Genomic DNA, 72089 nt, shown 5'->3' with positions numbered 1-72089 from the left:
TGGTATTTTCTCAATTCCCTAAGGATATGACGTCAAAACCCAGCCAAAATTGGCAGATTTAATGTTCATAACATAAGGAAACGTCCCTCCAAAAATCAGCCCAATCCGAGCCCTAAAAGTGCCCGAATCGGCCTAGGCCCAAAAACCCTGTTTTTGGCCTTTTTGTACTATCTTTGCCTAATTCCTTTTTAGGCCTATGAGATATGTTTATGGGACACTCCCATGATTATATCTCACTCCCACTAGTCATATCCTAGATCAATTTGTCACTCTTATGTGTAACCCGTTGTAGGATCCGATCGAAGTTAGCCGCAAATTACTTCGTAATTCGACGATCGTAGTTGGTCTCTAGCTACAACTCTACGATCCCTAAATCAATCGGACTTGATGATCTTCCACATCAATTGTCCTATCCGACAAATTGTTCGCATTGTCACCTTGGTCGAAGGTCATCTCCTTCAACTCCTTCAACCATTCCTTCTAACTGAGGCAATATATCCTTCACTTTTGTCATCTTAAAACTACGTAAAAGAATTGCAAAGTCTTAAAACTCGTTATCATTTTGGAAAAATTCAGTTTTCCCACATTAATCAATATAACACGTCCCTGATTGATAACGTGATTCCAAGATCCCATTTCTTCGGAGTTAAGCGGACTATGTCCCTGCCCTTAACCTCGTCGTCCTAGGTGAGTGAACCCCTCACTGATCATACTCTTATAATTCTTGGTTGATGGATTGCATTAATGAATGCCTGATCCATCATTTTGCCTCGAGTATCCAAAACTCTATTGTTGATCTCGTCGAGTAAAACCATTTAGACGAGTAGACCTCTGCCATAGGTCTACGCGCATTGTCCCGAGATAAAAGATGACACCCTGCTTTGGCAGAACCTACCGTTCCATGATCGAGGGCTCAACGGGTGTCTTAGTCTGGGTAGGCATTTGACACAAAATTACTTATAGGGACTTTTACGTTTTGTCTAATATACGTTATAGTGAACTATTTAGCCTAACTAACCATCCATGATAGAAAACGTCAATAAATAAGTAAATACGCGCGAGAAATAAATCAAACACATATAGATCCTAGTATGGCCCATAGTCCAAAATAACTAATCTTCTTAGTATTCTTCTTGTTTTTGCCTTAGTTCGTCTGGATCACCATTTTGAACCTCCATTGAGTTCTCCCACTCGAATCAGGATCCCATTCTTGAGCTTCTCCAATGGAATCATAGACCCTATACTCTAATTACAAGACTCGATCGATTCGCAAATCGTATAAACCTTATAATTAAAATTATTAAATCTTGCAACGATCCGTTCTTACAACAAAAACGAAAGAAAATAACTTTCTACGGCCATTCTAGTTTCCGCATTCACATCATACGCATTCATATAATATACAAGGCTATCAATTATACATACATGTTTATCCGGGAGATACTTTTGTCGACATCTATATACGGACCTTAAGTATACATTCGAAGAATTTGACCAATGGTGCGTTTCGGTTTTGTCTTTAGTGATTTCCAAAATCAATTTTAAGAAAAACTGTACTTGGGCCTTGAGATGGCCCGGGTGAATTTCGGAAAAACTCGGTTTTACTTTTAATGATTTCCAAAATAAATTTTAATAAAAAAAACTGTTCTTGGGCCTTCGGGTGGCCCGGAACAATTTCGGTAAAATTTGGGTGAAATCGGGAGAAAAATCGGACTTTCGACGAAAAACTCCCTCGGGTCAAGACCCGAAAATTCTCGGTTTATGGCCCACGACCTAGCTTGGAATGGCCCGGGACAAACCTCGGTCAAGGCCCAAGACCCTAGAGGTCAAAGCCCATGAGGTGTTTCGGTCAAAGGCCCAAGAGGTGTCTCGGCATGGCCCAAGCACAGTTCGGCCCTAGGCCAACAGCTTTGGCCGTGCTAGACACGTTATGCCAGATGCGTCTCAGCCCTAGGCTAGGACGTGCCCTGATAGGGCACATACGCGTCTGCCCTAGGGCACGTCCTAGGCCCTCTCGGCCTTGAAGACCGAGAGGCCTAGGAACCCTCCAGACGCGTATGGTTCCTGTGTCATGTCCCTTTTTGTCAAGCCTTGTTGGTATTGCCAAGGGACATCTCTTTTACTTTTATGCATTGTAATAAGTGTAGCATATGCCTTGCGCTAGTCCGGCATATGTCTTGAGCGTGCATAGTACAGTGACTTGTATATAGGTAGCTTCCCTTGGCACGGGGACGTAGACGTCTTTATTTCCAACAAAGGAGTATGCTTGGTTGAAAGCATTGATGTTTCCTTGTGAGAAAAGGTGAAACATATATTTTGCACTATGTAGGGGAGTGGATGGTAAACTATGAGTGGAAGACCCCTACCTTCCAAATAGTAGGCAACCGAAGAGCCATAAGCTTCCCTAGCCTTTAGGAAGCTTCTTTAATCATATGTTTGTCTTTCATTGTAAGCTCTCATTATCCATCAATATAATCTTGTTGCCTTCTTTTGTAGCTATCGTTGGTTGTTTGGAATATTACTTTGTTGGCTAACTTGTACCGAGAGCGCGCAGAAGTGCCGCACGACGCCTATCGAGATAAAAAGGCCGTGACAATTGGTATGAGACCATAGGATGGCAGCCCCAAGAACTACGAAAGAACGGTTGGAAGCTTTAGAGGAACGGGTCGCGCGCTTGGAAGAAGTGATCGTAGGCGTCCCGTTGCTCGTGGAGAGGCTAGACGGATTGGAAGGTCGCCACAATGGTGTGGACATGATGGTGGAAGCTATGGGAGAATCCTTGAAGGATTTACAAGTGCAAATTAGCGACCTTCGAGAAGAGAAAGGTAGCATAATCGACGAGTTGCGAGCACAGGTAAATGTGTTGATGAGGATTGTAGGTACCCAAGACCGAGCTGGAGCAGTAGGGGCGCATCCTCCTCGAGTGCGAGTACCCGATCCAAGATCCTATGGAGGATCCAGAGATGGCAAGGAGTTGAAGAACTTCTTGTTTGACATGGAGCAATACTTCCGTGTCGTGCGACCCGAAGATGAAGACACCGAAGTCTCGATGGCCACGATGTACTTGACGGGGGATGCTAAACTATGGTGGCCCACACGGTACGAAGAGATACAAGCCGGACGTGCCGTCATAGACTCTAGGGAGGATTTGAAAAGAGAGCTCAAGGTTCAATTCCTTCTAGAGAATGTGGAGTAAATGGCAAGAAATAAGCTACGGAAACTCCATCACACAGGTACCCTTCGGGAATATGTGAAGGAGTTCTCAGCGCTCATGCTCGATATAAAAGATATGTCAGAGAAGGATAAGCTCTTCTGTTTTCTTGAAGGCCTAAAGCCATGGGCTCAAACAGAGCTCCAGAGGCAGAGGGTGCAAGACTTGGCCACAGCGCAGGCCGCCGCTGAGAGACTCACAGATTTCGCAACGAATGACCAAGAGAAATAAAGCCTACGATCACTGGAGGAAAGTCCAATCCAGGAAGGGGAAAAGGCCATGGTGGTGATCGAAAACCTTATCCCAACCGGGATGGCACAGGGTCGAAGACGGACGCTACATCAGGAGCTAAAGCAGCTTTGAAGTGCTTCCTTTGTAGCGACCCCCATAGCATACGTGATTGTCCATCCCGAGCCGCACTCAATGCATTGAAGGTGTCTTTTGGCGGCAAAGAGGACAAGGAGAGTATGCATGATCCACAAGAAGATGTGAATAGTGACGATGATGATTCAAAGATGGGTGCGCTCCAGGTACTCAATGCTCTTGCGGGCCAACCAAGTGACAAACCAAAGGCCTCAAGGGTGCTGATGTACGTTGAATGTAATCAATGGAAAGAATACCAAGGTGATCGATGGTAGACACGGGAGCTAGCAACAACTTTGTAGATGTCGAAGAGGCAAAGCGATTGGGTCTAAAGCTCCATAAGGATCCAAGCCGCATGAAGGTCGTTAATTCGGCGCAAAAACCAGTGAACGGGGTAGCTCAACATGTGCCCCTCGAGATTGGCAAGTGGTCTGGTAAGACTAACTTTACTTGTCTACCTTTGGATGATTTTCAGGTCATCATTGGACTAGACTTCATGATGGAGCACAAGATGGTGCCGATGCCGAACTTAGGGAGCATATGTTTCCTTGGAGAAAAGTCGTGCATGGTGCCAGTAGTTGCCGAGAAGAGTCGAGGCGACAAGATGATTTCCGCGATGCAACTAGAGAAGGGGCTAAAGAAGGGAGAGTTGACATACTTGGCAGCCTTGAAGATGGAGACTATAGGAGTGGACGCAGAACCTGTACCTGCCAAGATCCAGACCATCCTGAAGGAGTTCAGGGATGTTATGCCAGCAAAGGTTCTAAAGTCTCTACCCCCACGACGTGCTGTTGATCATCAGATAGAGATTGTTCCAGGAGCTAAGCCACCTGCAAAAGCTCCCTACAGGATGGCTCTATCCGAGTTGGCCGAATTGAGAAAGTAACTCGATGAGCTATTGGAGGCGGGATTCATCCATCCTTCCAAAGCTCCTTATGGTGCTCCAGTGTTGTTCCAGAAGAAGCACGATGGTAGCTTGCGGGTGTGTGTGGATTTTTGGGCTTTGAACAAGGTGACTGTGAAGAACAAATACCCGATTCCACTTATAGCGGACGTGTTTGACCAGCTCGGTTAGGCAAAGTACTTTTCGAAGTTAGACTTGCGCTCTGGGTATTATCAAGTCTGCGTTGCAGAAGGTGACGAGCCGAAGACCACGTGCGTGACGCGGTATGGGGCGTTCGAGTACTTGGTGATGCCTTTTGGCTTAACTAACGCAACTGCCACATTTTGTACGTTGATGAATCAGATCTTCCATGAGTTTCTCGAAAAGTTCGTAGTGGTGTACCTTGATAATATTGTTGTGTATAGCCACAGTTTGGAAGATCATGCAAAGCACTTGAGAGAAGTGTTTAGGGTCCTGAATGAGAACCAGCTATATGTGAAAGAGGAGAAGTGCTCGTTTGCACAAAAAAACATTGGTTTTCTGGGCCACATTATTGGTGATGGGCATATCCGGATGGAGATGAAGAAGGTGAAAGCCATCCAAGAGTGGAAGGTGTCAACTTTAGTGTCGGAGCTCAGATCGTTTCTCGGACTTGCGAATTACTATCGCAAGTTCATCAGGAGATACTCAGCCAGAGCGACAACTTTGACAGATTTGCTGAAGAAGGATAGGCCCTGGGTTTGGTCGAAGGAATGTCAAGAAGCATACGAGGACATGAAGCAGCAGGCTGCCAACGATCCCGTATTGGCATTGCCCGACATTTCCAAGCCTTTTGAAGTTCATACCGATGCATCTGATTTTGCACTTGGTGGGGTACTAGTGCAAGATGGTCACCCAATTGCATACGAGAGCCGCAAGCTTTCTGAAACGGAGCAGCGTTATATAGCTCAAGAAAAAGAGTTATTAGCTATTGTTCATTGCTTAAGGGTCTGGAGGCATTATTTGTTGGGGTCGAAGTTTCTGGTGAAGACCGACAATGTTGCTGCCTCACACTTCATGACTCAGAAAAAGCTCACTTCCAAGCAGGCTCGTTGGCAGGAGTCATTGGTCGAGTTTGATTTTGATATGGAGTACCAACCAGGAAGGATGAACAATGTTGCTGATGCACTAAGCAGGAAGGCGGAGTTGGCCGCCTTGGTTACTACGGGATAGAGGAGCAGGTCCCACTTGAAGACCACCATCATCGACAAGATTCGTGAGCGGCTGCAGAGTGATAAAGAAGCCAAGATCTTGGTCGATATGGTGAAGGAAGGGTGTTCCACAAGGTTCAGAATCAAAGATGATTTGTTCCACAAGGTTCAGAATCAAAGATGATTTGTCATCAATCGTGATATGTTTCTTATGAGGTGTAGTGCACACATTCTAAATCTTGTTGTACATGATGGTTTGAAGGTTATGAGTCCTTTATTGGAAAGAATTTGTGCTAGTGTCACTTTCATCAAAGCTTCACAAAGTCGAAAACAAAAGTTTGATAGTGCATTGATTCACACAAGGTTGGCTGGTAAGGGAGTGTCAAGTGATTTCCTAACTAGATGGAACTTGACTTTTCTGAAGCTTGAGATTGCCCTAGAAGGACGCTTAACATTTGTACGTGTGCAAGAATTAGCTCCTGAATACACATGTTTGCCTACACCACTAGGATGGGAGCAAGGGAAGGTGATATGTGAATGTTTGAGAATTTTTAATGATATTACACTTTTGTTTTCAGGGGTTAAGTATCTTACTGTTAACTTGTATTTCGAGGGTATTTTAGAAGTGAATATGAGCATCATGGATTGGTTAAACAGTGCTCATGACTTTGTTTGTCATATGGCCAGCAAGATGAAAGAAAAGCTTGTTATTGGAACACATGTAGCTTGATGATGAGTATTGGGACTATTATTGATCCTCGATGTAAATTTAGATTTGTGGAGTTTGTGTTCAGTGCGTGATGTGACACGAAAATGTCACATTTGGAGAGCCTAACTTAGACTAATTAGTCAGTTTCGAGTGTTATCAATAATATTTTATGTGTTTTTCTTGTTAGGTATCATTTTTGGAGTTAAACATGTAATTTGGAATAAAGAGAGTGAATTATCACTATCATTTCATGTGCTGAAAACGAGAGAAAAAGATTTTAAGCAAATCAAATGACAAGTGGAGTCAATGACGAGTCCGACGGTAAAAACGGAAGTTGAATCGGAGTTCGGACAGAGAAATTATGGAAGATGCAAGCCAAAGTCACCTCTTGAAATTAGATTTGTAGAAACCAAGTATGAAGGCACCTTTTGATTTCTAAATCAAAACCAAGTTCAAGCCCAAAGCCCACAAAAGAAAAGAAGAAGAACAAGACAAGGAAAAGTCTTGGAGGCACCCTCTTTATGCTTCAAAGTCAAGTTTGAGTCAAAGTCAAGATTGACTCTAGGGTTTTAGTATTTTAGGCTACTATTCATCATCTTCTTCATTCAACAACCAAGAGGAGAGAGAAAAGAAGAGGCTAGGGTTTTTGGGTGTTCTTGAGCTCTAAGCTTCTAGGGTTTGAGTGGAAGAGAGGAAAAGAGAGAAGAAGGAGGTAGGAGTAGCCGGCCTTAGCTTGGCCGACCAAGCAAGGCCGGCACCACACGAGCTCGGGACGGCAGCCTAACAGCAGCTCGGGGTAGCTTCAAGAGCAACTCCAACAAGCTTCAAGTTGTTGCTCTTGCTCGGGACGGACAGAGAAGGTGGCAGCAGCTCGGGATGGCCATAACAGCAGCAGCTTGGGACGCAGGGAATCTGCTGCTCGGGATTTACTCGGTCGGAACTTCAAGGACACGAGCTTGAGAACTGCTGCGCGGGATGCCCGGGAAGCTTGCTCAGGTCGCGGCTGCAGCTCGGAACGGCCTAGGCACGCGCGCACTTGCTCGGGAAGGACATAATTTTGGCCGGATTTTTCTATGTTTTCCGACCACTTTCTTGGCCGGAAACCTTAGGGCTTTTGTTTCCCTTGTCCTTGGCTAACTTCTCATGTGGTTTGATTTGAGTTTGGACAAGAAATTTCTAGAGGGAGAAAGCTAGGGTTAGCTTTAATGGAGGTTGTGTTCTAAATGGAGAAGATGACAGTGGTCGCTATGGGGAACCCATAATTTGCTAAGGGGAGATCGGCTGCACCTTAAAGACTCATATTTTTCGACGATCTTATCCTCGAACCACATCGAAAAACGGGAATTCTCTCATCATTTTCTTTCCATTTCTTATTCATTCACCATGTTTAGCTAACTTTAGTGTGTCGATTATATAAGATGAAATGCGATGAATTCGTGATTATGTTTAATATTATTTGATGTTTTGATTACAAATTGATGTTCATTTATTTCGATTATCGTTTCGATCGTATTTTCATGTGTCTTGTCAAGCACTTCGCATAGTTAATAAACGAAACGAAGTATTCGATATCGATCGTAGTCTAAGTCATGATTTCACGTGTCTTGTCATGCACTTCACATAGTTAGGCGACTAGACGACACTTTCGATGACTCGGGATTTACCGATTTAGGCGTTTGTTTGACTAAGTATGATCACCGGATATACGTAGTACTTAGAAACATCTACTTTAGGAGTCGAATATCGATTGTACCTCGACACATTAGATCGGACTACACATAGTCGTAGGTTTATCATTATGGATTCCCGGACTTCGACACCTCTCTCACTTATTTGTTTCCCGACTCTTGTTTCCTCCCGACTCTTGTTCCTCCGACTCTTCTCTCGAATCTCTCTCGCTCGTTTTACTTATATTGTTTAGTTAGTTTTGTTTGCTTGCTTTCTTCTTTTGTTTCTCATTCAATATCATAACCCCTCATTTATCCTTGTTTCTCTCCTTTTTAGTCTAAGTTAGCTTTTAATATCTAGACCGAGGGATAAGACCCTTCGATATCCAAACTACCTTCCTATCCTTGGATCGATCCCGGCTTTGCCGGATTACTACTTGATACCTCCGCTTGGGTGTGCAACCTTTTCGGGTGCATCAGTGCGTTTTATGGTAATGAGCATACTGTCCACACTACTCGGATTCATATGGCACTGAAGGAACTTTACTCATTTTATGCAACGAAAGCTAGTTCATCTATCACTTTTAATCATTCGATCAGCTTACAAGTTCGGCTAGTAGTGGTATTAGTATTGGAAAGAAATCACGCTTGGAATGCAAGTTTGATGACCTGCAAGATAAGAATCAAGTGTTATTCGAGAACACAGAATTGGAGAAATACTTGGATGAACCCTTATTTCGAAAAAGTGTTGATCCGAGGAGTTTTGACATCTTATCTTGGTGGAAATTGAAGACATCTACTTATCCGATACTTTCAACTATGGCTCGTGATATTCTAGAAGTTCATGTATCAACCGTGGCACCAGAATCAACATTTAGCTGTAGTAGAAGAGTAGTCAGTGAGTATAGATCATGTCTGACCCCTGATATTATATAATCATTAACTTGAGTTAGAGATTGGTTGCCAAAACTACTTGGTTAGTGATTTTATTAATGTTATATATTAGTTTTTTACTTAGTTGGTTATTTTTTAATAAAGTTTCTAAATTCAGATGAGATATCTGTGGTGGAAGGAGCAAAAATATCTGATGTTGTCTCTTATAGCTAGAGTGCTTGGTGGTAAGTATTATTTAACATCTTGGACAAAACTTGTTGTCTTTGGAGTGTGATTCTTGTTTATAGGAAAATGTGTTTCCATCGAAATTTGTCATTATAAGGTCTAGTTAGAGACTTTCCATAGTAATTTTGAAATCATATTGTCATTGTGACTTTGTTTTGCAAGTTAAGTTGTTTGGAGATGGAAGATTGGAGGAATATGATCGTAGACCCATGAACTAATGGACTATTTTTTGCTTTATGGATTTGAACTTTGAAAACTTATGCTTTACTTTTAACGTTAAACTTATGTTTTAGCTTTCGAGACTTATGTTTTAGATGGTGTTATGGCTTAATCTTTAACCAATATTTTGATATGTTTGTTGGTTTTATGAATTTTGAGAATGGTGCTAGGTTTTTGTGGTGCTAGGTATCAAATGTTAATTGTTAACTCTGGAATTTAAAACAGAGGTAAAATACTCAGAATTTCAGATCGGATAATCTCCGATATCCGATTAGCATATCGAATTCGGATATCGTTTCTGACTATCCGTCGGATATCGAACCCTTATTGGATAGTCCGAATACTTATAGATTTCGGATTCGGATAATAGTATATCCGCTCCGAGTTTGCTCCGTTTACACCCCTACATGTGAGTGTTAGATAACTGAAGAGTAGAATTTTGTGAGAGAACTAGATTGATCATTAGTGGAGACTTAACCCATGTGAGATTTTGAGCCTTTCTATTTTTGTTTTAAGTGATCTATTATGTGCTAATTCCTAGTAGAATGCAAAGCTACTCAACATTGCAATGCTAAAAAAGCTCATTTGATATCTAGAGTTCAAAATTTACAACCACTAGGGATGTCTTGAGGAATGCAAACCTTTCTCTTGTAGTCTGAGAAACTTGGAAGCAGTGTCAATTAGAGAAAAATAGAAATCCATCCATCAATTAAAATCCTGAAAATAAGGCATAAAGCAAAATAAATAGAATTTTACCGAAGGAAGGAGTAGTGTCAACAAACTACTTTGTGTATTTCAAGTATTATCACCAGAGTTGTATAAAAAAACCGAAAAAGAAAAGAAAATCGGAAGAAAAGAAAAAGAATGAACAAAAGTGTTTGTTTCGTTTAACTATTTATCCTTTGAAGATTTGAAGACATCGAGTTCTCAGGACTTCTAGTTTACTTCACCACTAGAGCCTATTGACCTTTAGGAAATACCGTTAGATAGCAGATCGGGTGAGAAGATTTGGTAAGCTTCCCCATCCCGTATTAGTGGTTGTTTCTTTCCTATGAGATCAGTCGTTCACAAAAATTCTAGTCCGTCTTTTGTAGAGTGTTCAGTTTTCTGCATGCCCATACTCACACATCGAGTGAACTATTTTTTGAGTGGCTTGAATTTTTGAGTGTATGACGGTGAGGCAACAGTCGAGGCAAAATGTAATGAGACAGTAATCAAGGTCTTGTCTTTTCGAAACCGAAATTATGCTCATATTGGCTAGTCACGTGCACTTCGAGTCTGGATTACCAGTGAAGAGGTTTTTAGCGTTTGTATGGTCTGGTTAACTTAGATATCATTTCTGTAACTTTCAAAAATTTCCAGTGGACAAATATTTTTCAGTCCATGTTTGATTTGGTCCATTCTAGGTTTTGAAATATTGAATTTTGTGTGCATATTCACTGCAAACCCTCACGAGACACAACTCGTCCTTTAGGGTAACCTAGAGGTTTAAGGGCTTGTTACACGTGCTAAGTGCAATCGTGATCCTACGAAAGTGGTGAATTAGGTATAGTTTCATTTTTCTATTTTGCTCGACGACTACCAAAATTTAAGTTTGGGATGTTTGATGAGACATGAAAATGTCCCATCTAAATCTTTTTAACTTTAGCTAGTTAGTCCATTTCGAGAACTTATTTTGATGAATTGCTTGTTTCTCTTACTCAAGTGTTTTCTGAGGAATTAAGCACACAAAATAGATAAAAATGGGAGAAAGGCACACAAGAGAAATTTTGGCCATTTGGAGATAAGGATGGTCTGGTATTTTGACAAATGTTTATACTCAAATGAGAACTAAAGTCGCAGAGGAATCCAACAGCGAAAATAGAAGTGAAACCGGAGGCAAATGTTTATACTCAGATGAGAACTAGAGTAGTTGACTAATCCAATAGCGAAAACGGAAGTCAAATCGGAGTTTCGATGAACAAAATAGACCAAGTCAAAGTTTTGGTCAAAATCAGTTCAACTTAGGGCTTTTCAATGACACATAGGGTGAAATCTGACGTAGTGGGAGAATTTGTGGGTACATCGGTGGGAGAATTCTCTTTAAAGTTTCTTTCTTTCTCTCTCTTATTTCTACCTTCAGGAATATACAATAGAGATAGAAAAGAATGTGATGAAAATAGAAATGGCAAGAGACCATACCGAATGAAAGATTGATGGAGATTCAACGAGAAAGAGTTGGAGATTAAGCAAGATTTAAGGAGATGATTTCGACCAAATATATTCTAGAGAGAGAAAGTTCTCGGCAGAGATGGAAAGGGCTCTCGCTTGCTGAATCTTAGATTGTTAGAAATAGAAAGAGAGAGTATTCTCTGGATTGAGTTTGATATATTTCAAAAGAGAGGGGGCGGATTATATTCTACATTAGAGAGAGAATTGGTGGCAACCCCTTTATTTCTTTCTATTTGTATCAGCTGTATCTTTTGGAAAGAACGAAGATTATCGAAAATGCTAGGTTCACAAAAGAATTTCACAATTTTTTACAAAAATGATGTGTGGCAAAATTCTTTTCAAAGTTTGACTGAATCTGGACCGTTCTCTTTATGAGATGTTCATATTTTAACAGTTAGGATTCAGTCAAGCTTCTAAAAGGGACTTGACATATCATTTCGGCAAAAAAAATTTCAATTTTTTTTTGTGAACTTAGCATTTCCGGAAGACTATTTAGAAAGGAGAGAGAGAAACCAGATTTCCTATAGAAACAAAGAAGGAAAGAATGAAGAAGAGATTCAATTGCTATTTTCTAGAGAAAGGGACATAGATGAGAGGATATTCATAGAGATTGATGGAGAAGGAGGAGCCAGTCATAGGAGAATAAAACAGAGCTTCATCACCTGATCAAATGATCTTCTCTTTGGGGAAATCAACTAGGATTAATTTTTCTGGTTCTTCTTCACTGGGCATTGAAGATGATTTTAGAGAGAGAAGAAGAGCTAGATTTGAACAGAGATCACAGGGAGAGAGAGAACATATTACTTTAGTGACAAAAGAAGTATTCTTCTATTTCTTTTCTGATAATTAAAGAGAGTACTGTAAGAGAGGGAGAAAGAGGAAGCAATTCTATTTTCTTTTCAGTTTCTTCTTTTATAGAGAAAGAGAATTGTAAAGAGAGCGAGGAAGAACCAGAGGAGAGCATATTGTAGAGGGTGTTTCTTTGAATTTTCTTGTGTCTTTGTGAGAGGGACTTGGTCAAAATTCAGTATATTCCGTCACCTCCATCATCATCAACATTGAGGATAACTAGTAGCATCTTGATTTGGCGATCTTCTTCACCTTTGCCTTTTGATTATATAATGAGAATACTTTTTATAATTGTAATGATGTTTTTGATGGTCATGAGTATCTAGTTTTCTTATCTAGGATTTTTGATAAAACTCACTTTTGAGCTTTTAGAGACATATAGTTATTTGACTAACTCTTTTGATTGTGCTTCCACGGTTAAGTTGTTTTAATTTGTTAAATCGGTTATCTTTTCATTGTCTATGTTTTTAGATTTGAAGCATCATGCTTAGGTTAAATTCTTTGATGGTGTATACTTATTAATTGATAGATAATAGTTTAGAAATATATTTTTTAGAGCAAAACAATTACACTTTTATGGTTTATCGGTTCTAAACCAAAACATCTCCCGGAATTAAGATAAGTCATTATCTGAAGTTCTGAGTTATAAAAAAGAAAAGTACTTTGATAATTATTTTTGCTAAAAAGTGATTTTTTAGTGGATTCTAAAATCCTAGCTTTCTCCCCCCCATTGAGTTCACTTTCCCATTATTATTTGTCTTCGTGTGAGTATTTGATTATTTTATCTCATACACAAATTTGAAAAAAATCTTACTAATTCTAGGTTAAGAACGAGTGTGACTAGTCTCAGTGAATCGACTCTGGTCTTACCCGGTCTTATTACTTGACGCCTGCAAGGCCGAGATGGTTTCTATCCTTTTTGTGGTGCTAATGATTGGCACCATGCGCATTATATTTTGTGAAACTAAATTTCTTTGTTAATTATTGTTAAAGGTAGGGATGTCAACGGGGCGGGTTTGGGACGGTTCATCCCGTTCCCAAATCCGTCCCGTTAGCAAACGAATTTTACCATTACCGTCCCAATAATTAATCGGGGCGGATATTCAATTACCATACCCGCCCCAATTAAAAATTGCTAAACCATTACCGCCCTGCCCCGCCCCATTTAATATAACATGAGTCGGGTCGGGTAGGGTCGGGTTCAAACAAAATATATTGTGTTTTGTTTCACAAAAGTTATTTTAGTTTGAAGTAACATAACAATCGTTAACAAAATTTTATAAGACTTTAAGTTTATCAATCATAAACAGTACAACTACTTAAATAGTATAAAACATAACATAGTTAAATTGATAATATAAGATTAAAGTTTTAGAAACATAACCTTAAATAAAACATATATTTAATATATATCGTACTAATCGGTTCGGGGCGGAGTTTACTATCTAATACCAAACCCGCCCCGAACCCGATTATTTGTTTTAACTTCATACCAAATCCGAACCGTTTAATAAACGGGTCAGTAAAATCCGTTCCATTAGGGGCGGGTTTGGAAAAAAACCGCCGATTCGGACTAAATTGCCACCCCTAGTTAAAGGTGCCCCGTAGAAGAAAATTTCTGGTTTTGCCTAATCCGATCTTGCCACTGATCTTTAGGGAGTCAGTTTAGTGGATTGTTCCTCTTTAGGGTGCCAAAAATGGAACTAACCCTTATAATGTGTAAATTAATGAGAGATTTTTGTAGGTAATGCCTTCATCGTTAAAGTATTTTACAAGATTGAAATGGTCAATTTCTTATGACCAAGTTTGGTTAAAGGCAACGCTACATTTGAGGGTTATTTTCACCCACACTGCAGAAAGTCACTGACGGACAATCTCTAGCCGACGACCTTTATCAACAAAAATAGAACTTATCGTTCTTATTCTTCATCTCTCTTCTTATTCTTCTTATCTTCTTCTTTCGTTGGGATACCAGACCTTAAATGTCTGGTTGGTCTGGAAAACCAGACGTTTACAGTGATGTCAGAATTGCACGAATTCAACTTACTGATGTAAATCGACAAACTCAACAATATTGCTAGCTTCACAAATGAATTTTCAATTTTGTATGGTCGGATTCTTATCCCTTGAGCTTAATCGAAATATGTTCAGTTTGAAACAAATTTGGTGGGTTGTAGCTTTTGAATTTTGAAGGAATTATCGTTGATGTCGGAATTGCATGAAATTTGACTTGTTGATGTAAGTTGACACTTTAATCAAGATAATTAGTTTTGCAAACAACTTTTAATATTAATGGTTGAAGTCTTATCCTTTGAGCTTAGATGAAAAATTGTTAGTTTTGAAGAAAATTCTTGTGTTCAACAAAATGACCGACCACCATGGGCGATGTGTTTTCCCTCTTGAGATTGCATATATAAGGAGACCAGTTCGTCATCTCGTTCCTTATGTTGCTAGAGAGTTTTCTTTGGCGGTTGAGCTAATTAGAGTAATGGATTTAAGCAAGGTTAAAGTCACCCGCAAGGTTAAAGTCACCGGCAAGGTTAGATAACGAAGTTAATCGGTTAAAAGTAAAATGATAACTTTCAATTTTAGAAGTCTTAAAATAGTAGTCACGAAAGAATAGAAGATGCTTTTAAGGTATGGTTTCATTAGTCTCAATTTTGGATTTTAATATCTTTATTAAAAAACATAAAAATATATAAATTCAAAACATATACATATCATTTAATATTTATTTAAAAAATATATCAATGATATAGACAATCATATCAAAGTCTTACACTTTTACCTAACTTTCAAATTGAATTTGTTTATAAAGTTGAAAATAATTAAACAAAAGAGTAGTCGTTAACCGTATGTAAAATGTATAAAAAATAAAACTTTCAAATGGTGAACAAATTTGAATGTATATATATTAAAACCCAACAAAGATATACTAAAAGAATTATTTAAGTTAAAACTATTTATTTTAGTAAAGACATTAAAAATAAGTATTTTAATCAAAATAGTAAAATAATTGTTTTTTGATACCTTAATTAAAATAATTATTTTTAATGTCTCTATTAAATTAGTTATTTTTTGCACTATAGGTTTAAAAGTGAAATTAGACGTAATCCCCTTCTAATTACAACTCTATAAAGATAATATTTGGTTTCAGATTTTCATTAAGGTTGTGATACATTTCTTATCGTGATATAATACAGCTGTGGATATACAAAAATATTCGTTCTAAGTATTAATAAAATAACTTATCGGGAGTTAGAGATGTAGTTTTGTAAATAATTATGTCAGGTATTGAAAGATTAGCCGTTTGAACAAAAAAAAATATAAAACGACTAAACCAATTATTGGAAAAGTCATGTATGGTTGAAACATTATCAGATGGTAGATATATAGTAGTGTAAAGGACTTATGTAGAATAAAATGGATCAACAAGTTTTATTGAAAGAGTAATGGCTCAAAGAGTAATGGCTGAAACATTATCGAAACGTTGATATGTAGTATTTTTTTGTTAGAGGGTAGATATGTAGTTAGGTAAGTAACTTATGTCTTATTCAAAAAGTAATGTTGGCACATTAAAAGCTAACCATTTTATTTTTGATTTAGTAAGATGTATTAATCAATTAGATAGATTCCAATTTATGGTTTTTGATTCTTTTCTCTCTTATTGTATATAAAACTTAAATAAATTAAATTTCTAAACTAATAAATTTTTTTTTAATGTAAATATATTTTTTTTTAAAATAAGACATTCTAAAAAATTATTTTGAATAAAGACAACAAAACTATTTATTTTAATAAAGACCTTACAAAGATTAATTTAATCGATATAATAAAAATAATTATTTTAATTAAAACATTTAATCAATTTAAGAAAGATATCTCTATTAGTTCAGTTAAGAGGTACGCCATTTAGTCAACTAGTACCAATCTCAGTTCAATCCAATCAATGGGAGTGTGAGCGGGAGGCAGAGCCGACCCAAGTAAATGGGAGGCCCAAAGCGGCTAATAAAATCTGGGCCCTGCTAAAGAATTTTTTTTATTAGTTAATATCGTAAGTTAAATTTATACAATTTCTTTTGCAATAATCTTAGTTACAAATATGTCTTCACCCTGTCTTTTGAACTTGGGGTGATCCTTCTGTGACAACACAAACACTATTTCCTTGATGATCGTCTCAAGTTTAGAACAAACAAAAAGAAGTTCAGACCATTGCTAGAATCGACATTCATAGAAGATAATGTTGTATGTTTCTTTTTTCTAGTTTCATATCTAAAATGCAATTGTATAACTAAATTGACTCAAAAAGTCTGAATTAAGAGCTCTTTGTGTACGGTAACCTGACTCAAACTTTAATAATAGATACTGAAGACTACCACATAGCACTTTAACAACAAAAGACAATCACCCACAAAGACGGACATCATTATCTTCCATGGAATGAATGGTCTAGCCCCTTGAGGGCATTGGTGTTTATCATTAATGGTCTCCCTACTTCCCTTGCACTCACTGCAAGGATGTTGCGTCTGTTGGATCATAAAGGGACCAAAAGTAGGACAATAATACTTCAACCAGTCCAAACTCATAATTAGAACCTTAAAGACGGAAAGATACCGTGAAGAAAATGGTCCAAAATAACACCATTGGCAAAAAAAAAAAATCAATGTTTCCAAAGACTCACCTACTACCATTGGAGTGATGACATTTTCGGAGAGAGAATGCCATTTGAGTGATGACATTTTGAATTAGTACCGTGCAAATTCCTTCAACTTTGATACATGGTTTTGACGTCTGCTAGATAAATTTTATTTATTTGAATTAGTACCGTGCAAATTAGTTCAACAAAAAAAAGTACTCTGCAAATAACTTCAACTTTTACTTTTAACAAAAAAAAAAAAAAAACTTCAACTTTGATACATGTTTAACAACACAATTCAGTCATTAACACGATTCTGACATTTCCAAAAACCAGTAAAAGTATTGCTAAAACGGTTCCTATGAATGTGGAAAATGGCAACCGCCGTCACCACCATACTTGAAAACTAATGTGGATGCTTCTCTTACATCTATTGATACTAACATTGGAACTAGTCTTATTGTTCATAATGATCTATCCCAGTTCATAGAGGCTAAAGTAATTTCGACCAGGGTTCGGAATAGCGAAGAAAGTGAGGCAATTGCAATTCTCCAGGGGCTCATCTGGGCAGCTGAAACCAATCACACTAATCATAGAGAGTGACAATATCAACCTCATCAAGCACTTGAAAAATCCGAGACATAAAATTCAATGGCAATCGATGACTCATATTCGTAGAATCAAAGACATAAGGAATAAGCTTGAAAGCGTAAAATTCAATTATATCAAGAAAAACCTCAATAGCCAAGCCGATAAATTAGCTAAATGCGCTCGAAGGAAGAATAGATCTAAGACTTGAAAAAATGTTCCTTACTTTTTAGGCAATATGTATTGTAATGGTACTCTTATGCTTAATGATATTATAGTTCAACAAAAAATAAAAAAACTATTCTTTGTCACATAAATGTAAATTATTGGAACTTGTAAATTAAATCAGTTTTATTGTAAGTTAGATAATTTAAAGTGACATATTTTTTTTTCTTGTTGAGATAATTTATTTTATTAATTTACAAGTACTAAAACATTTCTTCAACAAAAAAAAAGTACTAAAACATTTCTCCCCACAAAAATGTTATCATTTTGGTACTACTAAAATTGAATTAGGTAGAGTGGGACATAAACTAATCAGGAGGTACAAGGTGTCGAGTAGGGACGTCTAGTTGTCCACTGCTAGTTAAGTCAGTTCATATTCAGATGGCACGAGTATGCAAAACGACACTTGTTTCACATGCAATTCATACATGCACACTATAACTATAACTATAACTATAGAATAAAGTTCTAAGAGATGTCCAAAGTAGTACTAGAAAGAACAAGAGAGAGAGAGAATGGCACAAGCTAGATATCTTAATCCAGAGGAGGAATTGAAGATGGAGAAGTTCATGTTGGTGAGTGGTCACACCATCCCAGCCGTGGGACTTGGTACTTGGAGATCTGGTTCTCAAGCCCCTGATTCTGTCTTCACTGCCATCGTTGAGGTCCTATATATATTATCCAACCAAACATATATATATTTGTATACCAGAGTTTGAATCTTACAATTTCGAAAATAAAACAGAAAAGTGTATATACACTGAGGGCTAATATGATTTAAGATGTGGAAAATATTTCAGGCTGGATATAGACATATTGACACAGCAGCAGAGTATGGAGTCCAAGAAGATGTAATAGTACCCCTCTTTATATCTCATTAGTAATATGTATTAACCACTTGTTAATATTAGTCTTTTATGTATATCTAAATGTATTGGTAGTAATCAGGTAGGACATGGTCTAAAGGCAGCAATGCAAACGGGTATTGACAGGAAGGATCTCTTCATCACATCAAAGCTATGGTAATTAATTATGTGCATATCCATTTTATGATCATATATACTATCCCGAAAGAAGATTCTGATTCCCCTCCAGAGTCTAGAGTCTGCTTGGTTTTTCTTGTTTCCTAGCATTTTCTTAATAATAATAACATTTGACTGTAACTAATGGTCTAAAATGAAGGTGCTCAGATTTGACACCGGTTTTCTTGTTTCCTAGCATTTTCTTAATAATAATAACATTTGACTGTAACTAATGGTCTAAAATGAAGGTGCTCAGATTTGACACCGGACAGAGTAAGAATGGCACTCACTAACACCCTTCAGGAGCTCCAACTCGACTATCTTGATCTCTATTTGGTATGTAAATATATCTTTTCTTAATTTCCACCCAATTATACTCAACAACTTGCAAAATTAACAGTTCTATCAGGTTGGAATCAACTCAGACTAGGCTGCTAGTAGTTCAAACCACCAACTAGTTAGTTATGTGTCATTTCTAGTAGGGGTAATCATTTAGTATCTGAACTGACCAATCCAATCCGATTCAAACGGATTTGGACGGTTTGGATGCCGATCCAATAGTATTCCGGATTGGTTCGTATGTTAATTAGCTAGCAAAACCGAGTGTTTTGGTTCGGTTTATGGATTCGGTTGACAGATAACCGAACCAAACTATTTATTGTTATTTTTTATATATTATATATATTTTTATACATTATATATATAAATATATATGATGGGAATGATGGACGGCTGAGATTTAATAGTTAAGTTAGTTTCATGTTTGTTGATATTGTAGTTTAATGCATGTGTAACAGAACGTAAATGGCGTGGAGAATTATAGCTTAATTCAATAGTTAAGTTAGTTCCACGTTTTTAAGTTGAAAGTGCGAAATTTTATATATGATAAAATGTCTTAGGTGGTTCGGTTATCCAACCGATCCAAACCGCTCATGCATAGTTCGGATCGGCAACCGAACCAAACCATGAAAGGATTGGTTCGGATTTAGATTTGAAAAAACCGAACCCTTCGGTTTGGACTTTGGATTGGCCCAAAAAAGTCTGTTATCCAACCGATATTCACCCCTAATTTCTAGTATATATACTTTGATATTATCTAATAGTGTACATATTGTGTTTGTTTTATGATGGTTGAGATACATTGGCCCTTCCATCTAAGAGAAGGTGCGACGAGACCTCCAAGGGGAGAGGATATGTTGGAGTTCGATATGGAAGGCGTATGGAGAGAGATGGAAAACCTTGTCAAGGATAATCTTGTTCGGGATATCGGTGTTTGTAATTTCACCCTTAAAAAGCTAGAAAACCTTACCAAATTTGCCCAAACCATGCCTTCTGTGTGCCAGGTAAAGTCTGTCCGTTCCATTTCCTCTCATATTTAGTTAGTTAAACAGCTTTCTTTCTCACTAATTGCATCCATTGTTTTTGGGAAGTATAGATGGAGATGCATCCAGGTTGGAGGAACGATAAGATGCTGGAGTACTGCAAGAAGAATGGAATCCACGTCACTGTAAGATACCGTCCATCAGATTTTTTTTTTTTTTAGAGAAATTTTATTCATCCCTTCAGACGTCCCCCACATCGATCAGTCCTCGGTTAGGAGAGGGACTAAATGGAGTGATGAATAAAATTCTTGTTTTCTTTTTATGTTCTCAAATCAGTAGGCATTGCAAGGAAAAGAAGATAATAGAAGAGATACTTGGGTGTAGGCCTATTCCCCCTTAGGATCTTCAGAAGGAGGAAGGGATTTGATACATGACCCTACAGTGGATACGGTGGCGAAGAAGCTTAACAAGACACCAGGGCAAGTGTTGGTAAAATGGGGGCTTCAGAGAGGGACAAGCGTCATACCGAAATCATCAAACAATGAGAGGATCAGGGAAAACATACAGGTCTTTGGCTGGGAAATCCCTGCTCAAGATTTCAAGATTCTCAACACTCTCCCAAATCAGGTACACAAGAACAAGATACTATTTACCATTTATACAACTAGCTTACAACATCAATCATACTTGACTCTAGCTTTTTGCAAAAAGTTCTAGATTTTCAGAAATACTAATTAAAATGGCTTGGAAAAGCTATGTTCATAGAAAATGAATCTTGTTGTATAGTTGTTGGAACGCAATTTTACGTATTACTTTTCTATATATATGTAATCGTGGTACATTGTTGCGACGTATTTGATATCTGGTAAGGAGACAAAATTGTGATTGGTTGCAGAAGAGAGTGTTGGATGGAGAAGACCTTTTTGTGAACAAAAGCGAAGGACCATTCAGGAGTGTTGCACAGGTATGGGACAATGAGGACTAGGGGAAGTTTCAGAACCATGTAAATGACGTACTCTTAAAGCTCTTGGACACGAACAAGTCTTTCGTAGTAACCATGTAGGTTGCATATGCTTCTTTTTCAATTTTTCCGGCGTCTTATGTTTAGTGTGAAAGTGATTCACTTGGTTAAAACTTTAGCTCGATACAAAAACTAATGCGAGATGAAGAAAAAATCACAGATACCGTGTAGGTTGTATATGCCTAATGCGAGAATATTTCGGTGTTATGTTTAGTGGTAACATTTTGTGTTTCTCTTCCCGTCCTGGAATCCATTTAGTCTTGCTCTTTTAGTCTTGCAGTTACTCTATTTTTTCTATGGGTGGGAACTAAAAATGAGATATAGAAGTTGGTCTGATGAGCGATGATTCAATAATACAACGTTGTTAATCCAATTCGAAGTTCTTAGTTACTTCGTGTGCAACTCGTCCAAGTAATGAGAATATATATCAGCGATGTTGAAGGTAACTTCGGCGACGAGTTTGAAGGCAATCCTTAGTTCCCACTTTTCACGAAAATTGCCGAAAATCCGAAGAAGAAAAATATTGACAATATCACCAATTATAATGTGAAACATATATTGCCAAGATACTCGCAAAAGCAATACCAACGTAGATACGTCTAGTAAATTGCGACATCGTCCGTCGTCTTTTAGTTTGACGAAAGAGGTCACATATACAACCTGTCTTGTTCTTGGAAAAAAAATTGATGGCCATGAAGATTGGTTTGTATGATTCTTTGAAGTTGAAAGCCATGAAGAAATCAATGGAGGAGAAATTATTTTATGATTCGACACAACTAATTCGTCTCCCGGAATCATATATGGATCAAACAACTTATTCGAGCTTGTGTTAGTCAGTTGAATTTCTTCTTCTTGATCTGTCTCATCGAAATTTTCTTCCTCCATTATTGAAAAACTAGGATTTTTTTTATCAAAAACCTGTCCTTCAATAATATTGACCATGGTAGTCGAAGGAATTTCGGATAATAATTTGTTCGATTGGATTTGAGATTCCATAAAAGATAAGTATTCATGTAAAGGGAGAAAAGCATATCGAAAAATACTTTTCACTTTATTCCAATCATCTACGAACGATTTTCCTTCATTAACGAGTCTCCATTGCATCTCGTTGTATTTTTCATACACTCTTGTAGACAAGTGTTGTTCAAGAATAAAAACCTTATCTTCATCACGAACCTCTTGGTTTATAAACCAATCTTCCATCTGTTGAATCCAAAAATCTATATGATATTGATAATCAAACATAGGAATTTTGGAATCGACATTAATTTTGTTTTGATCTTTTCGATCAACATAGAGTTGTTGTGCATCTCTTAAAGGATCCCAACCTAAACGCGGAAAATTATTCCAACATTCAAGATGAGAAGTATTTAAAAAAAAATTATCTGTTCTCAGATTCTTAAAGCTCTGAATACCAGCTGATGTAGATTGTTGCGGAAGCGTAAAAGTAATGGAATCCACCATTATTAATAAACTAAACTAACGAAATAAAACTGATAAAATAACGATAAACAATAAACTTGATTAATAATAAACTTGGTTGATAATATTCTCTGATCTGGTTAACAAAGACAGACTAGACTTCTCTTATATAGAGATTGTACTTTCCTAGATAGACTCAAATAAGGAAATAAGATAACTACTGATAATACTTTCCTTGATTGCTAAGACTCATAATTATGGAAACCCTAAATACTTAATTATAGAAACTACGCTAATGTAGCTTCTTGACCGTGAGGCCAACTATCACCATGGCCGTGAGGCCTAATAGGAAGATGGTCTCCATCGGAAAGCCAGCTAGCCCTATTAGTAATAGTCACCGCGGGCTTCCAACATATTGACTTGGGTTTAAGTCCCATTGTCCCCGTTTGTTGGTTTCTTTCCTTTCTTTTGTAATTGAGAGTTCAATTGCTAAACGAGTCTTTCTTTTTGCTCATTATATTTTTTCTTAATAATTTTATTATTTTGAGTGAGTTTCTTTCCATTTTTTAGGTGTTTTTAAGAAATAGAAATCTAAGTGTTTTAAAAAATCTAACAATACATATTTGTACTAGGGGCATGGAGGTTGAACTATATATGGAGGTGTCATTTTTGTACCTTTTGTATGTGTGTTCACTTTCTTCTTTATAGGTGTGCGTTTGTTAGGGTTATTTTTCAAATAGCCTCCAAATTTGTGACCAGCTTCCTTCCTAGCTTTTTACTTTATCAAAAATATCCAGATGGCTCTCTTTTTGAGTTACAATTATAACTCCATTAACCAGTCATATTTGCTTTCTCATTCATATCATCATCTTTCTGTCACCTCATGTTCTTCACCACGAAAGTTGTTGGCCGATCAATTTTCCGGCCGGCGTTCTTCAAACCTAAAAAAAGAAAAAAAAAATTCCCTTCTTCTTCCTCTCTCTCCTGTTTTCTCTCTGTTCTTCTTTCTCTCTTCTTCTTTCTCTTTCCAGTTTCTCTCACTTCTCACTCTCTCTATAATGGTTGGCGAAGGGAGGAACCGTCAGTTTGGGAAACCGGACCGACGAAGGTCTGGTTTTCCCAGGCCTGATTTTCACAGATCTTCGAAGGTCTGGGAAAACTCAGACCGACTTAGGTCTGGTTACTCAGATCGACGGTCGGCGAAGGGTTCCCTCCTTCGTCGGCCACTAGAGAGTGAGAAGAGAAGGGAAGAGAGAGAAACACGAGAGAGAGAGAGAAAACAAGAGAGAGAGGAAGAAGAAGACAAAATCGAAATATTGGTCGATCGGCGACCTTCGCCGGTGACGAAGATGAGGTGGCAGGGAGAGATGATGAGATGGAGGAGAGAGAAAATAAAAAAGGAGGCCATTTTTTATAAAGTAGGGGGCTAGGCGGGAAGCTGGTCACAAAATTGGGGCTATTTCCCAAATAACCCATAATTTTATTATTTTCAGTGTGTTTCTTTCAATTTTTGAGGTGTTTTTAAGAAATAGAAATGAGTTAATTCCTATTTGGCCCCTTACTTTGTGACCAGCTTGAAATATGGCCCCCAAATTTCTGCAAATTCAAATATGACCCCCTATTTTCATACGAACGCCATAACTACCCTTCCTATTAATGTATTTTCAAAATAAAATAAAAAGAAAACCTGAATTCCACCTCACTTCCCTCTCCACTGCTCATCTCCCTCCACGTCACCTCTCTCTCCAACTCACCTCTCTCTCTCCACCTCACCAGTCTCTTTTCCGATGAAGGTCGCCGACCGGAAAATTTTCCGGCCGGCGACCTTCAAACAAAAAAAAAACAATAAATTTCTCTCATTTCTCTCTCTCTCTAAAAACTCCGGCGTAGGGAAACCCTCTTCGCCGGAGTTTGCAGAGAGAGAAAGAGATGAGAGAAAAAAAAAATTATTTTATTTTTTTAGTTTAAAGGCCGCCAGTCGGAAAATTTAAAGGTCGCCTGTCAGAAAATTTTCCGGTCGGCGACCTTCATCGGAGAAGAAACTGGTGAGGCGGAGAAAGAGGTGACGTGGAGAGAGATGAGTGGTGGAGAGGGAAGTGAGGTGTAATTTAGGCTTTCTTTTTTATTTTATTTTGAAAATACATTAATGAGAAGGGTAGTTATGGCATTTGTATGAAATTAGGGGGCAATATTTGAATTTACAGAAATTTGGGAGTCATATTTGAAGCTGGTCACAAAGTAGGGGGCTAAATAGGAATTAACTCAATAGAAATCTAAGTGTTTTAAAAAAATTGAACAATACATAAATACATATGCGGTAATCATGATGCAAAAGATACCATATTCAAAAAATCATTTAAACTTTGCAAGATCTACGAATTTTTTTTTATTATTTTGTTCGTAATTTTTTTATTGTACAAAAGACCCCAATCAAATTTCACCTTGGCCCTCAAATTGTCAGTCACGACTCTGTATCGTTCTACCCTAGGGCTGGGAAAATGGTCCGGGAACCCGAGATCTGGCCCGATCCGCCCGGACCGTTGGAACCTGGTGCTCGTTATAAACCCGGCTCGGGCTTACAGGCTCTAGTGGTCAGGACACGGGTAGAGCCCTTTGCCCGATGAGCCCGCCCGATGAGCCCGCACTTTTAAACCGCCGGATTTAGGGCTATCTAATCTAAGGGATGAGGCGTTGAGCTGCTCCTCATCCCATAAAAGTTTGGGTTAGGTTGTATATAAAGTAATTTTAGAAAATTTATGGGTTATTTCCCTAATAGCCCCTAACTTTGTGACCAGCTTCCTGCCTAGCCCCTAACTTTATCAAAAATTCACAGATGGACCTTTTATTCAGTTACTGTTAGAACATCGTTAACGAGTCATTAACTCCCTCTCCTACATCTCATCACCTCTTTCTGCCACCTCATTTGCTCGCCACCTCATCGTCTTCTCCAGCAAAGGTTGCCGGCCGAAAAAATTTTCGGCCGGCGACCTTCAAACATGAAAAAAAATACAAAATGTTTTTTTAAAATTCTCTTCTCTCTCTCTCTACAAAATAAAAATTCTTTTTGTTCCTCTCTCTCTAACCAGATCTAGAGAGGGAGGTGGTTCACCAGATGATCTGGTGGACCAGATGATCTGGTGGACCAGATCTGTTCGAACAGAGCTTCCTTCTGGTCCAACAGATCTTCTGATCTGGTGAACCACCTCTCTCTCTCTAGATCTGTTTAGAGAGAGAGAGGAACAAAAAGAAATATATTTTTTAGAGAGAGGAGAGTTTTAAAAAAATATTTTTTTTCGTTTTTTTTTATGTTTGAAGGTCGTCGGTCGAAAAATTGGTCGGGCGGCGACCTTCGCCGGAGAGGACGATGAGGTGGCGAGAAGATGAGGTGGCAGAGAGAGGTGATGAGATGTAGGAGAGAGAGTTGGTGACTGGTTAACGGTGTTCTAACGGTAACTAAAAAAAGGGATCATCTGGGAATTTTTGATAAAGTTAGAGGCTAGACAGGAAGCTGGTCACAAGGTTAGGGGCTATTAGGAAAATAACCCAAAATTTATATCACTCCTAGCCGCCTAGGGTTTTCCAACTCAGAAAAAAGAGAGAGAAATCGGTTATTCTACAGAGGATCAATGAAGATCAAGGTGTCTTCATCAAACCATCCCCTCTTCTTCCTTCCCCTTTCCTCATCTTTTCTAACCCTAACCCTAATTCAACTGAATCCCCATTCCACCCTCTTCATCAACCCATCCCATCTTCATATTCTTGTTATGTTCCCAATCTTTGTAGATCTGTTGGGAAGTTAATTCTTGTCTTCTTGATGAAACCTAGATCTTACCTGATTAAGTGTTGATCTTGATTCAATTGAGAGTGTTAGGTAAACTATCCTGATGAAACTTTACAGTTCAAGCTACATTATTAGTGTTAGAATTTGATTTTTCTAGAGATTTCCGATTTGAATCTCAAATGGAAACCCAGAAAGTTGATTTGGGTTTGATTAGAAAATAATGATTGTGTTATATTGATTCCTATCTTTTTATTTATGAAATTTTCTTGTTTGGGGTTGAATGGAATGAGATTGAAATCAGTGATGAAATTTTTTGTATTTTTTTTGGCTTAAACTAATACAGTATTATACATGAAATTAAGTTAATTAATGGTTTTTTGGTTGAGAAGTTAATTAATGGTTATTATATTTTTTTTTTCTTCTGAAAAACCCGAGCCCGTCTGGCCTGTGATTGCCAGAGCCCGCTCGGGCTTGCGGGCTACGGGCAGTCCACAAGGGACATTTGTCCGGCCCGATCCGCCCGACTATATGTAGTGGGCCCGAAATTTAGGTGCCCGATCTGCCCGAGTCCGTCTTCATTAAGCCCGAGCCCGACCGAACCCGCCCGATTTCCACCCATATTTTACCCTATCTAAAGTTTACTCTTTGGTTCTTTGGTCGATTCACATAAAAATGAGGGTCCTGAGATTTTCCTTGTTTTAGCTCACTCATCATCTACGGCATGATTAAAAAACACAGAAGTACTTGGATGGAACTCTTGAGAAATATTGTAGGCACCTCCTAGCTTTAAATGGACTCTTCACCCATAGGAAGATGTAAGGGGGAAGTTTTAGGGACGCACGTGTTTCTCTTAAAAATACTTTTACTACCTGGGAGATATAAAAAAGGGATGGACAAGTTATCTTATCTATTGAATAATAAGATACCACATAAGAGTTCCACGCATTACTATGCTTTGCAATGCATCTCAAAACGTGAGAAAAATATTTTTGAGGAGCATTTAGCTTCTATCTTGATTTATATTTAACTTGTAATGCTTGTGAAGTATATAAATTAATTTGTCGTTTTTTTAATAAAATTATGTGAGGTACTATTTTGAGCTCCCAGACCTCCAAAAGACTTGGGAAAATGAGAACGGCAAATTTTGACCACATACCTGGACGTCGGATCCACGACCAACTGTTTATATTGAAATTTTGAGCTATCATATGGTTATGTAATGGACATCACTAAAATGTGGCACTAGTCACGCACTGTCAAGAACATTCAAAGTCGATTCTAGGTGGTTGAGCCGAAAAATGAGATACATTCAGCTGCTTAGAGATGTGGATATCAAAATGTGCACGAATCATGCAAGTTTGGTGGCCTTAAATAATGTAATGCATTTTTAAATAGGAAAAAGATAATGAAAGCGTGCACTCCTAATCAAGGATCCTGAAAATCTTTAAGCAGATTGGTTAACTATTTCACATTAAATTGTTAATTATTTCACATTAAATTTACCAAAATCTTGGATTATAAGATTTGTTGGTGAGAGAAAATTAGTATTGTCAACTCTTTTCCACATGTATGGGCTGAAAATTCTTCCAAATTAGTTCATTTCCAACTAATTATCATTGAGCATTATCCAATAATTTATATACAATGTTGCAAGATAATAGTGGGAGAAACAGGTTGTTGATTGAGAGTTAGGGCTAACTAATATATACATCACTCATGCTTAATAAAAGTATTAGTTAGATTAGTTGGTATTACGAGAATAGTCCCACATAGGAGAAGGAATATCTAGCAACTAAAAATATAATGTCTAGGTCCTCTCCGCTCATTGCTAATTTGGTTTTGAGTTGGGTGACCAGAAAGTTAACATGGTATCAGAGCTAGGCCTACACGTGATAGGCTTAAAAGCCACACGTACTCTACATCACCCGAAAAAAACACGTATTAGGCTAACCACCCACACGTGAGGGTGTGTGTGAGAACAACTCCAACTGGGAGAATGAGTAACTAGCAACCAAAAATATTATGTCTAGGTCCTCTCCACTCATTGTCAATTGGTTTTGAGTTGGATGACGACAAACTTAACAGGTGTTTGGTAGGGTCGAGGACTGGAGGTACGAACATTGATAAATCTAGGATTCACTTTTAGTGAGTAAAGTAGAAAGCAATCTTTGTACAAGTTTCTATAGTTTGAGCAGTGCTGATAGGAGACCTCCTGCTGCGCTCCCTAGTTTAGTCCTTTAATAGAAAAGGGGTATTTTAGTCTTTCCATAACTGAGTTGGCTAAAAAGACAAAGGTTACTTTGGTCTTTTCACAGTCTTCTCAAATAATGAAAGGGTTATTTTCCAAATAGCCCCCAACTTTGTGACCAGCTTCCTGCCTAGCCCTCTACTTTATAAAAAATACTCAGATGGCCCCCTTTATCAGATTGCGTTATAACACCGTTAACTAGTCATCATCTCTGTCTCCTCCATCTCATCTCCTCTCTATGCCACCTCATCATCTTCACCGGCGAAGGTTGCCGACCGACCAATTTTTCGGTCGGCAACCTTCAAACAATAAAAAAAATATCACTCTGTCTCTCTATTTTTTTCTAAAAATCTCTCCTCTCTCTCTAGGTCTGCGAACAGACCTTTGACGGTCTATTTGTAAACCATTGAAGGCCTGCAAACAGACCTTCAAAGGTCTGTCCGCAGACCTAGATCTGGTTCACTCACCAGATCTAGAGAGAGGAGAGATTTTTAGGGGAGAAAAAAGAAAATTTGAGAGATACAGTAAATAAATTTTTTTATGTTTGAAGGTCGGCGGTAAAGATGATGAGGTGGCGAGAAGATGAGGGTGTCAGAGAGAGGAGATGAGGGTGGTAGAGAGAGGGGATGAGATGGAGGAGAGAGAGATGATGACTGGTTAACGATGTTATAACGGAATCTGAAAAAGGAGGTCATCTGGGTATTTTTGAGAGTAGAGAGCTAGGCAGGAAGCTAGTCACAAAATTGGGAGCTATTTAGAAAATAACTCATAATGAAAAGATTAAAATACCCATTGTTCTATTAGGGAAGTACACCAGAGAGTGGGTCTCCCTATGATCATTTGAGTGGTTCCATCAAATATTGTACTTTTCTTTGCAAAAACTACTTTTCTACATTTTTATTAGTCATTTTCTAAACGGGACAAACTAAAGTAATGAATAAGGCCAGTGCTTTGGGGAAAGCAAAATAGTTTCATGGGTGTGAAGACTTGGTCAAAAATTGGTCAATTTTGTTTGACAATTTTATTTAGGGGGAAAGCGAAATAGCTTCTCAACCTCTGTTCTCTCTCCACCTCAGCTCTCTCTCTCTCCACCTCATCTTCTCTCTCTCCACCTCATCTTCTCTCTCCCCACCACTCTCTCTCTTCTCTGACAGGTCGCCGGCCGAAAAATTTTCCTGCCGGCGACCACTTTAAAAAAAAAAAATCACTTTATTTACCTCCTCTCTCTCTCTCTCTAAAAAACTCTTTTTTTTCTCTCTCTCTCTAGAACAAATCTAGAGAGAGAGAAGAAGAAAAAAAAATTTAGAGAGAGAGAGAGAGGAGGGAGAGAGTGAATTTTTTTTTAATGGTCGCCGGCCGGAAAATTTTCCGGCCGGCGACCTTGTCGGAGAAGAGAGAGAGAGGTGAGGTGGAGAGAGAGTGAGGTGGAGAGAGAGTGAGGTGAGGTGGAGTGTTTTTTTTTTTATTTCCCCTTAAAATTTATTTCCTCGAAAAATTTCTAAAATTCTACATATTCCCTTTAAAATTTCACACCCCGAAAACTATTTAACTTTCCCCAAAGCGCTGGCCATGAATAATGGGTTTAGGACATGACATTAAATTTCTTTTGTTTCTACATTCACCGACTAATATTAATGTTACCATCCCAAAATGATGGCGTTTAAAGGATGTTATAGTTAGCTTTTCAATATGCTAGTCCCATCAACAAAAAAAAATATGCTAGTCCCAATTATTTGATGGCCCAAGTACTTCCCACACATCCAATACTTCTTTTAAAATAATTTGGATGGCCCTAACAGGAAACTCTTTCAAATGAATAAAATCTATTTACATCCATATAATGTACTTGCACCTTCGTAAAATCTATGAACATTCACGCATTCATAAAGGTGAATATTGTTAACAGTTGGTAGCCCAAGTGGTTCCAAGGTGTAGACATAAACTCTAGAAAGTCTTGAAGGTCTCAGGTTCAAATTCTAGAGAAGGTAGAATCTTCAGTTATTTGATTTGGGATTATTAGGGTATAAATAATGTAATTATACTTTAGGCCATTGTCTTGTTGGGCTATAGGCCTGGTCTTGTTTCAGTTTGAGTGGGCAGTTATTGAGCTTATCACATTTTTGATTTATCAATACCAAAATGTAACGACTAACGCTGATCGTAGTCGACTTCCAAAAAAGTAAAAATAAAAATAAAAAAAGTAAAGGTGAATATTTACATACATCCACTTGTGAAAAGAATAAGCCTCAAAAAGCATAGTAGGTGAAACCGTGAAAATTTGATTAAGCAAGTTTACTAACCGAGACATGACATTTGGTGAAGTTGTGGAGGTTTATAGCCCCCATCACCCCTATACAGATTCACCTATGAGTTCTAATACTACATGTACATTTTGTGAAGTCCTCGAGGATTATAGCCCCCATCATCCTTATCTAGATCCCCCATTGGACTCCAGTATTACATGGGCATACATATACTCTTAGTACGATTTCGTGTATAATAAAAAAGCTAGGCATTTCCAACTAATAAGTAACATTTAATATAAAAAAAAAAGCTAAGTTATAGTTGGAGGAAATAATAACAGTTAAGTAATTGGTCGTGAATTGAATGATTGCACAATAATAGAAGATATTGTAAACCTAGAATTTCCATGCTCACTTGTGGAGTGTTATCAGGTTACGTGGAGTTTCCACAATCTTGTTCAATTTTCCCTTTTCTTGAGTCGATCTGGTGGCATACATTTTCTTTCAGCAAACTCAATCATTTGAAGGGGTGATGACAAAATCTGCAAAATTATACATCTAAAAATCCAAATGACACTTTCCAAGCAACTTTCAATATACAGCAAAGCCTCGTGGGCCTGAATTAATAATGAACCTAACGCTTATTAGGTTTGGTGGGCCCGGGGTCCTTAGCCAGATCACTCGGGTCCAAATCATGTGCATTTTACAACACTAGGCAGGAGCCTGCTTCCAACTTTTTGTGGGTGCGACTTTTAATTTCATACTCTTTTTTTTGTTGAAAGGACTTTTAATTTCATACTTGGCACAAGAAGAATCAATCGTTCAGTAGGTTTGCATTAATCTAAAATAACCAAGACGGGTTTGAGTTTCAGAGAGACCAGTTTTCATAGAAATTTAGATGTCTACATTCTTTTAAACTAGTGTTTACATATTTTTGCTCTGGAGGTTTACGATTTTTTTCTACAGAAATTATATAGTATGGGTGTCTCAAATCTAATACCAAGAAGGTGGAAACCAAATTGATAACACTTCCGACCAAGAAATGTAGACAAATATTTATGATCTTATTCTTGTAATGTATCAATGTCATGTTTACGTATTTTTGCTCTGGAGGTTTACGATTTTTTTCTAGAGAAATTATATAGTATGGGTGTCTCAAATCTAATACCAAGAAGGTGGAAACCAAATTGATAACACTTCCGATCAAGAAATGTAGACAAATATTTATGATCTTATTCTTGTAATGTATCAATGTCATGTTTACGTATTTTTGCTCTGGAGGTTTACGATTTTTTTTCTAGAGAAATTATATAGTATGGGTGTCTCAAATCTAATACCAAGAAGGTGGAAACCAAATTGATAACACTTCCGACCAAGAAATGTAGACAAATATTTATGATCTTATTCTTGTAATGTATCAATGTCATGTTTACGTATTTTTGCTCTGGAGGTTTACGATTTTTTTCTAGAGAAATTATATAGTATGGGTGTCTCAAATCTAATACCAAGAAGGTGGAAACCAAATTGATAACACTTCCGACCAAGAAATGTAGACAAATATTTATGATCTTATTCTTGTAATGTATCAATGTCATGTTATACTCAGAGTCATGACTGAGAATTTAGGGCTCCGTATGAAATTAAAATTTGGTGGCTTAGTACAATAAAAAAAAAGGCGAAAGTAAAAAAATCAAACAAAACGCAACATAATTTATAATACATAGATGAAAACCACAGATGTATTCAAATGTATTCTGAAGGAAATAGTCGTAGAATTTCATTTACAGGAAAGTCTAAGAATCCACAATCAGTTGTGAACAAAAAGATCTCTTTGTAACTACAAATAACATAATAAAATTTTAAGTTTTCATAGGATGTTTGGATCCTAATGTGATATCTTATCTTATATTCAGTTTCTAGCTTATCAAACATGACTAAGAGCGGAATAAGACTTTTTAGTGAGCATAAGTAACCTAAAATGATAGTCGTACTACGTATAATTTTAGTATAACTTATACTATATAATTTTGTAGACGTTATTATCTTGACAATTACATGTTTATTTATTCTTTGATGTGGTATTGCCTCCAGATGTAAATAAACTTTGGGTCTTTGTGATTCTGTTTTGTTTGATCTGACTTATATAAGTCATTACTTAGCTAATTAAACTAACAACGAGTTAAATTTTTGTCATCAACATTAAAAACTCCATCTCATGTGGTGATCTAATAAGTGTACTACGAGTAATAAATAATTTTGTTTAATAAGGTAAATTAATAAGTAATTAAGTAACTTTTTATCTTTGAACAAAGTACTTAAAAATAACATTAATTTATGTGATTAGATGAAAAGCTAAAAAGGAGATCATGAGATGATGAAACACATGCACATGCTTCCTCAATGACATACATACCCATGGTTTACGTACAAGGTACACATGCATGTACTCTTTCATCTCAACCGTTCAAATGGTTCTTACACGGTTCTCTAGGAAAATGAGCTGAGATGGTATATCATGTTTTGGGTGTAGCGGGATGTGGGAATTAAACCCGCAGGCCCGAACCCGCCCGCGGGTAACCGAGACCCGCTATGCATATCGGGGCCCGTTGCCCGATATCGGGCTTAGCCCGCCCGCCCGAGTTAAGGACAACGGGCGGGCACGGGTGGGAACCTTGCGCCGGTTACCCGCCCGAGCCCGGCCCGTTTAAACCTTTAATTAGGGCCCGCGAGATTTACCTTACAGCTCTAATGAAGATACACTCATGGGAAGCTTATATATAGCATTCAAAACCCTCTCCAATTTTATACTCTTCAATGTGGTACTAAACAAAAGAAGGAAAACTCATACAATTACAAAAATATATTGTCCCACATTGTAGATTGTGAGGAACTAAAGAAGCATGAAGTCCTACAAGTACCCTCAACCACTTTCAATCTCATAGAAGCACCATAACTTGCTATAGGCTTGTAAGGAGCTAAAGAAGCATGAACTCCAAGTCTCCATTTGGATTGGACAACATTAATAGACATCCCAAAAGGTCATATTGGTGTATATGAGGCTTGTGGTTCCAATATCATACTTGAACGATCCTTCTTTCCAATGTATTGTTGTGAAAATAGAGATTTGTATATAGATTGACAAATTTTCCTTCTTCACCTGATAAATAAAATCCGAATCCGTGAAGGTGACAAGAAGATTGTAATACAACATCGTGAAAGCTTAAAATTATTTCCTTTATATAATTCCTTTATATAATGAATCCAACTGGTCCAAACCATATAATACAAATAATGTTACTAACAGGGGTCCAAAATTAACCCAAGGTGGAAGATACACTCATGAGAAGCTTAGATATAGCACTCAAAACCTTCTCCAATTTTGTTACCCCTCAATGTGGTACTAAACAAAAGAAAGAAAACTCATAAGATATTGTCCCACATTGTAGTTTGTGAGCAACTAAAGAAGCATGAACTCTTATAAAAACCCTCAACCACTTTCAATCTCCTCAAAGCATTATGACTTGCCTTGGGCTTGTAACCTTGGGCTGGTTTCACTCCTCAAATTGGGCTTTTCCACTGTTAACCGCCCGAGGCCCGACAATAATGAATTTTATTTTTAAAGGTTCATCGGGCTACCCGAATTAAGCCCGCCCGTTGCCCGATGTGCCCGCTTAATTAATCGGGCACGGGCGGGCAATGGCAGACTAAGAGAGTGATTTTGCCCGCCCGACCCGCCCGAAAATAAAGTGGTCATCAGCTTATGTTGCCCGAACCCGCCCGGCCCGACTCTTTCTATGCCCGCACCCGACCCGCCCGTCCCGATTCCCACTGCGGGAATCACTCATAGGGAGAAGCAGAGATTTGGTGGGGAGGAATAAAGTTTGTCTTTTTGTGTGGTGGGGTTCGTACGAGACGATTAGGGCAGTTGGTGGGTCTTTTAAGAGTTTTATTTTTATTATTGTTAATAATTGTTAATAAATAATTTTAAATTGTTAGTATATTAAATATTATTATGATTTTGGATTCAAGTAACGACTACAGTGCCCCACATAGGCTTTGCTGCCAAAGACTTTGGCAAGACTGATTTTGAACTCCAACCTACAAAGAGATTGAAAAGAATTAAAAATGTGAAGGGTGGAAAAGACAAGGTTATGATAATTAGATGTATTTGGAAATGGGTATAGATATGAAGTAGTAGTTAAGTACCAAAATGGATGCTAGATGATAGACTATTTAAACAAGATAAAATACAATAATTACATGTATGAATTTATGGGTTCGGCTATTGCCATATGGGTAAAGATGGGAATGAGTATGAAAAGATGATTTATTCACAACAAAATACAACAATTAGATGTATCATGTATGGATATGGGTTCGGGTATGGAAAACGATATAAATGAATACTAAAATGGATGAAAAATAGTATATAATCTAAACAAAATAGAATGAGTCCCCATGCCGGTAAAGATATATTCATGAGTGCCAAGGGAGATGTGAAAGGATGGATTATTTAAACAAAGTAAAATATGAGATAAAGAAGGATAAAAGTCTTTTGTACCTAACTAGAACACTTGAAATAAAACTTTTGACTCAAAATAAATTAACATCATGACTTAAACATGTATATTACATTTTAAATCTAGATTTGACCTTGTGAATACTTTTAAAGGTTGTTTTTATTATGCCGATTAGTGAGTTATAATCACTGGATTATCGTACTGTCGTTCTAAATCTAATCAAAGATAAACTGATTAAATTTTAAAATCAAATGTTACATTTGTAAAACAGATTGTTCGTATTCTGGTTTGATTTCAGATACAAGTTGTTTATTTCAAATAAAATATGATTAGAGGATAGAGAAGAGAAATCAATTATAAGAAGTGGGGCGAGTGATCTCTTTTCTTAAGACATTAATTCGCCATGTTTTTTGTGCAAACAGCATACGCGAAGTTTCTTTTGGGATACAACGGATTGCCTTTTCGTGTTGGAGGTACTTTGGATATTAATATCTATCGAACGTCAGTAGGTATTGAAGAACTTTTAAATACTTTTAACTCTCTGTTAATTCGAAGTGAGCTTTCAAGTACGATTTTATTGCATTTTTACAGGTAAGAGGTGACTGTAAGCAAAAACCACACTGTGAGGAAACATTTATGTTGTATAAGGGAAGAGACATTTTTGACTGTTGGGTGCATATGCTCTTTAATCATACTAGTCCATAGGTCTGATATGGGTTGTTAGATCCTGACCATCACAGTTGATCACAACGGTATGATTAACATATGACTACAACTGTTAGATCACAATTGTCGGATATAGATTTAATATTATCAGTTAGATTGGCTTCGGTAAGGGAAAACAAAAGGCTCTGACGCTTCTAACGGCGATGCAGTATGCGCTACTAAAGCCCCCGTACGCCCACGCCACGCGTGTGCGAGCTGCAACATTTGTTCGTTGATTCGTTCATACTTTAGTAAGAGAGAAAGTTATTTTAAATCCTTCACCTTCCTCTTTATCATGTGGTAGTGGGATATTTTAGCTAGTTCTCATCTTTCATGTTTATACCCAAACTTTGAAAGTTACTTTCTTATTAATATTGATGATGCACAAAATGTCCAGACGTTGACTACATCAAGAATAAACCAGAAGTCCAACGTGTCAACCCGACTTAAGGCAGCAAGACTTCTGAACCCACAACGCTCCGCCACCTACGCCCAGAAGTAGGAGGTCATCCAGGATCAGCTAAGAGGTATCAACCCTGTTTCCTCTACAACATAATCAGATCAACCCTGAAATCTCTAAAGGAATGAGGGGGGTCCATGTAAGCTGCGTCGATGCCTCACGCCCTAAACTGGGGAGGCAGAAGAGCATCGCAGGCTTACCGACTCAATCCCGGAATATCTCTAAAATATCTCAGCCAGTTAAAGATCTTTAGTGTTTAAGCAAGCTTGGACTTCAAGAGTCTCAAAGGACAAAATATCTCCCCGAAGATCTATCACCTCGGCAGGATATCTACGAAGTATCCTTGAACATGGGGACTTCTATTTATCCTATATCCAAGATAAACTCTAAAGGGACCCCTAACTACGAACTGTAGGAGGCCTAATTCAGTCCGTAAAAGGGCCCCCCATCGTCTTTCACAAGACAGGTTCACTTCCACTAAGTAATTCATACCGCCCCTCAAAAGGTTCAATCAATATTCAATTTTTTAATGCATGGAGCATTCTGATTGGCTTTAGCGTTAGAGCGGTTTCCGTACCCTTTACAGGTTTTTCCTCCACCCACGTTTCGAGGAGCTGAAGCTCGGAGGACGAGCAAGGAGCAGGAAGAAAGCATCTATCGACCAAACAGAATATTCGATCATAACGGACGTTATCATGCATCAAGTCTCGGTTTTTTGGTGATTTAACGAAAAACAATTTTTTGACATCAGCACATATGAAATCTGTTTTGAACGAACTATAACTTGATGCAAGCCCTTGACGAGATGAACGCAAAGGGTATGTTCCTCGAGTTATTTCAACGATTGAACCTTGTCAAAATTACAAAACACACTCCAGCTGAAAGTGTAGGTTCCGACGTCAACAACATATTTCAAAATGTTTATTTATTTCTTTGTCATTTTTCATACCAATATTGAGCAAATTTTAGTAATAGAAATATTGAGATAAGTTTAAATAGTTCAATATATATATATATATATATATATATATATATATATATATATATATATATTAGGGTATCTCCTGTGCCCTAGGGCACGAACAGTTGAATCAATCAAATTTGACGACTTTCAATATTTATTATTGCTATATAGTGGATATTTTCTTTTATTTCATTTTTTCTTCAATTAGTTATTTTATGAGAGAGATTTCAATTTATTTTTTTAACCCTTGCAATATCTTTTGTTTCTTTTTTTTTCCCTCAAATTAGATATTTTATTTCTAAGAAGGATTTTTTTAGATAGGTTATTTTATTTCTAAGAAGGACTATATCTTAAATTTCGGGAAGGACTTCCAAACAATATACCTTATTAAATAAGGATGTTTGTCCCTGTCATCATTTTCCCTTCTGTTCTATATAATACTAGGGTATATCCCGTTCCCTAGGGCACGGACACTTGTTTCAATCGAATGTTACGAAATTTATTGTTATATTTTGTTGACAGAGATATTTTTATTAGTTATTATTTTATGGCATTATTTTTTTGTTTTTTTTCTCTTAAATTAGTTATTATTTTATTGAGAGAGCAAAAGATTTTAATTTTTTTTAACCCTTGAAATTTATTTTGTTTCTTTTTTTCTTAAATTAGAATTTTTATTTCTAAGAAGAAAATGATTATTCTTCTTTAAAGGAAGGGCTTCTAGGGTATACCCCGTGCCCTAGGGCACGAACAGTCGTATCAATTAAATTTGACGGGTTTCAATGTTGATTATTGCTATATAGTGGTAGTGGATACCATGATTTTTTGGTATTTTACTTATTATTTATTTTATTTTATTTCATTTTTCTTAAATTAATTATTTTATGAGAGAGATTTCAATTTCTTTTTTTAACCCTTGCAATATCTTTTGTTTCATTTTTTTCTCAAATGAGATATTTTATTTCTAAGAAAGATTTTTTAAATAGGTTATTTTATTTCTACGAAGGACTATATCTTAAATTTTAGGAAGGGCTTCTAGACAATATCTCTTATTAAATAAGGATGTTTGTCCAGTCATCGTTTTCCCTTCTGTTTTATATAATAGAATTAGTTTTTTGGGAAGGGCACGGACACTTGAGAGAGATTTTAATTAGTTTTTTTTTTTGGATTGGAGATTTTAATTAGTTAATATTTTATTGAAAGAGAGAGATTTTTATTAGTTATTATTTTTTTGAATAATTCTTGTGTTTATTTTCTTTTAAATTTGTTATTATTTTATTGAGAGAGAGAGATTTTAATTTCATTTTTTAACCCTTGAAATTTATTTTGTTTCTTTTTTTCTTAAATTATAATTCTTTTTTCTAAGAAGGAAAAGATATTATTTTTTAAATAGGTAACTTTATTTCTACGAAGGACTATATTTTAAATTTTAAGAAGGGCCTCTAGACAATATCCCTTATTAAAAAAAGATGTTTGTCCCAGTCATCGTTTTCCCTTCTGTTTTATATAATATATATATATATATATATATATATATATATATATATCTAAGATAATCAGGAAAGACTAGTTTCCTTGATTAAAACATGGGAACCAATACAATTTAGATTTGGGAAATGCTAAGTTTATTAATGATTCTAGTCTTCCTTGATTAAAACATGGGAACCAATACAATTTAGATTTGGGAAATGCCAAGTTTATTAATGATTCTGACAGAAACATGACTCGTCGTGTCACTCAGGTAAAAGAACGGTCTAGATTGCAGTTACATTTTGAAAAACCTTATCTTGTGGTAAAAGTGAGTCTATAAAGTTAACAATTTTGTTAAAGTGTTTCCTTAACATAACACTCAAATTTAATTAGACTAGGGTATATCCCGTGACCTAAGGCACGACACTTGTATCAATCAAATATTACGAAATTTATTCTTTCTTATTATTTTTACTAGCTATTATTTTTATTAACTAATAATAATATTATTTTATATTATTTTTATTATTTTATTGAGAGAGAGATTTTAATTTCTTTTTTTAACCCTTGAAATTTATTTTGTTTCTTTTTTTCTTAAATTGGTTATTTTATTTCTAAGAAGGAAACGATTATTAATTTTTAACTAGGTAACTTTGTTTCTACGAAGGACTATATTTTAAATTTTGAGAAGGACTTCTCGACAATAATAAAGGATGTTTGTCTTAGCCATCGTTTTCCCTTCTGTTTTATTATATAGATTTAGATGTGTGAAGAAAAAAGTTTTCCAATCCCATCAATGTGATGTTTCGTAAGAGAGAGAAGGAGCAAATATTGAGTTTGTACGTTATACGGCGGTAGAAGGTAGACAAGGTGGTGGACTGGTGGTGGTGGTGGGCAGTGAAGTGAGTCTTCTCCATATATACATTATGCATGCATCCTAGCTGTGGTCGGTGGGTGCCAACCCCCTAACATATTACCAATATCCCCGGTGGAAGGAAGCTTCATCCTTAACGTGCGCCGGAATAAGAGCAACTCCAGATCTTCGTATCCATTATATTCCCTCCCCTTCTACCAGCAGATAAGAGTAAGACATCTAATCCGGCAAACACACAAATTCTGCTTCTATTCTGGCCTTGACCATTGACCTCACTGTACTTTAGATCTTACAAGCGGGTCATTGGTGGGCTGGCTCTGCCCCCCTCTTAGGATATCTCATCAGACCTACTAAAATTTCTCTTTGTTTGATGTAATTTTATAATATGATTTAATCAATCAATTAGAAAGGGTAAACAACAGCGCAATAATGTGCTACTATTTTGATTTTCATTTAACTACTATTAAGAAATAATATATAAAAACTTTCATCAAAAAAAAAAAAAAAAAAATAATATAAAAAAGAGTTAATTACTATTTGGCCCCCTACTTTGTGACCAGCTTCAAATATGGCCTCTAAATTTCTGTAAATTCAAATATCGCCCCCTATTTTTAAGTTAATGCCCTAATTACCTTCCTTTAAATCCTTTTTCAAAATTAAAAATAAAAATAGAGTCTTAATTCCACCTCATTTCCCTTTCCATCACACATCTTTCTCTTTCCACATCACCTCTCTCTCTTTCCACATATCTTTCCAACTCACCTCTCTCTCTCTCTCCAACTCACCTTCATCTTCTCCGACTAAAGTCGCCGGTCGGAAAATTTTTCGGTCGGCGACCTCCAAAAAAAAAAAAAATTCTCTCATTTCTCTCTCTCTCTCTCTAAAAACTCCGGCGAAGGGGGTTTCCCTTCACCGGAGCCGAACCCCCTTCGCCGGAGCCATGAACAGACCGATCTGGTCTGTTCACGGTAGACTTTGAAAGGTCTGTTCACGAGCAGACCAAATCTGGTCTGTTCACGGCTCCAGCGAAAGGAAACCCCCTTCGCCGGAGTTTTTAGAGAGAGAGAGATGAGAGAAAAAAATTACTTTTTTTTTTTTTGGAGGTCGCCGACCGGAAAAATTTTCGGCCGGCGACTTTAATCGGAGAAGATGAAGGTGAGTTGGAGAGAGAGGGAGGTGAGTTAGAAAGAGAGGTGATGTGAAGAGAGAGAGAGAGAGTTAACATGTAGAGAGATGTGTGGTGGAGAGGGAAATGAGGTGGAATTAAGATTTTATTTTTAATTTTAATTTTCAAAAAGGATTTAGAGGAAGGGTAGTTAGGACAATTACATCAAAAAGGGGGGCCATATATGAATTTATAGAATTTTGAGGGCCATATTTGAAGCTGGTCACAAAGTAGGAGTCAAATAGGAATTAACTCTATAAAAAATCAAAATAGAACTCTATCTTTCTTTCCTCTTTATCCCACTTAGTACAACAAATTCCATTTCTACTAAGTTCTAAGTTTGGTAAGAATAGTTTTGTTTTAAAATAAGAATACACTGACGAAGGATTCTTGTAAATCTATTACTTTTTTCAATCATAATGGTTGATTTTGAGACAAGAAGAATTAAATGGATAGAACATGGTAAATCTTGGAAACAATAATAAAACAGACTTTATGGTGTCTCAAACAATTTTGAAAAAATTCTTCTAGTTTACAAAGAAAATTCTCTATTAGTTAACTATTTTTATAAACAGTACATAGAATTTGACAAGTTGGACAACAAAAATGTAGAATATAAAAACTATAATTTTCTTACGAAAGCGTAAGTACTACAAATTACATAAGTTACAGTCGCGCCCCGCCCCATTTGTGATAACTAGAAATTATATTCACATCATACTAATAGAGATGCGTATATATTTATGTATTTTTCTTTTTTTTGAAATGGTACATTGGGAGAGGCCCACACCCTATTAAATTTTAGCCCAAAATGTATAACCTATGGATTTTCACTTCTAATGACATATGAGATCTCCACGTAATAGAGTGAACGTCCAACTACTACACCAAATAGTAGTAGATATTATCTTCTACTATATTAAAACATGGCAGTCGGTTGTTGGATAGATAAATTTGATCGTATGTTATTTTTCAATAGTTTGAAAAAGATCAAATCCAACAAGAGATGATTTCTTAAAAGTACAATTTATGAAGGGTTATTTCTCAAATGGCCCCCAACTTTGTGACCAGCTTCCTGCCTAGACCCTTACTTTAGCAAATATTCTCATATGGCCCCCTTTTTTCGTTATCTTTAACTGTCCGTTACTCTCACTCCTCCATCTCATTTCCTCTCTCTGCCAAGTCACCTAAAACGCCACATCATCATCTTCTCCGGCAGGGGTCGCCAGCCGGCCAAATTTTCAGCCGACGACCTTCAAACCTAAAAAAAAAAAAAATGTTTCTCTTCTTCTTCCTCTCTCTCCTATTTTCTCTCCCTTCTTCTTCTTCCCTCTCTCTCTCTCTCCTTATTCCTATCTTTCTCTCTCTCTCCTTATTCCTGGTTTCCCAGACCGACAGCCGGCGAAGGGTTCCCCCCTTCGCCGACCATTTTAGAGAGAGAGAGTGAGAAGAGAGGGGAAGAGAGAGAGAGAGAGAGGGAAGAAGAAGAAAAAAATTAGGTTTGAAGGTCTCCGACCGGAAATTTGGTCGGTCGGCGATCTCTGTCGGAGAAGATGATGATGTGGCGTTTTAGGTGACTTGACAGACAGAGGAAATGAGGTGGAGGAGTGAGAGTAACGGACAGTTAAAAATAACGAAAAAAGATGGTCATATGGGAATATTTGCTAAAGTAGGGGGCTAGGCAGGAACCTGGTCACAAAGTTGGAGGCCATTTGAGAAATAAGCCATTTATAAATAATCTTGAAAACAACCAAAGAGTGTTTAAGGGAAAAAGACTTTCCTTACTCTTAGCAATTCACTTATGTCTGATTTATTTCCTCGCAGATTCAAAATCCGATTCTCCTATTTTTCTTCACTTGTCCACATTTTTCCCTCCATAAACATACACTTGCATGTTTTCTCTTTCTCTTCTGTATTTAATTTTGCAACCTAATTTATTGTGTCTGTTTTGTGTGTTTTTTCTCTTTTCCGGGTGACGTGGAGCACGTGTGGCTTTTAAGCCTATCACGGGTGGTCCTAGCTCTAATATACATCTTAAGTTTGTAGTCATCTTACTCAAAATCAATTTATAATAAGTGGAAAAGACTTAGACATTATATTCCTGGTTGCTAGTCCTTCTCTCATGTGGAACTATTCTCATAAAGTTTTACTTCATATTGAAATTATCTATGTCAAGTTTAGGGGTGGGAATGTTGCCCGCGAGGTCGAAACCGCCCTAGGGTACCCGAGCCCAAGACTGGCCACTCGCACCCGCTACTCGTTACGGGTAGATCCCGTCCCGCTCGATGAAATTTGGTGGGCGGGCTCGAGTTAAAAACCTTGCCCAACCTCTCGCCCACACCCGAGTCCGATAGGACAAGCCTGAAGGGTGCCTATATATATCCACCAGTTTGTGATCCATTGGGAAGCCCAAAATAAGAAATCCACTTCAAATCTTTAATAAGGCGGAGAGAACGTATGTTGTTAGATGAGAGATCTCTAAGATATCCCTCATCTGTTAGATCTAGGGTTAATAACTCCACCAATATCCTATTATATATACCCCACGTCCCCACTAAACTTCTGCCTATTTCACTTCCCTTTCTATCATTTTGCTAATCTACTGATGTTTCTCTTTCTTCCATTTCTTCTGTTTAGTTAATCTTTCTCTCTCTATCTCATTCCTCTCTGAGTCTCTGTTTATCTATCAAGTACTCAATAGGTGAAACATAGTTAACAAGATAATAAAGTCACGAAAAGAAAAATCGATTGGATCTCCATCTTTTCCTCACATCTTTCTTCGTTTATCATCTCTTATTGTCATCCAATTTGTAAGATTTTATGTTTTTTGCTTTGTGACGTTCTTGTATCAAACACTTCAATGTTTATATCTCTTGTTTCAAGATCTACTATGGTTCATCTTTTTTAAGATTGTTTCTGCTATGTAAATCAAATACAAATCTATACAAGAACTATAACAAAGACCAAATACAGATCTGTAAACAAGATCTATTATTAAGACTAAATACAATCCTTAACAAAAAAGACCAAATACAGGCATATGTATATATATCACTATTTGATCAATATAAATTATAATATCAACAATCTACTGAAACATGAAAGAAGAAATGAGTTGATTCCATAAACAAACAAATAAAAAATGATTCAGACTTGGATGCAGAACTATGTCTAATACTCGAACTGCTCGTTGCCCGACAACCCGACTTCTTTAGCGGGTGTGGATGGGCTTTGGGCAGAGAAAAATTAAAATTTCCCGTCCGATCTACCCGACTACCCTAATAGTCAAAGAAAAGATCTACGCGCTCCGCTCGAGCCTAAAGAGTTTTTACCCGTGAGCGCCCATTCCCGTTTGATTCCTACCCCCAATCAAGTTGTTTCTTTTGATGGTTTTTCTTGCAGAAAATCAAGTAACTTACCAAAAGATATATATGTTACAATTTAAGTAAGTCAACAGTGGCATAAAGCAAAAAAGAAAGAGGGGTTGGGCCATTAGTCCAAAAAAGGGGGCCAAAATGAAAATCCCACCCAAAGTTGCCTAAAAATGTAAGGGAGGTCCAATGTGTCAGTTTGGGGGGTCAAAATTACGTAAAGGGCCCTTAGAAAATAAAGTATTTACCGTTCATGCCATCGAAAATTACAAAATTGCCATCGAAAATTCTCGGGAAACGATTTTTTTTCTGAAAAATAATCTGACAACCCGTCCATCAGAATCTGTACTGTTCAGAAAATTACGGAACAGCCACCGAAATATTCCCGGGAAACGAATTTTTTTTTCGGGAAATTATTTTATTTACTGGAAATTTTTTTCTGTACTAGACATTTTTGCTGGGCGGGAATTTGAAATTTCGTAAAAAATTTAAAAATTTGGGCGGGAATTTGAAATTTCGTTTGAAAATTTCAAAACTTCGAAAAAAAAAATTTGTGACCGGGAAATTATTTTATTTACTGGAAATTTTTTTCTGTACTAGACACTTTTGCTAGGCGGGAATTTAAAATTTTCAAAAAATTTTGAAAATTTGCCCGGGAATTTGAAATTTCGTTTGAAAATTTCAAAATTTCGAAAAAAAAATTTCGTTTGAAAATTTCAAGAAAATTTGAAAATTGGAATTTTTTGTGTACGGGAAATTATTTTATTTACCGGGAAGAGATGGTTTGCTGGGCGGGAATTTGAAATTTCGTTTTAAAATTTCAAATTTTCAAAAAATTTTGAAATTTTGAAATTTTCGTGTACTGGTAAATTATTTTATTTACCAGTCATTTTTTTTTTCCAGGAAAAAGTCAGCATGTCTTGTCCAAGGGCAAGAGGGGAATAAAAAAAAAACTGACATTTGGACCTCCAACTAATTTTTGGGCAAGAGTGGATTTTTTTTGGGTTTACCCCCCAGATTTTGGACTGTTGACTCAAAAATCCAAAAAGAAATTCTGTTAAACTTCCTAAATTGTTGTAAATTTCTCATTTTAAAAGGGATTTTGGCCTTTGCATTTTCTAGGAAGATAAATCCCGTTTTTCTTTTATTAATTTTCCGTACGAAAGTCGAGTTTTTCTCTCTTCAGTAACTGCCTCCTCTCCTCTCCTCTCCTCTGTTTCTCTCTTTACCTTGATCAATTAGTTTTCCGGTGAAGGGTCTCCCTTCGCCGGAATTTCCTCTTTTATATGTACATATTATATCTTCAATCCTTCTTCTCTCTTCTTTCATTTCTTTAGAGAGAGAAAGTAAGAAGAAGAAGAACCTTTACTTCCTCTGTTTGTCGCTCATCTTTCATTGAAGAGCATGATCCTCTCTGCAATTTCCCCCAAAATCACTACTACCCATAACCATTATAACTACCATAATGATCTCTTTCACTCTCGCAACAAATTTATTCTTCGATCTAGTTACTTTTGTACACAGAGAACAACTATTCTACCTCTCTTGATTAAATGAAAATGAATGTAACTACTTCATTTTTCTATTATTCTTGGTTGTTGTAATTATTTTGTTGTGAGTTTCTCCTTTGTTCTAACAAAGATGTTGATTAAGAAGATGAAAACGAAGATTATGAACCATGTGAGTAGAAAAGACAAGATTATGAACCATGGTAGGCAGTGAAATCCAACTATTCAAGAGTTGATGATGGCGGTTTTTTCTATGGTGGTGACGGTTTTTCGGTGATGACAGCGGTTTTCCGGCGATGGTTTCCAGCGACAATGGCGGTTTGCCGGCGAATGTGACGGAGATTTAAATTAGTTTTCTTTATTCTGTATTATTCTATGTTTTGTTGACCTTTAGGGTCCTTTTATTCGTGATCTTTAGGATCCTTTCATCTTTTTCTTTCTTTTTCGTCAGAGTCTAGTCCAATTTCTTTCTTATTCACGAGGTACTTTGCATTTAAAGGTATGCAACTCTCATGAAGTTGGAAGAGAGAAATAACAATTTCATCCATGTAAACAATGTAATTTTATCACTTATGAATGGAAATCGATTCCCGTGGCTTCAAAAAAAAAAAAAAAAAAAAACAGCAAAGAAGTCCTTTCACAAAAAGTACATCTCGTCTTCATATTTTGACTTGACCATCATGAGATGAATGTAGGGGCAATTTGGGTATTATAATTTATACAATTATTTAGTCAAGTACTATCCAGAGTCAGATTAAAAGAACAGCTATACCGTATGGAAGACCGTCCTCCTGAGTTCAATACCAACAGTCTTCAACGCGTACTTCAATATTATACAATACAGTACCTAATTGCATATTATTTGGAGCCTTGGTTCACTTCAATATAGAATATTAAAATTTGAATATAGAAACTGGGTAATTAAAGTAATTTATCAATTTTAAACAAGTTTGGACTTGTGTAGAGGGCTAGAGGCACAATATTTAATTTAAGCATCAATAATTTCCATCGGCGGACAGATACGATTCCCTATCTTACTTAGCGGTGCTCAGAGATCGTGATTATATTAATCAAATTTTATCATTCACCTCAAGGTTCTCTTACTATACGTTTAATAAGAGAGTTCAATGAGACTAATCTGTGAATTAAAGTATCTTAATTTAAGTGTTTCATATATTAATAATTAATAGTTATCCCCAATATATTACAATTAAGTCTCATGGAATGATAATATTTTGTGCAATGCTCCTAGAACCTAGATTGAGTAGATTCTGTCAGTGTTAGATTGTGGACTTTGGATCCCATATTTTGGTTAGAAACTTTTCATAGGAAAAAATCAAAAAGGGGTATGAAAATAATAGGCCCCAAAGAAGAAAACCAGTGTTAGAAAAGGCTAAAAGTGAAAGCCTATCCCTAAAAGATATGGAAATTAAGAGGTAAAATGAGTAGAAACTAATAAGTAGAAACTAATACAAATTAATAATAGATTGAGATAAACTCTTTTCTTTTTAATTAATTCTTGTGTATACAATAGGAGATGTTCTTCCCCTTATATAATTACAAAAGTTACATATATAGAATATATTATATAACATATTTAGTATATCCCATATATCCCATATATCATATATATCATATATTCAATATATATCCCATATTAAGAGAATATATTCTATATTATGTATATATGCTATATTGAGAGAATATATCCTATATTCAACAATATCTCATATATCATATATATCAATATATTCAATATATATCCCATATTGAGAGAATATATTCTATATTATGTATATATGATATATTGAGAGAATATATCCTATATTCAACACTCCCCCTCAAGATGGAGCATAGATGTCAATCATGCCCAACTTGTCAATCGCTTTGTTAAATATTCGTCCGCAAACTCCTTTTGTAAGAATATCTGCAAGTTGATCTTCTGATTTTACGAATGGAAGACATATGAACCCTTTGTCAATATTTTCTCTGATAAAGAACCGATCCACTTCAACATGTTTCATACGGTCATGTTGAATTGGATTATGTGCAATCATAATTGCCGCTTTATTGTCACAGTGCAGATCCATTGCTTTCACAAGCTTAAATCCAAGATCCTTGAATATATTTCGTATCCATAGTAATTCACACACCCCTTGAGCCACACCCCGTAACTCAGATTCTGCACTTGATTTAGCAACAACTTTTTGCTTCTTAGCTCTAAATGTTACCATATTCCTACATACAAACGTAAAGTATCCAGAGGTTGACCTCCTGTCTGTTATATCTCCTGCCCAATCTGCATCGGTGTATCCCATTACTTCCATATCACCACCTTTCCGGAATAAGAGACCTTTTCCCGGAGATTTCTTCAAGTACCTTAGTATTCGAAAGACTGCCTTCATATGTTCTTCACTTGGATTATGCATGAATTGACTCACGACGCTAATGGAATATGCAATATCCGGTCTAGTATGAGAAAGGTAAATTAGTCTCCCCACTAAGCGTTGGTACCTTCCTTTGTCACATGGAACTTGATCTGAAAATATTCCCAAGTGATGATTTGCTTCAATCGGTGTATCTACCGGTTTGCAATCAAGCATCCCAGTTTCAACAAGAAGATCTAATATATACTTTCGTTGGGACATGAAAATACCTTGACTTGATCTTGCAACTTCAATGCCTAAGAAGTATTTTAACTGCCCCAAATCCTTCATCTCAAATTCCTGCGACAAATAGTTTTTCAGAGCCTCCATTTCCACTGAGTCATTTCCAGTAACAACCATATCATCAACATAAACAATAAGAGCAGTAAGTTTGCCTAACTTTTGTTTTATAAACAAAGTATGATCAGAATTACTTTGTTTATATCCAAATGCCTTCATGCTCTTTGTAAACCGTCCAAACCAAGCTCGTGGTGACTGTTTTAACCCTACAATGCCTTCTTTAATTTGCATACTTTTCTTACTTCAGAATTCGTGACTCCAGGTGGTAACTCCATGTATACTTCTTCTTCTAAGTCTCCATTGAGAAATGCATTCTTCACGTCAAACTGTTGTAATGGCCAACCTTGATTGGCTGCAAGAGAAATGAGTACACGAATAGTGTTTATCTTTGCCACCGGGGCGAAGGTCTCCTCATAATCCACACCATACGTCTGGGTATACCCTTTGGCAACAAGTCTGGCTTTGTACCTGTCAACACTTCCATCTGGATTCGTCTTTACTGTAAAGATCCAACGACACCCAACAATACGATATCCGTGGGGTTTATCAACAAGTTCCCAAGTGGAATTCTTCTGTAATGCATTCATCTCTTCATTCATAGCTTTCTTCCATCGTGGATCTGATAATGCTTCCTGTAAATTACTAGGAATAGATACAGAGGATAATTGATTCATGGTGCATGTAAATGACTTAGACAACCTATTGGTGGACACATAATCAGAAATTGGGTATTTGGCTTTAGAATTAATATCTGGTTCATAAGTAAATTTTGGAATACCTTTAGTAGATCTTTCTGAACGTCTAGGTTGAACATCATTAACAGTGATAGGATCAAGTAATACCTGAGGTTCGACATTCGGAGGCATGTCTTCGGTAGATGGTGTTAGAAAGTTGGAGTCACAGGCAACTTCTACTATTTCAGCTTGATCTCCCCCTGTTGTCTGATCCTCTCCATTCTCATTAAATTCATCTTCACTACCCTGATCCCCCCTGTAATCTGATCTGGTTCACTCCCCTTTCCATCATCACCTAGATTACTAGGCCTATTGAAATTACTTGTCAAATCCTCTAGTTCCTGAAATATATCCCCAATAATGGGGAACTTTCCTTCACTATCATTTTGTTTCTCCCCCTGAAGGGAAGATCCCATAAAATATGCATCTAATTCTCGAAACGAAACATCTAATGAGATATATACTTTCCCCTCCTCAGGGTCATAACAACGATAACCCTTTTTAAAATCAGCATATCCAAGAAACACACACTTTCGAGCACAATGATCTAATTTTCCTCGTTGATGTTTAGGTATATGAACAAAGACAACACACCCAAAAACACGTGGTTCTAGGTTTGGCATTGCAGGGATGGTGATAAGGTCATGGAGTTTTTTGAAAGGGGTCTGAAATTCAATGACCCTAGATGGTGTGCGGTTTATCACATAGGCAGCAGATTTTAACGCCTCTCCCCAATAATTTAATGGCATATTCATTCCGAAAAGAGACGCACGAACAACTTCTAACAGTTGTCTATTCATTCGTTCAGCTAACCCATTTTGTTGTGGGGTATAAGCGTTAGAAGTTTGATGTCGAATGCCATTATTTATCAGGAACTTCGCCATGTCATTACTAGTAAATTCTCCTCCGTTATCAGATTGATACACTTGTATCCTCCTTTGGAATTGGGTCAAAACCATCTGAAAAAATACTTTAAATACTTCAAAGACTTCACTTTTATGAGTGAGTAGCGATACCCACGTCATACGAGTACACTCATCGATAAAAGTCACAAAGTAACGAGCTCCAGACAAAGAAGGAATACGTGCAGGACCCCATACATCAGAGTGAATAATACTAAAAGGTACTGAGCTTTTATTGAAACTTGGAGAATATGTAATACGGTGACTTTTAGCAAGTTCACAAATATCACACTTAAATTCTGAAACACTACACTTCGAAAATAACGATGAATTTAATTTCTGAAGATATCCGAAGGAGAGATGACCCAATCGCCGATGCCATAACCAAACATTAGCTTTTGCTTCTTCAATTCCTCCAAATTTATTCACCTGATGAATCCTCTGCTCTCCACTACTAGACAGGTCCAAATAGTAGAGATTGCCTTTTCTAACACCATAACCAAGAACCTGCCGCGTCACTATGTCCTGAAAAATACAGAATTGAGGCCAAAACGTCACAGTACATGCAAGTGCAGCAGTGATCCTACTGACTGATAGGATATTATACTCTAGCGCGGGAACAATGAGGACAGAGTTTAATGTCAGATTTTCAGATATGTCAATGGAACCTTCCCCAATTACAGGAGAGGAACCACCATTAGCTGTGTATATAGAGGTTTGGGTTGAAGGTATAATGGATGATAATATGCTAGTGTCATTTACCATGTGATCTGATGCACCAGTATCAATTAACCAAGTATTATTCAAAGAATTTACAGATAAAACACTACCTTTAATTTTCATACCTGACTGGGCAACATTCACTGATGGAGGAATTATAGCAGAATCCTTCTTTGCAGATATGTTTTTCCTAGGTCGCTTTGTAAAATTCCACCATTCCGGATACCCAATGACTTCATAACACTTCTGTTTTGTGTGTCCCTTCTCTCCACAGTGGGTACACTCAAGATCAAGGCGTAAGGGTCTAGCCTCTTTATGAGAATTCCAGGAACCTTGACGTTGTCCCTTTTTATAGTTGACTGCCATAACTGAAGACTCAGTTACAAGTGTTTGGGTTCCCATCACCTGTTTGTGAACTGACACCCTTCGTACTGTCTGATAAGACTGTTCCAAAGTAAGTGGAGGGTCTTTTCGAAGAATCTCACCACGCACCTGATCATACATACTATCTAATCCAGAAAGGAACATGTGAACTCGAAGACGTCCTACATATTGTTGTAAAATGGCAATAGACTCTGCACTTTTTCCTTTCACATTGTTGCGTTGGTCAATTTCTTGAAAAATTGCTGCTAATTCATCATAATAGGTCGCAATAGATCGACCAGCTTGTTTTGTTGGGAAACACTTCCTATGTAACTCAAAGATTTGAGTTTCATCAGATGTGTCTATATACATAGCTTCAAGAGAGTCCCAAACTTCTTTCGCAGTTTCCAAACAAACATACCTGTTCATTAGTGTTGTGGACATTGAGTCACACAACCATCCCTTCACCTTATCATTCTCCGAGTACCAATTTTCATATTCTTCACTTCCTTCTGCAGGTTTCGCTTTAGTGCCACTAATATACCCCCACATCTTCCGACCATTAATACGCATCTTCATGACCTTTGACCAAAGGGTGTAATTATTCTCATTCAGGGTATTACCTAATGGAAAGGGTGCATTGATGTGGTTATGAACAACGTGAGGGTTTGATAGTACCATTGTTGCATCATCATTGGAACCCATTGAGCTTTCAATTTCAAGATTCGCAGCGGAATTCAATTCAATTCAATTCGAAATAACCAGGTTCAATTACCGAACCTGCTCTCGATACCAAGTAGAAACTAATAAGTAGAAACTAATACAAATTAATAATAGATTGAGATAAACTCTTTTCTTTTTAATTAATTCTTGTGTATACAATAGGAGATGTTCTTCCCCTTATATAATTACAAAAGTTACATATATAGAATATATTATATAACGTATTTAGTATATCCCATATATCCCATATATCATATATATCATATATTCAATATATATCCCATATTAAGAGAATATATTCTATATTATGTATATATGCTATATTGAGAGAATATATCCTATATTCAACAATATCTCATATATCATATATATCAATATATTCAATATATATCCCATATTGAGAGAATATATTCTATATTATGTATATATGATATATTGAGAGAATATATCCTATATTCAACAAAATGTTCATTCCAAGGATAAACATAACTTACAAGTTGAGATAAGAAAATACATAAACAGAATGTGTAACAACCTTATATTTAAAGTAGCTCTCAGCTTCTTACAACAATGTCCACCAGCTGTAGTGGTTGGACATCATTCTTAAAGCCATGAAATCTTAAAATCGAGTTTAAGTGAAAGCAGTTAATCACCAGGATTTATCTCATCTAATTTATTTAATAAATAAAATAGATTTAGAAATAGATGAGTTTTCAGACCTCCTAGAAAGGTCCTAAAGGTCTTTATATGACATCTAGGGCTCAAGATGTCTTAATATGGCGGTTATAGTGTTCACCCAAATTCATGATGTATTACATATTATATTCATGGTGTATCAATGTCATCCAAATGTAATGACTCTTGGAGTCCAATATAAAAAAAATCTTCTTACAATAATAGGTTGTTTTTCTCGATTACCATAAAATTAGGTCTGAACCAAGAAATCACAAAAACCAATAGTGGATCTCTTTGCATCAGAACATTCACCCCAATCATCATCCGAGAAAGCCAAAAGTGTAGAAAATTGAGTCAATGTAGCATGCTTGATGGTGATACCAGACCTCAGAGAACCCCTCAAGTATCTAAGCATTCTTTTGAAAACTTCCCAACGGAGCTCAGAGGGGCTTTGCATTAATTAGAATACATAATTAGCTGCGTATGTGAGGTCAAGTCTAGTAATGGTGAGATATTGAAAACACCAAAGTATTCTTGAAGATCAAACAAAGGAGCACCATCATGTTGAGATAATCTTGTTTCTGAAGTAACATGAGTAATAATAGGTTTACAACGAAGCATATTTGCTCACTTGATTGTTCAATTATGTACTTAAAACAGTGCAAGGAACAAAAAGTTATTCTTGCATATTGACTTGGCTTCAATACTTGAGAAGTAGCTGAGAGGACCAAGACCTTTCATGGGAAAATTGAAGCTTGAGATCATCAATAAGTAGGGGTGTGCAAAAATAGACCGAACCAATCAAACCAAACCAATCCAAACCGGTCCAGTCGGTTTTCAAACCAAATCAAACAACGAGGGGTTTGGTACGGTTGTAGATTTCCAAAAACCAACTGGTTTGGTTCGGTAAGTGGATGCACTTTTTAGGAACAATAAAAACCAAACCGAACCAGTCAAGTTCAATTAATATATATATAATTATATAATTCCTTAATTTTTTCTAAAATACATCTATCATATCTCTATAATTTCATATAAATACATATCTTTCATCAAGTTGCTATAAATAAGAATAACTGCTACCCATACAAAACAACAACACTACTACAGTATAATGTTACTAGCTAGTATTAGATTAAAACAATTCATGTATCATCAATGTCACTAGCTACTACATAATATTTTGGCGAAGAACCTGCACATGTCTTTCATGTTTCAAATGTTTTTTCGATGCATTATGTTAGTTTGATTGTTTCTCCAGGTTTTCCAGGAGTGTTGTCTTGATTTTATATGTCAATGTATGAAGAAAGTAACTCGACTCGCCAATTTTCATGGAGAACAAATTGCGTTTTATGGATGGTTTGGTAACCAGTAGTATTCAAACCGCTTATGATGGTTTGGTTAGTAACCGAACCAAAATCCGACCGGTTTGGTAACGGTTTGAAAAATCACTAACCGAACCATGAGTGGTTTGGTAACGGATGACACCAAAATATTGGATACCGAACCACCGAACACCCCTATCAATAAGTGCAGAGACCAAGTCGTGTGATGATCCTGTCAAAATTATGTTATCCACATACAAAAGGTGAACAAGACTACTTTTGGACCTATGACATGACTAATTGGGCAAAACTACAAGCAAAATGGTAACGTGGTTCGCTCCAATTAGTCATGCCATGGGAAGAGAAAAATGACATGACTAATTGGAGACAACCACATCACCATTTGCCTGTAATTGGTCTCAATTTTCGAGTCATATAACATTTTTCTTAATTTTACTGGTCTGTTCACCATTTATTCTAAAGGCCACGTGATAAGTTATTAGTTCTTTCTTATTTTAATAAGTCAAAGTTCAACTTTTCACACTGACCGTATCATTTCACTGATTTCAATTTAGCAAATTTTTTTTTAAACTATAGAAGACCCTTACTCTATTTGTAATTACACTATAGTAAACTTCATCCTCTAAACATTAAACCCGTGATCTCTTTATTTTTTGGATGAGTACCAAACCAACTGAGTTATCAGCCGATATCTAAATTGTGAACCATTCATCTTACCCCAAAGCAACTACTATCGTATAACCAAATAACAGAAATAGAATATCCATAAGAATGCCTTCGTAGTCAAATATTAGGTGGATTTGGGTCAATTCGGTCAATTGCAGGCGTTTAAGTTTTTTTTTTTTGAGAAATCAACTACGATCTACGTTAGTCGTTACAAGGCATTGATACATTATGAAAATGTGATGAGCACGATAACTGCCTAAATAAACCATAATAAAAGAGGCCTAAAACCCGACAACATGAAAAAAGCCTAAACCCCGACAAATTTATTACTTACTAATTTTATATATTGCCTTAATTACATGAGATAAATTTTGATGGCAAACTGCTTCCACCAAGAATCGATCCCATGACCTGACTTAAAAGGGGTGTCCAACCGTTGCGCCAAAAGGCGGTGGACTCTAGGCATCGCAAGCTAATTAACTCCAGGCGTCTTAAGTTAATTAGCTTAAAAGCAAGAACCCCGGAGACATAAATGAAAGGTCTTTTATGTAATTTGGCAACAACAAGTCTCATGTCCCTAATTAATTTGCTCCTTATGAGTACGGTCAGTAATTCCTATATAAACATATCCATCTCCCCATCTTCTCATCATTCAAAACTCCCATTAAAGAGATAGAGAGAGAGAGAGAGAGAAACAAACCAAAGTAGTACTAAATTTACGAAATCTAGAGAGAGAAAAGATCTAGAGAGAAAGAGAAAGAAATCTAGAAATGGGTAACAGTTTAAGATGTTGTTTGGCTTGTGTTCTTCCATGTGGAGCATTAGATGTAATAAGAATAGTTCATTTAAATGGTCATGTAGAAGAATTAACACGTCCAATTTCAGCTGGTGAAGTTTTAAAATCAAACCCTAATCATGTTATTACTAAACCAACTTCTCAAGGTGTTGTTCGTCGGATTTTAATATTATCTCCTGATTCTGAACTCAAAAGAGGTAATATTTATTTCTTAATTCCTTCTTCTTCATTACCAGAAAACAAACTCAGTAACAAGAAATCATTCAAGAATAAGAAGATCAAAACTACTAATTCATCTGTTTCTCCAACTACTACTAATTCAAATCCTTCTCCCCCACCACCAAAATCATCAACAACAACCCAAATTGAAGATAAAGTCTTAGATTGTGATAATTACTTATCTGATATTCTTTCCGAAAGGAAAATTAAGTCATCTTCGTCACGTCGACATCGCCGAAGTAGAGATCCAATGGTATGGAGACCACATCTTGATAGCATTCATGAAGATTTATAACATTTTCCTTTTGCCGGAATCTGATATCTCTCACCGGACAGTTAGTCGGAAAATGTATTATGGACATTTCACGGTTCAACTCATGTGGGTACGTGGGGTAACGTTTTTCTTTGCATGTGGTGGGTCATGTTGGTCTTGTGGATAAATTTGTACTTTTTTTCTTTTCTTTTTTTTCTCCAAATTAACTGCAAATTTAATGTAGCAGATTTGGATTGGCCTTGTATTTTAATAAATTTGGAATACAAGATGATAGATTTAAGTGGAAAAAGTAACTCTATATCTTCTTTTATCGTTTTATTTTAATTTATTCATAAGTTTATCAGTCTATCGATTTATGTTTTAGTTTTTGACATACGATGTATGTAACAGAGAAATGCATTCCGAATAAATAATAAGGCGGTACAAAGGAAGTAACAAACCTAAATTGGTATCGGACTTAGAAGCCTACAACAAACAAATATGAGATGTATTACAGATTTATATTTACATCCCAATTAACTTTATAATTTCGTAAAATATAATTTTAGATTAAATAATTGAAATAATTAAGTTTAAACCTTTTTTTAGTAAGACAAAAAATATTAAAACTTAATAGGTTGATCTATAAAAATATTTCTTATCATCTACGGCGGTACAACTGTGAAGCAGATTACTTTTAAATTAATAATGGTTTAAGCACGTATGAGGTTCATGAATGTAGTTGATTTTGTACGATTGCAAAAATTTAACATAATTTAATATATAGTTTTGTTGCTATTCGAATGTGGTTATGATATTTTAAGTTGGTAATCAAATGGTTTCGAGAGAGGGAATAAACGATTAATATGATAATAGGATGGTAATAAAATAAGGAATAAAATAATTTCTTAGATCTTGAGGTTAGTTGAAAATGGACAATTATGTGTGTAACTTTAGGAACTACTCCATCAGAACTACTCCATTAAATTTACATTAAACTCATAAATACACCATCAGAACTACTCCATTAAATTTACATTAAACTAAATCAAATTTCAACTTTAAATGATTGTATCATATAGTTTTGGTTTGTTTCTTAGAAAAGAAATATGTATAGTTTTGCTTTAAATATGAGAAACAACTAAAACTTATAATCGCATATATCGAATGAGCTGTAAGTATGATTGAGAGAGAGAGAGAGAAATTGAAAACACTTAAAAAATTAAAAATAAGGGTGGTTGAATCGAGGACAAAATTCCCAAACTCCCATCCAACCTAATTTTTATAATAACTAGTATTTTTATACTTTCAACAAAAAAAAAAAAAAAAAAAAAAAAACTAGTATTTTTATAAAAATTATTATATTGTTAATCTGAAATATACATATAAATCAAAATGTGAAGTCTCAAAACTAGACGTTCATTCATTCACCTTAAAAAAATTAGTTTGACCCCCACTTTGGTTCAACAATCTTATTTGCTTTCTAAGCTAACTTTTCTATTATTCAAATTTAATAGTTAAAATTTTCATTTAACCTTTTACCAATATTCTAAATTCTGTACTCTTTGTCGTCCACCTCCGACAAATTCTTTTTTCAATCTTCTTCTAACCTGACCACCACCACCATACCCCCTCGCTTTGTCTGTCATTGAAACCCGAAGGTTTCAGCGAGAGAGAGATAAAGAGAGAATGTGGTGGTGGTGGTCACTTCAAGAAGAAAAATTGAACAACAATTGTTGAAGTTCACCAATGATTTCCTAAGATTCACTCAGATGAGTTAGAAAAAAGAGGACAAGGAAAAGACTTTTTAAATAAGGTAAAAAGATTGACCGTTAAATTTGATTAACCAAATATGATTTTGGGACCAAATTGAAATATTGTACAATTGTGGAGGTCAAAATGTCTACACAAATTAGAGTTGTCTGATTTCCTCTTATATAAACATAAACTTTTGTATTACTACCATCACATGGATAAACACATCTCTCTGTCTCTCTTCCCAACCATTCACTTACTCCCACAAAGTAACAAAACTAGGTATTTGTGTAACTTCATGTAATACCATTACTTTAAGTCTATATATAGGAAGTAGGTTTATTTAATTTTTTTTTTTTCGATCATTTGGATTTAAGAGCTATTAATTGGTGAAGTTCTCTAAGATGTAAGCAAGTTTTGTTTTGAATCTATATGGGCTAGTCATTACATCAAATTATTTTTGGCTGGGCGCCTGAAGCTCATGAAATAGCCTCATCAATGTTACTCTTTTATGGATGTGGTCCAACTTTTCTTTCATAGCTATTAGCTCCATTTTTATCTGTGCTTCAACCTTTATTTTCATCAGAGGGAGAGTTTTTAAACAGAGGATGTTAGTAAGTTTATAAATGTTAGACACAAGAAATAATGTAGATGAGGGATCCCATACAAAATAAAATATTAAATCATAGAGCAGTGTGTATTATCAATTATTGTGTGGGATAAGGTGGGACAAAAAGAGTACCTCTACTTGATAATCATACATTCAAGTACAAGTATGGTTAGGTTAGTCAAATATGAGTTATGGGAGGAAAACATGGCCCCACTGTTTCCTGTCTCTCTCATGCATTTCCAAGTTCTAGTGGGGAGGAGAAGTGTTAGAAGAAAAATCTCCGGTGCCACTATCTCGTCAGAATTTAAACCACTGTGTCCAGACAAAATTTAGATAGGAAAATAGTTTTATTTTCTCTTTTATATTTTGAATGACCACATATCCTGACCTAAATTTGTCTGAGAGGTTTTTGTTAGTGTGATTTTGATGCACAGTTCAGTTTACTAGTCCGTATACTAAGTTGGTTAGAGTATCGAATCCTTTTTTCTTTTTTTGTTATCCTTAGAAGTTCATCTTATGTAATTGGGGCTGGTTGTGCTTATGTTTAGTTCCTGTTACCTCGAAGTTTATGGATTCATATACTGCAGTAGTTTAATTCCATGTTTTAACGTTATTAAAGTCGATGATATCCTTTGTATCCATATGCATGTTTTCCTTCTCTTTTTCTTTTGTTGCTCCCCATATAGCCTTAGTTAATCTCGTCTGTGTCTACCTTCCTCTACTTTGTCTGCATTTCGTGTTAATAACATCAGTTGTATTTAATTTATTATCATATCTCTGTTTGTATCTGATCTGAACTAATATATGTCTGATTTTATCTGTCTAGTTTCAACTTGTTCTTTTATCCTCTCGTTATTCGGCAGTTGGTTATAGGTGGGCCCTTAGACTTTTCTCTTTGGAGGCTTCCCTTCTGTTTCTCTCAACCCATTTAGTTTAAGGGGGGTCGGGCCTTAAGATCTCTGGCCTCCTCTGTTCTTTGTGGGTCTGATATTAGTTCAGGGTCATCACATGGCATCCACCATTAATACAAACTCTAGCCTCTCTCTCCTTAGCTGGAATGTTAGTGACACCTCCACCTTCGTAACAAAAAAACATCTCATTTACCTTATAAACCTAAAGCAACCAGACATAATCTTTTTATCGGAAACAAAAAACAAATCTTTCCACGTAGCTAAGCAAATACCTATAGGTAAGCGCTATGCCGGTCACTATGTGGAGCCCACAAATAAAGCGGGGGGCCTAGTTCTTTTCTGAAAACACCACATCAATCTGTCTATCATCTAGTCTAATTCTAACATCATTCACGTTCAGATCCCAGACGCTAATAACAATATTAAAACTTACATTACGGGTTTCTATGGTTGCCCGTATCACAAAAATAAACTACACCCCTGAAAGATGCTCAACGATCTGAACTTATATTGCAATCATCCTTGGATTGTTATTGGCGATCTTAATAGCATCCTTCACCTACAGGAGAAAAGTGGAGGTAGGGACAGAGGTAGGGACACTTCTGACTTGTCCCTCCAAAAAATCCTAGACATCATTTAGCATCCAGGGTTAATGGATCTTGGTTTCCAAGGTAACCCTTACACTTGGACAAACCGCCAATTCAATGGAAATCTCATCCAGGAAAGACTGGACAGAGCTCTGGTTAATTAAAACTGACACCAGTCCTTTCCCAACTATAATCTCACTCACTTGGATACTTGTGGCTCTAACCACAACCCGATCTTCCTCAACACAATTAATTTTAATCAACCAAAACCTAAACCATTTAAATGCATTAGAAAATGGATGTTACATCCTGACTGTCATGAATTCATAGCCAATAAATGGGCTCGCAACACCAACTCTCCTCATAACATCTAGAAAAACCTCTCCACCCTAAGAAAACACTTATCTAAGTGGAATAAGGAAGTGTTCGGAAACCTTGATAAACAAATCGGCAACACGATTGCAGCCATCCAAATCACATATAATAGTAATGAGCTTCTAAACCTCAATGTTCGTCTGGAAGAGCTATAGAAACAACAGGAGAGCTTGTGGAAAGAAAAATCGCGTGATAATTTCATCAAGCTAGGAGACAAGAACACCAAATACTTTCATTCCCAAGCCATCCAGAGAAATCGTAACAATCGTATCCTAGCTATCAAAGACTCGAATTGTGAGTGGCAAGATGACATCAAAGAGATCTTTGACATATTAATTCACCTACTCACTATTAACACCACTTCCAATAGTAACAGATCTTCCACTATCTCTAATCTTTTCAATCCTGTTATCATTGCCACTCAGAATGAGGAAATGTCAGCCATTCTTGATAGGGTTGAGATTGAGCTCGCGCTTCAATGGCTGAAAAAGGATGCGGCCTCAGGCCCGGATGGTTACCCCCTTTTTTCTTCCAATCTAACTGGGACACAGTGAATCTGGATATATACCTCTTAGTCCACAATTTCTTTCTAACAACTGAACTTCAACTAATCACACCCACATCTGCCTCATCCCAGAACAGTTGTTCCTCAAACTCCGACGGACTATCGGCCAATTAGTTTACTCAATACTACTTACAAGATCATTACAAAAATGTTGACGGAGAGATTAAAGATCAATCTCAACCCCATCATTTCTCCTTTCCAAGCAGCATATGTCCAGGGTAGACAAATATCAGGCAACATCATCATGGGACAGGAAATAATTCAATCTTTCAAAAAGATGAAAGGTGAAAAAGGTTATTTTGTTCTCAAGCTGGACATGTCGAAAGCTTATGATAGAATCGAATGGTCTTTCTTGGTAGATATCATGCAGAGACTTGGGTTCTCGGGTCACTGGATCAAAATGATATTCACCTGCACTTCTACCTCTTCTATCGCAGTTCTGATCAATGGCCACCCGGGATCGAAATTTCATCCTTCCAGAGGCACAAGGCAAGGAGATCCCCTTTGCCCATTCCTGTTCACCCTTGTTATGGAAGGGCTTAGCCGACTTCTAGCTTCAAATCCTGAGCACGATAAATTTTTAGGCTTCCCCACCAATAATCCTAATCTCACCATCACTCATTTGCTCTTCGCAGATGACTGCATCATCTTCGAAAAAAACTCGCTTGATAACGTTCATAATATCAAAACCATCCTTAATTTATTCAGCTCTACATCTGGTCAAACCATAAACTACGCGAAATCGAATATATTATACTCTAAAAACTCTCACCCTAAATTCAAGAGAATAATCATGAGAACTCTCAAAGTCAAATATGCTTCCACCTCGGAGAAATACCTGGGGGCTCAGTTGTTCATCGGGGCGCAGAAAACCAAGGTGTTCGATAACATCCTAGATCAAATCAAACAAAAACTGCCCAAATGGAACCACTCATTCCTCTCTCAAGCTGGTCGCACAGTAGTGATCTCTGCTGTCGCTGCAGCCGTTCTCCGATACCAGATGCAATGCTTTGCCATCCCTAAGGCATATGCAAACGCATAACGACCTTACAGAAGTCCTTTTGGTGGGGAAAGTCCAAAGGCATTTGCACCAAAGCTTGGTCGTACATCTGCCTTCCAAAGAAGTTGGGAGGGCTAGGAATTCATCATCCTAACCTAGACAACACAACCCTCCTCAGTAAATTAGCATGGCGTCTCAAGTCTGACCCAGAAGCTATCTGGGTCAAATTCCTAAAGGCTAAGTACTTTCAAAATTCTGACACTCCAGGTCCGGCAAAATCTCATCACTCGTGGAACTGGAAGGTCATTAGGAAACATTATGATCTCATCGACAACCTAATCACCTGGGAAGTCCACACAGGAGAGAACATCAACATCTGGAAGGATAAGTGGATCCCAGGAATGGATAACCCCGTTCAGAACGATTCCAACTCAACCTTGGTCAAAGTAGCGCAGCTTATAGACAATAATAAATGGGATGAAGATACTCTTAGACAAAATTTCAATGAATCCACCTGCAATCTCATTAGAGCAATTCCGATTCAAAGCAATAACACAGATACAATGAAATAGAATCTAACTCAATCCGAAAACCATTCCGTCAGATCGATGTACCAACATCCTAGTTCTAGTCAAAACGAGTCTCTACCTCAGGATATCAACTGGAATTTCATCTGGTCGATCCCCACGATCCCGCGCATTCAACTTTTTATCTGGAAAATTTGCACAAAAGCCCTCCCAGTTTGTGATAGTATAGGTAAGTATATAGGTAACGTATTTAACTGCCCCAATTGCACGAAAATTGAAACTATCGAGCATGCACTCTTAAACTGCCCTCTAGCTAAATGCATTTGGTTCCACTTTAATATTATATCTACTAATATTACATAGTTATCAAATTGGATTCTATATTGGCAGTCCACTTAACTTAGTTGCACAATAGATAATATTCACTTTGTTACTATTTTATGACATATGTGGAAAACGAGATGTGATCACTGCTTTCAGCAATCTTTATATAATTTTCAAACCATTATCAATTGCATAATGACTTTCCTTAAGATCACTAAAACTCAACTCAATACGTCGTCGGTAAATATAGCCAAATGGCAACCTCCCTCTCCCCCTTTGATAAAAATTAATGTTAATGCTTCATTTGTTAATGATGTTAAGAAAATTGATACCCGTATGATAGTGCACAATTCACAATCCAAATTTATGTGTGCGAAGGTGGGCACGACTCGTGCCAAAAACAACGAAGAGAGTGAAGCCATTGTTATTCTAAATAGTCTCTTATGGGCAAAGGAAACTAATCATACTCAGATTATTGTGGAAAGTGATAATATAAACTTGTTTCGTCATCTTAATAATCCTAGGCATCAGGTCCAATAGCAGTCGATGGTTCATATTAGACAAATTAAAGACATCAAAAGAGAACTCTAGAATGTCCGATTCAACCACATCAGAAGAAATCTCAATACTCAGGCAGACAAACTTGCAAAGTGGCCTCGTAGAAAAGATAGATCTAAAGTTTGGAAATGTATTCCTTACTTTCTGTTAAATTTGTATTGTAATGCTACTCTGTTGCCTTAGTCTCAATATGTATATCTTTTAACAACAAAAAGAAAAAATATGTCTGAGATATTGGTAGTTAGAGTATCAATCTTAGTGTTTAAATCTTTAGTGTAAAAGCATACAATACTAAAGAAGTAAACTCAACTACCAATTAGACTTGAGAGTAAGGTAAAAAACCTTTAATTTTTTGGCTATTTCTTGAATGATCCCCTCCATTTCTGATCAATTTCTCATTTGATCTCTTCATTTTCGCAAAATACGAGTTTGGTCTCCTTTTAGTCTTTATTACCTACATTTTAAGTAAGTCTTAAAATAAGTATTTCACCGTTCACCCCCTAAAGTATGACGAACTTCTTATGTGGCTCTCTAAAGTACGGAGAAACCTTGAGACGACTGATTTTTAAAATAATATATTTATTTGATTGTTAGGTCAGAGATAATTCAATTTTCACACTTATTTTTTATTTTGTCTTCTTACCCTAAATAATTTCTCTCTGCATCCTCATCTCCATCTTAAATTTCTAGAAAGTATTTTTGTGAAATTTCTTTAAATCTATGTCTCTTTCATTCCATGACTAATAAAGATAAATTTAGATGAAGATCAATAAAATATAAAGATAAAAAACCCAAAAAAAACTTAAAAATCCATTTTCGTGGAAGGATCTAATCTGTTAACGTAGTTTTGCAGGAGGGATGAGAAACCCCTCCCACAAATAAATATTTTCGTGGGAGAAGTGGTGTGAAAACATCCCATTTAGACAGATCCTTGCCTGCCACGCATAAGAGGGTACATGACTCGCTAGCCAGTGGCATGGCGACACCTAGAAAAATTTGTTTGAAACTAATGAGCTAATGACCAACACTTGCCAGATATCTTGGATGCTCTACTAAGAAGGTGAATCGAAGATAAATTAGTAAAGCACGCCTTTTTCTCCGGATAAAGTATGAATTACCTAATTTGAATTACTGATAGTATAATTTTTTTCCAGATTTAGTTCTTGTACTCCTTAACATCTCTGCATTTTACTAAGGAGAGGAGACACGTGATGAGCCGAATAATGGTCATTGTTGACCAGTCATAGAAGTCAGATGATTGACCTAGGCGCCAATGCGCCATGTGCCTGATACCTGAATACGCACAAACAATACCTTGACTAAACTAAAAGAAACGTGGGCGAGAGGAAAAAAACTCTGCTGCCAGAGCCTTGACTTCGGAGGTCGACACGAGTGTTTTAGGCACCTTGATTTTAGTCGTGACTTAAAGGGAAATAGAAGGGTGATCCGAGTCAGCTTAGTTCCGCCTAAGAGAAACGACAGTTAGCGGATGGCTAGATAGCGGTGAATATTCGCATGCCTTAAGCCAATGATTCACCATCACCATTCAAGCCTATATAAACATCACATGTTTGTCCGGAAAAAAGATTTAATCCCCACCCTCTGGTTATTTGACTTTCAACCAGTAACACTGAATTGACATGAGCGTCAGAGTGTCTTTGTACATAACCCCCACCCCACCTACCCATCTTCATCGGTGGCACGGAGAACAGTAACTCGAAGGTTCAAGGAAGATTTTCATGACGATTTCCGGAAATCCACTTCTGACATCATCAAATGTCAGGTATACTTCTACCTTTGAGTTGACATTAATTTCTCATGATATCCTTTTGACTTGTTATGTCCATTAAGTTATCTAGCGCTTAAAGCGTCTACTTTTGAGTCGATTAGGCCTAGAAGTTGATTTCTGAATTTCCTCTTATGTTTGGAAATAAACTTTAACTTCCCCACCATTAGCAACAAGTTTGTGTTTTAATTGTTGAATCTATCATCTTTTCGGTTAACACCTAAAGCATGAAATTTCGCTTTTACTTATTTTAGTCTGTTAGGTGTTTAGGTTTAGCTCTGAACTTTAAATTGCCAATCGGAAAATAACCCCCCAAAAAAAAAACTAAACCCAATTTGCCCGAAAGAGATTGGGAGGCATTTGGGTACCGAGCTTCACTTAATTATCTGTTTATATGTCCCCTTGTTAATGTTTTACACAATTTGGGGTCACATTAATGTATATCCCTATTAATGTGTCTCCCTTAGAAAATAATTATTGTTTGAATTACTTTAATTGTTTCTTACTTAATTACTGTCAAGTAGACCAGGTAAAACTGAATAGGCTGCTTAAGCAAATACTTTTAACCCCCTCTGGAGTAACAATACATTTCAATGAGTGTTTAATTTCTAACCTAGTAGTGTTTTACTCAAATTTGACTATCTTTTAGGAAACATGGGTGGTTAATTAGGTTAATGGGGTTGTGCTCCTATGCATGGTAAAACCAGTCATACTTAACAGACACAATATTAACAATTAGTTTGCTGGTTTTATATGTACAAATTGAATTGAACTTGACTAGCTTTTAGGAAACATGCATTGGTTAATTAATGAAGTTTATTTGCTCTTAATTTGATGCATGGTAAAACGAAACAGACTAAATTAAGCATCAAATTAGTTAACAAATTTAAGCAACACATTTTCTTTTTAATATGGGCTACAATCTACGTTAGTCATTATATGACACTGATACATCATCAAGGTGTGATATATAAGCACAATAACCGCCTAAGTTAAACTAGGAATGAAATAGGTCTAAAGTCCCACAACATGATAAAGAGGCCTAAAGTCCGACAAACTCATTATTTATACTTTTAATAACTTAAATTGTCGACACTTGCTTGACCAAGTGGTTGAAAGTGTTGATATAAGCTCCAAAACCCCGAAGGTCCCAGATTCGATTCCCAGAGGAGGTGGAATCCATGGTTTATTGAACTTGGATTATTTAAAAGATTTAAATAATGTAATAACAATAACTATGGATTCCACCTCCTTTGAGAATCGAACTTAAAACCTCCAAAGTTTTGGAGTTTATGTCAACACATCAACCACTTAGGCAAACAAGTGATGGCAAATTTAAGCAACACTTGAGAGGACATTGTGTTGTTCCTCTCGTTATGGTCTGAGTTCACTTTAACTCTGTTTTGTCTTGATTAAGCTAGAGTCTTGGTTGAAGTAGGGAACTTCTTTTCTCTAAGTTATAGGAAGATAAACGATAAGCGGATACCGACTTTTTCAGTAATTCTTTCTTTCGGATTAACCGAAATAGACAAAGGATAATGGAGTCGAGGCGAGAATAAATTCTCTTTTCTTAAGATATTTTACACCCCCGTACCAGTACAAACGTTAGGGTGTATGCCTTCGGGATACACCGACTATCCTTCCAGAATTTTAAGATGGTACTTCTAAATTCTGAAAGCGGGCGAACCTTCGTAAATAATATGAGTTCTTGGACTATGCGATTGGATATTCTAGACGCTTTAAGATTATAACTTCACTCAAAACTTCTTTCTTCCTTTTTCTAGATATACTAGAATACTTCCCAATCAGATTTATATTCAAGACACACCTGTATACTGATTGTTAGAAGAGAAGAGAATGACTTGGATCTTCTAGACGCTTTATGATTATAACTTCACCCAAAACTTCTTTCTTCTTTTTTTTTAGATATACTAGAATACTTCCCAATCAGATTTATATTACAGATACACCAGAATACTGATTGTTAGAAGAGAATACAAGAAGAGAATGAATTGATGAAAAATGAAGTGGGTTTGGGTTGATAGGAATTGAATGGGTACATGTGTCTTTTGGGTTATAAGGACACAACTGTTCGGAACTAGGGACTAATCTTGAAGTATAACTGAATATTAAAGTTTGTTGTAATCTGGACCATTGGATTTCTCTCAAAAACTCAGAGCAAACGCCCACCGTTGGATGGTGTTTGTTAAGTCCCGAATGCTGCCCAACAAATGATGGAATGAGACGTTGGATTTAAAGATTGGACTTATTCCACCCTTATACCGACGCTGGTGGGACGCGGACCGTTGGATCTCGCGGATCCGACGTTTCGAGTTGTTGCCCGAATCTGTCCCGATGATCTTCGCGTGAAGCCGTTAGATATGGTCCCATCGCTCGGAGTGAACGCGAGCCGTCCAGATCTGGACGTGCTCGCTTCGCTCAATTGGTCCTCAAACCGACTTGTCCATTTTGATGCTTTAGTCCCTAACTTAACCGAACTACGTGCAAACTTCAAACTTGAATTTCTCATTCATCCAAAATCAGATTCGAGATATTCTTGGCTCTAAGTTTAAGAGCTCGATGAGACGAACGCAATGGTGCATTTTGTTTCTGAGTTTGACGAGTCAGGTCGAGCCAAAATCGGCTCCGGTTCCAACACATTGTCCACTTGAATAGATGCATTTTATGTTTAATATTAATCAAACTTACTGTCAGTTGACTTGTCGTTAGCATCTACACTGGGTCAATCAAACTCTAAGTGTCACTCATTTTAAATGTTTTTGTGATTTTTTTCAACGGGATTAGATACTCCACCATTATGTGGAAGTATATGGTACAGAGACATTCTAAAACTTAGTGTCTTCTTGAGTTTTCTAAATGTCACCTCATCACATTCTCAAATTTAAACTAATATAAAACTTTTATTTTTAACTATTTTGTTCCTATTAAATTTACGAATGTCATGGGTGTCAAATAGAGTTATTTTAGAGATATCCATTAGAGAAGAAGAGAGGGATACTTTCTTTGAAGCTTGAAGGTCGCCATTGGTCGGGCAACAACCTTCAATGGTGAAGACGATGAAGTGGCGAGAGAGATTAAGTGGAGGAGAGAGGTGATGATTTGGAAGTATATAGTATAGATACTCCACGATTATGTGAAAGTATATATTATAGAGACATTCTAAAACTTAAGTGTCTTCTTGAGTATTCTAAGTGGCACCTCGTCACATTCTAAAATTTAAAGTAATAGAAAACTTTTATTATTAACTATTTTGTTCCTATTAAATTTAAGAATTTCATGGGTCTCGAATAAAGTTATTTTAGAGATCTCTATTATAGAAGAAGAAAGAGATAACACTTTTTTTTATGTTTGAAGGTCGCCGGCCAGGAAATTGGCCGGTCAGCGACCTTCGGCGGTGAAGACGATGAGGTGGCGAGAGAGATGAAGTAGAGGAAAGAGGTGATAAAATGGAAGAGAGAGGGAGAGATGAGGTGGCATTTTTTTAAAAAAAATTTAGAATTAATTCTATTTTGGCTCCCAAAGGTAGTTCCGGGAAAAAATTGAAACTGTTTTTGGGCCTTGGAGCCAAATCGAACAGTCGGATACTTATAAAAAAAGGTGAATCGGTCACAAATTAGGGGCCAAAACGGAATTAACCCCTCTCTTATTGACTTGATTTCGAGATATTTTTAGTCAAATATAAAAAAGAACTAAAGGCTTAATGTTTGCCCTCACGGGACATGGTGAAAGAACTCTAATTATAAATGAAAATACTATTCGTACAACCCAATTACTGTTGGAAATATGGGGTAGATCAATGGAACTGTCGGATAGAAAACAACTGATTCACTGTGTCGTGGTAAGGAGGCCACTGCCTTGAAAGTGATTTCGGAGTAACCGGGGTGCTAATTACTTGATTCCGATCACTCCCCAAGGATTGACCACAGCTTACTTCCTCTGTCTGCACTAACAGAGATAGTAATGGAGATAACAGAACTCGAAAGCTTGAACAGTCAGAGAGAGGAAGATAGCCGAAATTGAGTTGTGTATTTCTCTCTTGATTTCGGCCGGTATATATAGCCTCTGAGAAAACCCTAACCGCCTAGGAAACGTGGTAGAGAAGTTAAGGGAGTTGGAGATAAACTCGGAAACTGATTAACCCTACGAAATCAGTTAGAGATATACTCAAATACTGATTAGGTTAATCCTGCCGACTTAGTCAAAATCCGAGTTTGAGTAAAACTACTCTTCGTGGCAAAAGAGTCTTTTCACTATAAGCTCCCAAGCACCCAAGCACCCAAACACCCGAGCACCCAAGCACCCGAGCACCCAAGCACCCAAGCACCCAAGCACCCGAGCACCCAAGCACCCAAGCACCAAAGCACCCAAGCACCCAAGCACCCGAGCACCCGAGCACCCGAGCACCCAAGCACCCGAGCACCCGAGCACGCGGGCACGCGGGCACGCGGGCACGCGGGCACACGGGCGCACGGGCTCACGGGCTCACGGGCTCACGGGCGCACGGGCTCACGGGCTCACGGGCTCAGGGGCTCACGGGCTCACGGCCCAAAGGCCCATAAGCCCAAATGGCCCAAATAGCCCAAATAACCCAAGTGGTCCAAATAGCCCAAATAGCCAAAGAGACCAAATTGGTTAAAAGCCCAAATGCCTCACATGTGTGCGCGCGCGTGTGGGAGCCTTCTCTACTCCACCATGTGCTTTACAATGAGTTGTCAAGCAACTTATTATAAGGCACATTTAGTTTCACTAGTTGAGAGATGTGGGACATTAATTGTCTAGAGAAAGAGAGCTTTGAATGCCATCTTACATCTAGAGGTGGACCCCACCCATGTGCTAACTAGAAGACAAATAGTCTTGACTAGTAGTGAGTGGGTGAGGCTCACTTCTCAATTAATTATTAGATGGTAATGGGCCCAACCATGGAATCACCCAAATGGGCCCAACCATTGTATAAACCCAACAATCCCCCACAAGATGGCTATCATAGACTTCTGACTGCTAAGCTGGAAGTGGGACATGTACTTAAGTGTTCAATATCTTTCGATTTGAATTGACACATAGTGGAGTGAGGCAACAACCAAAAATAAAGCAACCAAGTGAAATTACTCTTGAACTTGGAGATTTCTGGCTGAGACCCCCACAACACATACGATACCCGGTGAGTTCTGCGTTCTCCGCGATTCGTTCATGTTCATTCAATAGGCCCTGAACATACCTTGGGACTGGTGAGGTTTTAAGAAGACTGCTGTCTGTCTTCTATAGAGGGCGGCCTTACACCCTCGGGCTCACTTAGGTGATCTCTTTGAGTCTACCTCATCGCAGGCTCTGACCCCTTACTCGGGTCTTGAAATCATTAAGAACTTTGGAAGTTCATCCTCATCATCATCAGCAGCAGCTAAACACCATATAGTCCGTCTCAATAGGACCACCATTACGGTAATGGATATATTAGCTATCGGTGTATTCATCAAGTCCGTCTCATTAGAACCACCACAAAGTGCTATGAATATATTAAGAGCCTTAGGCTCATCCTCAGGTCCAACTCTGACCCCTTAATGGAGCTCTGCTAGTTTTACTCTAGCTGACTCCGCTCCACGTCACAGGAATGGAAAATCAGCACAGGGGCTTTAGCCCCATTCCTTTAGACGTCTCGAGAACTAGTCTCCTCGTTAAGCCCTTAGTAAGTGGGTCTGCCAGATTCTGTTCTGACCTCACATAATCCAAGGTTATTACATCATTTTTCAGCATATGCTTCACTGCAGCATGCCTTATCCTGATGTGTCTCTTCTTGCCATTGAACACATTATTCTTTGCAACAGCAATGGCAGCCTGTGAGTCACAATGAAGGGAAATTGGTGTAGTTTCCCTTCCCCATTGTGGTATGTCTCCCAAGAGACTCCTCAACCACTCTGCCTCCTAACTTGCTAGTTCAAGAGCAATAAACTCAGACTCCATAGTGGAGCGTGCTATGCATGTCTGTTTGGAAGACTTCCATGACACAACACCTCCACCCAACACAAAAACATAACCACTAGTTGAACTGACTTCATCATTGTCAGTGACCCAGTTAGCATCACAGTAGCCTTCCAGCACTGCTGGGAACTTTCCATAATGCAGGCCTAGATCAATTGTGCCTCTTAAATACTTAAGCAGGCGATGAAGTGCTCTCCAGTGTTCTTCACTAGGGTTGTGTGTGTATCTACTGAGTCTATTTACTGCGAACGCAATGTCAGGTCTTGTGTGATTCATCAGAAACATCACACTTCCTATGATCTTAGCATACTCGGATTGTGAGACACCTGGTCCTACATTCTTCACCAGTGTTGTGCTAGGGTCATAGGGAGTTTTCACAGGATTCACATCATAGGAGTTGAACTTTCTCAGTATCTGTTCAACATAATGAGGTTGACTCAGAGAGATGCCATCTAGGGTTCTCTTGATTTTGACCCCTAGTATGACATCTGCCTCTCCTAAGTCCTTCATCTCAAACTTGGATGACAGAAAGGTTTTTACCTCATTCACATCATCTTCATTGGCACCAAAGATGAGCATGTCATCAACATACAGACATATGATGACATATCCAGACGTACACCGTTTAGAATATACACATGAGTCTGAGTTATTCACAGTGAAGTCATTGCTCAACATGGTATCATCGAATTTCTCATACCATTTCTTGGGTGCCTGTTTTAGACCATAGAGGGACTTCTTCAGTCTACATACCTTACTCTCCTGGCCATGGATTACGAATCCCTCTGGTTGAGACATATAAATCTCCTCATCTAGATCTCCATTCAGGAAGGCCGTTTTAACATCCATTTGATGTATTACCAGGTCATGCATGGCAGCCAACGCGATAAGAGACCTAATTGTGGTGATTTTAGTCACTGGGGAGTAGGTATCAAAGTGGTCAAGTCCCTCTCTCTGTGTAAAGCCTCTGATCACCAGTCTGGCTTTATACTTATCTATGGTCCCATCTGG

General features: G+C 37.0%; 3 protein-coding genes across 4 annotated transcripts in view; all 3 read left to right on the top strand.

The window, feature by feature from the left end:
* Nucleotides 1-17281, top strand: part of LOC147549931 (uncharacterized) — a 25552-nt gene extending 8271 nt beyond the window's left edge. For both annotated transcript variants that reach the window (XM_086672634.1, XM_086672633.1), the window contains one exon: nt 17259-17281. The gene's annotated coding sequence lies outside the window, so the exon portion shown is untranslated. The remainder of the gene's footprint in view (nt 1-17258) is intronic.
* A 1066-nt stretch (nt 17282-18347) lies between these two features.
* Nucleotides 18348-21378, top strand: LOC147549930 (NAD(P)-linked oxidoreductase superfamily protein). Its single transcript, XM_086670747.1, has 8 exons — nt 18348-18535; nt 18671-18721; nt 18819-18892; nt 19141-19228; nt 20029-20235; nt 20328-20399; nt 20599-20841; nt 21110-21378. Exons 1-8 carry the CDS (start codon nt 18386-18388, stop codon nt 21197-21199), a joined length of 975 nt encoding a protein of 324 aa, XP_086526873.1. The 5' UTR covers nt 18348-18385; the 3' UTR covers nt 21200-21378.
* Nucleotides 21379-55502: 34124 nt separating this feature from the next.
* On the top strand, nt 55503-56396 carry LOC147549929 (uncharacterized). The gene has a single exon (XM_086669860.1). The coding sequence runs from the start codon at nt 55589-55591 to the stop codon at nt 56126-56128; it is 540 nt and encodes a 179-aa protein (XP_086525986.1). The 5' UTR covers nt 55503-55588; the 3' UTR covers nt 56129-56396.
* The last annotated feature ends 15693 nt before the right edge of the window (nt 56397-72089 follow it).

This window comes from Eschscholzia californica, unplaced genomic scaffold (genome assembly GCF_041429995.1).
Source record: "Eschscholzia californica isolate CP2 unplaced genomic scaffold, dmEscCali1.0.p SCAF_3, whole genome shotgun sequence".
Taxonomy (NCBI): domain Eukaryota; kingdom Viridiplantae; phylum Streptophyta; class Magnoliopsida; order Ranunculales; family Papaveraceae; genus Eschscholzia; species Eschscholzia californica.
The sequence above is the reverse complement of the archived record's forward strand: the minus strand, read 5'-3'. Positions and strand labels throughout refer to the sequence as shown.

What these genes read in the sequence shown, in the direction of transcription:
- LOC147549930 (XM_086670747.1), top strand. Translation starts at nt 18,386, where the DNA reads ATGGCACAAGCTAGATATCTTAATCCAGAGGAGGAATTGAAGATGGAG. An exon ending in AGTATGGAGTCCAAGAAGAT is followed by an intron (nt 18,722 to 18,818) that starts GTAATAGTACCC and finishes GGTAGTAATCAG; the next exon opens with GTAGGACATGGTCTAAAGGC. An exon ending in CCATGCCTTCTGTGTGCCAG is followed by an intron (nt 20,236 to 20,327) that starts GTAAAGTCTGTC and finishes TGGGAAGTATAG; the next exon opens with ATGGAGATGCATCCAGGTTG.
- LOC147549929 (XM_086669860.1), top strand. Translation starts at nt 55,589, where the DNA reads ATGGGTAACAGTTTAAGATGTTGTTTGGCTTGTGTTCTTCCATGTGGA.